General features: G+C 40.9%; 1 protein-coding gene across 8 annotated transcripts; it reads left to right on the forward strand.

Moving 5' to 3' along the window:
- The first annotated feature begins 16,645 nt into the window (after positions 1 to 16,645).
- Positions 16,646 to 54,748, forward strand: rmdn2 (regulator of microtubule dynamics 2). Of its 8 annotated transcripts, none has more exons than XM_079691011.1 (5): positions 16,646 to 16,767; positions 33,426 to 33,880; positions 48,163 to 48,343; positions 49,196 to 49,298; positions 54,390 to 54,747. In XM_079691011.1, exons 1-5 carry the CDS (start codon positions 16,720 to 16,722, stop codon positions 54,458 to 54,460), a joined length of 858 nt encoding a protein of 285 aa, XP_079547137.1. In that variant the 5' UTR covers positions 16,646 to 16,719; the 3' UTR covers positions 54,461 to 54,747. The 8 variants fall into 8 exon arrangements, with proteins under 8 accessions (XP_079547137.1, XP_079547136.1, XP_079547141.1 ...); XM_079691010.1 differs by lacking the exon at positions 16,646 to 16,767 and adding an exon at positions 29,979 to 30,081 and having other exon boundaries at positions 54,390 to 54,748; XM_079691015.1 differs by lacking the exon at positions 16,646 to 16,767 and adding an exon at positions 30,149 to 30,206 and having other exon boundaries at positions 54,390 to 54,743.
- The last annotated feature ends 13,204 nt before the right edge of the window (positions 54,749 to 67,952 follow it).

Here is a 67,952-nt window from a genome sequence, read left to right on the forward strand (position 1 = left end):
CTTAGGGTGAGAAACACCGCTAAGAGCTCGGGATAATTTATGTGTGACCGTTGGAGGTCTCTGCTCCAGAGACCCCTCATAGGTCGACCTTCGTATATGCCCCCCCAGCCCGTCAGACATGCGTCCGTGGTGACCACCTTCCGCGATAAGACAGCACCCATAGGCACGCCTCGCACCAGGAAAGTCGGGTGCAGCCAGTGGCGTAGCGCCGTTACGCAGTGCACAGTGACCATCACTCTCCGCGCGCCATGACGCGCGGGGTTTAGTCTGAGGGCAGCTACCCAGCGCTGAAATTCCCTCATGTGTAAGCGGCCCAGACGTACTACTAGGATGGCTGACGCCATGAGCCCCAGTAACCGCAGACACGATCTGAAGAGAACATATTTGCGTGGCTGGAAACGAGCGAGGCAAGCCCTGAAGGCTCTCACTCTCTCCGCTGACAGGCGGGCTGTGAAGGGCACCGAGCTCAGGCGTAAGCCCAGGAAGAGCACCGACTGGGCTGGGGACAACATGCTCTTTTCTGTGTTTATTACAAAACCCAGGTCGAGCAGGTGTTTCATGAGGATATTCGTCTGCATAATAGCCTCCTGCTCCGACTGTGCCAGAAGGAGCCAGTCGTCTAAATAGGTTGCCAGGCGAATCCCCTGTTGTCTTAACGGGGCTATCGCTGCCTCCGTACATCGCACAAACACCCGTGGGCTGAGAGACAGACCGAAGGGAAGCACTCTGTACTCGTAACAGACACCCTGAAAAGCGAACCTCAGATATTTCCTGTGTGGATAATATACTGGGATGTGAAAATACGCGTCTTTCAGGTCGATTGATGTGAACCAATCGTCCTGACGCACGAGACGCAGTAGGGATGTTTGAGTGAGCATCCGGAATTTGTATTTTCTGAGATACCCGTTCAGAGCCCTTAAATCTAGGATGGGGCGAATTCCATTCCCTCCCCGTTTGGGAACGAGGAAATATTTGGAATAGAAGCCGCTCTGACTCCGTTTGGAGGGTACGATGGATATGGCTTTCTTTTCTAGTAGCGAGAGAATCTCCTGCTCTAGAATGTGAGCCGACGCTCCCCGGGCATGTGATTGCACAATGCCAGAGAAGTGAGGGGGGGTGACAGCGAATTGGAGTCTGTAGCCCTGTGATATCGTCTTGAAAACCCAAGCAGAGCATGTGAGCATTTTCCACCTTTCGCTCCTCAGAGCGAGCGGGGATGTCACCATATCTCTGTTGTCTGCACCCTGTGACCGCATTGGTTGTGTTATGGCGCCCTCTAGTGTCTGAACACGGTGGCGCTCTAGGGTGACAACCTCGGTTGACACTGCGCATGCGCGCGGTGATGGTGCGTTCACAGACCCGGCCACCGTCCGCATTCCGAGAGAGACGTTCATAGCCACTCTCAGAAGCGGGGCAGTCGCCTGACTGTTTATTGACATTATTATTTGTCTTTTTAATATTTTCGACTGTGCCCTTGGCTTTAAGCCTGGAAGCAACAGTGGCAAACATTTTATTTTTAGACCCTTGTGTGTGTTTGTGTGACTTGAACGACTGGCAGGAACTGTTGTCAGTGTTGTGAAGTCTGCTTCCCTCATGGCGCGAACTGGAGGATGACGTGCAGTCATCACCCGAGGCGGCGGGAAGGCGGGAGCGTGGTTGTCCCCCGGAAACACATGGGTGCTGGATACGTGTGGAACACGATCCAGGGCTGAAAGAGAACAGGAAACCTCCAGCCCTTTCCCCGAGGGGGGGAGGGAAGGCTGTCAGGCTGCCCTCTTCTTCTTCCTCGCCTGGTGACTGAAAGTCTGGGTCGGCGGCGCCTGTGTGGCTGCTGGCCAATTCGTCCGGTGGGAGACCGGGGGCGGGCTGTGGCTTCTGCCATCTCGGGACCTTGAACAGGGCCGAGTGCGGGGTAGCCTGGGAGAAGGTCCGTCGCAGGACCGTTGGGGGCGGCGGCTGGGCTTTCCGAGGGAGGCAAAGCTGGAGAGCTTCATCCTCCTTCTTCTTGGCCTCACACCGTTGTTGCATGGAGGCAAGAGCGGAGCCGAATATGCCCTCAGGGACGATTGGCATGTCCAACACGTCCTCCTTTTCCCGGTCTGGGAGGTTTGTCAGGTTCAGCCATCTGGCTCTCTCCTGCACCACCATCATCCCTAGCGATTTGCCTGTGGCCTGGACTGCACAGCGCTGTACGCGGAGGCAAATGTCTGTGATCGCCATGATCTCCTCCCACACGGCCGGTTCAGGCTTCACCGTCATGTCCGCACACAGCTCCGCTTGGTACGCGGTTAGCATGGAGGAGACATTCAGCGCCCTGACGGACAAAGCAGCCGCTTTGTAGGCCCGTTCAGTCATTGCGGACTGGAACCGGTCCGCCTTTGTCGGCAGTGTGGGGTTCCTGCTCGGGGCCGCCGACACCCGCGTTTGGAGGTGGGCTGCCACAAGCGGCTCCATAGGAGGCATGCGGAGTAACCCGAGCTTCTCCATGCCCTCACAGTCCAGAGAGGAGGCTCCCTGGATTGGGGCCTTGCTGCTGAAGGGGCGGTCTCTCCAGGAGACCGACACCTCGTCCAGCAGCTCTGGAAATACGGGGAGAAGTTGCCTGGTCAGCCTCGCGGCTTGGGGCAAGTTCTTTCCCTCGTATCTAGACCTGGAGGGCTCTCTGGCCGCTTCAGGCCAGGGGATGTCCAGCTTGGATGCAGCGCGTTGGCACACGGCCTGCAGGTCCATGCTGAGGCGGGGGAGCGGTGGCTCGTCTTCGCCCGGGGAGGCGGACATGGCCCCAGGCTTGGCAGCCTGGGCAGACGAGACGAAGATGTCATCTTCGCCCTCGTCTGAGTCGGAAAGAAGAAACTCCGGGGCGTATTCTTCTTCCTCCTCCTGATAGTCCAGCTCCAGGACATCCTCCGCGGGTGAGACCATGGTGAGGTCCAGTTGGGAGTCCCAGCTTGACACAGCGCGGGACCCGGCACCGGTGGCGGTCGCCACCATGCCCTGCTTGCCGGCCGGCGAGTTTACAGGCATGAGGAGGTCTCGGACCGGCATGCTAGCTTGGCGCGCTAGCCGCTGGCGGCGGCTTTTGGCGGTAAAGCGGGAACAATGCCCGCACGCGCCGGGGGTGTCGATAGCCTCCTGGGCATGTTGCAGCCCGAGGCAAGACGAGCAGACCTGGTGTGAGTCAGTACTCGATATCTTTAGCCCGCAGCCGCAGAGCCGAGCCTCCGACACTCCGTCTCCTCTGGTGTGAGGGAGGGAAGAGTCCATCCTAGCTAGCCTTGGTGCGGCGTAGAAGGGACAAACGAGCAACAGGCGTGTTACCGTTTGCGGGAAAAAATCCAAAAAACCTTACCGTTATCCGTTGGAAAAAAAACGGCAGGGTAGATTCTGATATTAACTGGAGTGTTAATAAAGGGAATTCCCGTGCGAAGCAAAAGTAGCTGGCGAGCGTCCGTCGACCGAAGGTTAGCTTCGTAAATCAGTCTGTGGACCGTTAAGCTAGCTAGCTACTGATCTTTCTCGAGATGTGCTCCGAAGCGAGAAGAGGTGTTTGAATGACGCCTGCGTCGTGGCGCAAGCTACTTATAGGGTTGGTGGATTCCCTGACGTTGGCGTCAAGATCACCAGCCAATCAGGATTGGCGTAATGAGATTGATGCTTCTGGTGCATATGCGTTGAGGCGCATCCCATAGTGAGACATCGAACGGAGTGTTATGAATGAGAACAACTACACTCTTTTGGCAGTGTACACATTAACAACAACTACATTAGTTAGGTGCTTCAGGAGATTGGCATTGCTGTTATTCGATGTGGGCAATGCTTTCTGTCCTGCACACAGTTAACATTTCGTCCTTTATCCCCACAAATTGAAAATAGTGGTTATATCTCCAAGTTGTAAATGCGCTGTTGCTCTCGCTGATACTTGCAACTGCCATTGTGTGTGTGTGCTGGTGGGCGTTGCTGTGTATGTGTGTGCAGGGGCGCCGCCAGGGATTTTGGGCCCCATGAAAAGATATCACATTGGGCCCCACCACAAGGCACAGGCCACGCCAACCAAGCACAACTGCTGTAACCACACCTCCAGAACCCAACCGACTCATTTATGCTTTCAATAACTCTACTTATACAGGCTTGTATCTATCTTGTAGTCCAATACTAATTGCACAATATTTGCTGACACTGAGCAGTGAAAATATAACACTGTGCAGACTGCAATTGCATTTGATATAACACTAACATTCCTGACAATAGATCTCAATAGTCATCTTTTATGGTGTACATGCCTTTTTAATAACATTTTTGAATGGAACATTCATACTGTAAATCAAAAATAAATATAGCTTAAATATACACGACCTCTTAAATTAATATAAAGTGAACATTAACACCAATATTATCATTTATAAAATGCTATAATAAAAAAATAACATAAGCAGGCAGCAGATTTTTTAATTAAATATACATACCAACTACAAAATAAGAGGGTATTAAAGTGTAAATGGACAACAAAACGGAAATGGAAGTGAAAAGGCCTGATGGTGGTGCTAAATCAGAGCCTATTACCTGTTCTCAGTCTTTTTCTCATCATGCGTCTTCTGTGTGATCCAATATCGTTACCATAGCCTTGCCCTTTAACAGTTATTACGAGCCCTAGCTCAGCCTTACTCACCAAGAGCCCAGCGCCTAGCCTTCTTACAGGCAAAGTCACTGATCAAGTCCTTGAACTCCAGATTTCTAGCCAACTGGCTTTCAATGGACAGCATGGCAAGACTGCAAAGCATCATGGGGGGACAGGGCTGCTGAGCCTAGAGATGGATCTGATGGTCCTGGCACCAGGGGGAGGGACAACTGATTTAGTATGAATAGCTGCTAAAAATGTACCTGCATTTATTAAAAGAGCAGTGAAATTAAAAACCTCTGCATTTTCTGTGAAAATACTTAATACTTAATGTCAGCAAAACATTACAATCAGGGCAGGCCCTGGACTTTTGGGGGCCCTAAGCGAGCTTTGGCTTGGGGGCCCCCCTCACTCTAGCGCGTTCTCACTACACACAACACGGAACCAACTTTTGTCTTATGATGTTAGCATGAGCACACATATTGTATAAATAAGCATGTAACCACCATGGACCTAACATCCTCTAGGGGGGGGTCATCATCTCCGCTAGGGGGGTCCGGGGGCATGCTCCTCCGGGAAGATTTTTTTTAAAATAATGAAGTTAATAGCATCAATCTGGTGCACTTTGAGAGCAAAATTAAGAGATCTATGAATACATCTCTCAACATCCATATGAAACAGAACTGTAAACAGATTTTATTTTTCTTATATTTTACAAATCACTCCCCTTTTAAACTGTATTCTTGTTTTGTCATATAGTATTTCACAACTGTTTTTCATTTATTCTCTCTGGCTGTCCATCTCATAATGTTCACATAGAAACTAGCTTTCAATAGGAATATCATTCAGAAGAATTATAATTTCATGTAAAAATATGTCACAAAAAGAGGTTGCACATTTAAATTCAGCTGTTGTTATGGCAACGTCAGTGGCCAAACGGCCACATTTACTGCTGCAAATACGTTCAAACATGCTGTCGACACGTAAAGCAGTGACATCAATCAATCAATCAATGTTTATTTATATAGCCCAATATCACAAATGTTACATTTGTCTCAGTGGACTTCACAGTTTGTACAGAATATCAGTATGACAATACAACACCCTCTGTCCTTAGACCCTCACATCGTACAAGGAAAAACTTCCGGAGAAAACCCCACAGTTTAAAGGGAAAAATGGGAGAAACCTCAGGGAGAGCAACAGAGGAGGGATCCCTCTCCCAGGACGGACAGACGTGCAATAGATGCCGTGTGTAAATTGAAAAGATAATACATTTGCAACATCGGTAGTCCAAATGTTTGGAAATGCATGTGTGTATAATAGGAAGATGAATCCACAAGGATATCCATCCAGGACTTATGATCCAGGACCACAGCCACGACTCAAAATCCAGGACTCGCGATCCATGACACAGGACCGCAGGATCATCCATGACTCTAGATCCCGGCGTATATAGACACCAAAAAGAAAGAAATTTGGGGAAGCTGGGTTAATCGGAACATGAGAGTACACAGGTATAGACAGAGAGAAAGAAGAAGTAAGATGTCCCCGGACAAACTAAGCCTATATCAGCAAAACTAGGGGCTGAATCTAATCAGCCCTAACTATAAGCTTTATCAAAAAGGAAGGTCTTAAGCGCACTCTTAAAAAACGGATAGGGTGTCTGCCGTCCGAACACAAACTGGAAGCTGATTCCACAAAAGTGGAGCTTGATAAGAAAAGGCTCTGGCTCCCATTGTACTTTTAGAGACTCTAGGAACAACCAACAACCCTGCATTCTTGGAACGCAATGCCCTAGTAGGACAGTAGGGTATAATGAGTTATTTAAGGTAAGATGGCGCCTGTCCATTAAGGGCTTTGTTGGCGAGAAGAAGAATTTTAAATTCTATCCTGTGTTCTATAGGGAGCCAGTGTAAGGCAGCCAGAACAGGAGTAATGTGGTCCCTTTTCCTAACTCTAGTTAGTACACGAGCTGCAGCATTTTGAATCAGCTGAAGCGACTTGACTGACTTCTTGGTACACCCTGATAATAAGGAGTTACAATAATCCAGCCTTGAAGTAACAAATGCATGGACTAGTTTCTCTGCATCGTTTTGATGCAAGATATGCCTGATTTTTGCAATGTTATGTACATGGAAGTAGGCGGTCCTTGAAATTGATTTTATGTGGGCATTAAAGGATAAATCCTGATCAAATATAACACCAAGATTCCTTACAGTTCCACTGGAGGCCAAATTAATGCCATCCATAGTTAGTATATAGATTCTTACAAGAAGTACAATAACTTCAGTTTTGGTTGTGTTTAACATCAAAAAATGTTAAGGTCATCCACGTTTTTAAGTCCTTGAGGCAGTCTTGAATTTTATTTAGATGATTAATTTCATCAGGCTTGATTGATAAATATAGTTGAGTATCATCCGCATAACAATGAAAGTTTACAGAATGATTCCTTATAATATTGCCTAACGGAAGCATATATAATGTGAACAAAATAGGTCTGAGCACTGAGCCCTGTGGCATTCCATGGCTAACTTTGGTTTGCGTGGAAGATTCATCGTTGACACGTACAAACTGAGAGCGTTCAGATAGATAGGACCTAAACCAGCCTAAAGCAGTTCCCTGTATGCCAACTAAGTGCTCTAGTCTTTGCAATAGGATATCATGGTCGATAGTATCAAATGCAGCACTGAGATCGAGCAAAACAAGAATAGAGACAAGTCCCTTGTCTGAGGCTATTAGAATGTCATTTGTGACTTTAACCAGAGCTGTCTCTGTGCTATGATGTGTTCTAAAGCCAGACTGAAAATCTTCAAATAAATCATAGTTTTTTAAGCAATCACACAGCTGTTTTGCGACTGCTTTCTCAAGAATGTTTGAGAGGAACGGAAGATTAGAAATAGGTCTATATGGCTAAAACCTCTGGATCGAGGTTGTGCTTTTTAAGAAGCGGTTTTATCACTGCTACTTAGAATGATTGTGGAACATAGCCGGATAATAAAGACATATTCATAATATTTAATAAAGAAGTGCTAATTAATGGAAAAACTTATTTTAACAGCTTAGTTGGAATCGGGTCTAAGATACACGTTGATGGTTTAGAAGAGAGAATCATTGAATGTAATTGTTCAAGGTTTATGGCTGAAAAGCATTCTAGTTTACTATCTAGTGTAATATTAGAACTTACGTTTCCGGGAGCTATTGATAACACTATACTGGTCAAAGGCAAGAGGTCATTAATTTTGTTTCTAAGAGTAACAATTTTATCGTTAAAAAAAACACATAAAATCATTACTACTGAGTGCTATGGGAATAGAAGGCTCAATCGAGCTGTGGCTCTCTGTCAGCCTGGCTACAGTGCTGAAAAGAAATCTTGCATTATTCTTATTCTCATCTATTAATGAAGAGTAGTAGGCTGCTCTCGCTTTACGCAGTGCTTTCTTATATTCATTGAGAGTAATATGCCAAATTAAACGAGATTCTTCAAGTTTAGTGGAACTCCATATCCTTTCAAGTTGTCTCGACTTTTGCTTTATTTTGCGGGTTTCGGCATTATGCCATGGAGCTAATCTATGTTGTTTTGTATAAGTTTCCTCCCTTACATGCAGACATGCTATCGAGTTAAGTATTGGTGGAATCTCTTCCTTAAATTTGGCTATAGCACTAACAGATAGGTTTCTGCTGCAGGAGCTTTTGACTAATGCTTTCTCAGAAATACTGTCACATAACATCATTTCATTGCTAGGTTGATGCTTAGCTAAGCTAACTATGAAACACTTTAAATGACAGAACTCAGTATCAACTGTGTACTGTAACATAGCTTCTAGCTTCATGTCGAACAGTAAGTCAACATTTTCCAGGGAGCTTTCTTTGAAATCACCAGGTAACGCTAAAAAACATTACATTTAGATTGTATGACTACGTTTTTATTCAATATATCTGGCTAGCTATAGCTACTTGCTCACGGTTTAGCTTACCCCCGCAATTCAAAGTAACTTCAACGTAGCTGTAATTTATGCTTTGCTTACATGTTCGCATATCTTGGAAGTTTACTGACATTTACATACCATTTACCTGGCTCAAGTGGTGGCTCTGGGATTGTTGTGTGAGCCACCACTTGAGAATTGTCGTCTTTTTTTGGAAAAGATGTTCTTATGTCCATCTTCAAAAACTCTGAGTCCGACTGACAGTTTAAACATTGTCACAGCGCACAGGATAGGTACTGTACCTGTCAGCCAATAAGACAGATGTTTATTTCCATTCAACTCTCTGGTAGTTCTAGTGTCTTGTCTCTGTTGCATTCACTGAACACGGGAGATTACAATTCTACCGTCCTCTCTAGTGTCATGACGAGGTTCAGGTAAAGCATGGTGGATGTTATATGATTGACTCAATTATATAATACATGACTTTGAGAGTAGGCAATCTAGGCATATTAACACAATTAATTAAACATACTTATCACGGCGACGGTGTACTGAGATTATTATTATTATTTTTTTTTTTCATCATTTTTCTTTGTCATCATTTTTTTTTGCTAGGGGGCCCCTAGTGGCTGCGGGGCCCTAAGCGGCCGCTTATGTTGCTTAATGGGTCGGGCCGGCTCTGATTACAATTATTATTTACAATGGACTAAGCTTAGCTAACAGACTAATTTCCACCACTCATGGACCACACCCACCTTTTCTTTAGAAAAACTGGGTGACACACAAGCGGCAAACTCTGGGGAACATCCGGGACGCCAATACGGAAGTGCAACACACTGCAGTTCATACATGGGCCGCTAGGGACTGACTGCAGAAAGGAGCAATTTCCATAGACCCCATGTTAAAATGCCCAACTTTACAGCAGAAAAAAACACGTTTCTACCCATGGATGCAATAAATATTATTATCGATATAGTTAGATTCCACCTTCATGATTATGAATCTGTGAGTGAATTGTTTTCTGTCCCGCCTCGGCTCTGCCTCTTTGCCCTTATTTGGAGCAGGCGGGATTAGACTCTGACGTCGCTGTCGAGCCGTTAGTGGCCGACTCCGCCTACTAAGGGCTTCTCGGCAACTCTGCAGAATCCTATGGGTGACACTACGTCAATTTATATATACAGTCTATGGTGACACACAGTCGCCCTTTAGTCCCTTTCTCTTGTCTTTCTCTCCTTTCTTTTCTTTTTTGAAAGCCTGATAGTTATGATGTTAGTCGTTGTGACATCGTACACACGTAAGTACTAGCATCCCTCCTCACATGCTCTCACGGCCCGTCCACACAGCAGCGTTAAAAAAATCTTGAAAATCTTGGAGGTGGGCGTGTCTGAAAGCTTGGGGATTTTTTGCGAGCAACGCGACCAACAAACAATCACATGAATCTCCCGCCCCCGACATACAAAGCAATAGCAATGTTAAAACGAAGTAAACTGGATAAAAACTCCCCAAACAGGCGAAAACCTACCAGTTTCACCCACTGTCTCTGCCACCTCCCTCCATGCCTGGCTCCTCCGGTTTGTATCCCGGTAAGTTATTAGCGACTGGTCGTAGAGAACCGGGTGATTTGCAACCGCAATAACTAATTTCTCCTCCATTTTCAGGAATATAGAAAATGAACTGCGGTCTGGCTCTCCCAGCTTGCACACAGTTTGATTGGCTAGCGCTTGTACTGTTAGATTTGCCTAAACGGGATTTGATTGGCTGACGCTTCCACCTCAGCTGTTCAACTTTTGAGTCCTGAAAATCCTGGAAATCCTGGAAATCTTCGTTTCGCTTCCCCACAATGCAGTTCCGCGAAAAGCGAGGCAAAGTGACGTCACCCCATTCAAAGTCAATGGACAGAAGCGTTGGAAGATTTTTTTAACGCTGCTGTGTGGACGGGCCGTCACTCTTTGCCAGAAAGTGCGGTGCCGCACAGCGTTTGGAGGTAGGACCAAACCATTACATGTAAATAGAGGGGGGTGTACAGAGGCCTTGGATAATTAACTTTTGGAAGAAAAAATGTGAAATGAATCGTAAGTTTAGTGATCACAATATCAATTTAACATCATATTAATGTTAATTGTTGATGATTGATGAAAGGTTACTTACACATTTTTTCTTAATGTTCTAAAAATGTTTGAGGCCCCTGTCAGTCACGGGCTCTTAGAATCGTCCTAACTTTTCACCCCATTACAGCGCCCCTGTGTGTGTGGCCCAATCCCAAACCACTCCCTCGACCCTACCCCTCCGTGACGGAATGAACTCCGTCTGTAGCCAGACTCGCAGCTCAACGAGGCTCCCTCCTGTCAGATGGAGGGAGTAAATACAGCAGCAAGCTTTGGGACGGCCTCCCCTCTCTCCGGCAGAAACAGGAAATGCCGTAACTGTATGTAACAACGGTTTCAAACCAGCATCTCTTAGACAAAAAATGTAAATGAATAACTAAAATAAAACTCCAAACATCTTTAATTGTGTTAGTTATTCTTTTAGTTTTAAACCTGATGTTTATAAGCTTCTTAGTTTTTGCAACAGTCTGTAAATATACACAACTTTATAATAAAATGCACACATTTACCTTTTTCTAGACTAAACAGGTATGATCCTAAGTTAAAAGCATAAGTCATCATGAGGTTGTTAACATCGCAGTTTATCAGTGGATGTTTGCTGGAACTATTTGTACACAGCGTGTTTCCTGACTGACACACACAGCATTGAGACCGGTCAGGTAGAGACCGGTTTCAAGTCGGCACTGATGCAGACTCGCTGTTTGAGGGCTTGATAGCCCACTCCCCCTCCACACCGCTCCACACTCAATATGGCGGACCCTCCGCGTAAACGCGCAAACGGAGGGGTAGGGTGTAAGGAGCGGTTTGGGAATGGGCCTGTGTTACATCCGCATGGAGATTCGGTTCAGTTGGATCACATAATGCAACGCAGTAACGCACCCATTTAAATCACAGTAACTATAACGGCGTTACTGAATGGGAATAGGTAACTAGTAACGTTATTAGTTACCGCAAAAGGTAGTTGCGTTACAGTAACACGTTAGTTTGCTGAGTGTTGGGACTAACGCGTTAGTTTGTAACGCGTTAGTCCCAACACTACTGCTCACACACACAACTGAAACCAAAATCATTTTCAGACATATGTAAAAATCTTTCATACACACGTATGTGAAACGCTCTCACACGCAGACACAACAGCGTTGCAGTCGGGAAGAAAAGCAATGTGGAGCGGCACGTACCTCACCACTTCATATGGGGTTTAACCGTGACACTTTTCGAAATACCGTTTGTGTCCCCCCACTTTACAAATAGGCCTATGTTTATTATATTTTAACGCAAGCCGTCATCATCGCCACAAAGCCTCTGTGAGCGAGCGAGAGAGCGAGAGAGCTAGAGAGAGCACACCTTTATCTATAGCCTAGTTGTAAAAAATAAAGTAAGAAATAATTCCAATGTGTAGGTATAGGACAGTAACAATTAAAAAAAACGGTTTAAAAGGGGAGTGATTAGTAAAGTATGCATAAATAAAAAGAAAGAATGCTAACTAGGTAACATAAGATAAGAATAAACAAGTCTAAATGATTTGTTATTGGTTGTGATCATATTCTAAAGATGTTTGGATTATTGAAAAGTATACAGCTCTCTTTCATCTGAGTGTTGAGAGCTGTATCCATAAATTCATGTTGTGCTCAAAGCGCACCAGATGCATTTAACTTCAACATTTTAAAAAAGATCTTCCCGGGTGTGCATGCCCCCGGACCCCACTAGAGGATGTGAGGTCCACCCCCAAATAAAGTAGGTTAAAATAATTAAATTGAATACATTTTCTTTTAGTAAACACTGAAAACGGGTCCCACAGACCCAAACAGCACACACAGGTTAAAGGTAGCATATCCTAATGTTAAAATGTGCTAAATATATACACTGCAAAACACAAAAAAAGAGGAGTAAAAGTAGCTCACGACTTGTTTTATTTCTTTTGAAAGTATCTCATCCTAAAAAAGGTTGGAGACCCCTGATATAGAACGATACATTTGACAATTTGAAGCTTGGCCTACCATTTTCTTGGAGCGATGAGGAACAGGTGGGGCTTGAAAAGGCCCACCTGTTCAAAGTGGGGAATGACAGAAAAAGTTTGAGAACCACTGGTTTAGCCAGAGATAAACATAGAAATGAGCACACTTGGAAATGTGATACCTTTATATGCACACCCAAGATAAGAACAGTAGGTACCTGAAATCTTCTCACTTCCCGTTTTCTTTTGCCCCCATGGTTTCTTTTGACTAATGTCACCCTATTCCGTTCTAAACTTAACACAAAGAGTAAGGAAATCTGTGTTTGGTAGATTCTTTATTTGTTGTAACATTGCTTCTTTCTAATCCAATCCACCAAACAAACTAGAGTTAGCAGCACAAAAAGCTGTGTATTTGTCAAATGTTTCATGGGCGCACCCCACATACTCAGCTCTGCTGCTCATCCCACAAATGCTTGTTCCTCACAAATGTGGCACCATTTGAAAGTTAAATAAACAGGCTTTCTAATGGTATAAGACTTTTTGCACAAATGTACTTTTGATGTTTATTTAGCATGTTGTTTTTTTCCATTATGAAGGTTTTGAGTTTTAAACTTTAAACTTAAATGCTGAACATTGGAGGTAAACCATAAACTGTGAATAAAGAAGTCAATATAGTCAATGTATTGTCCCTCATTGGTTTTGCTTCCATGGTAATAAGCCTTCTGAATTTGCATTTTGGCCTTTATAATTGCATTCTCCATAGTATTCAGCAAAGGTTACAGAAGAAGTCCAATTTGATAGGAGTCTAAGAAAGACCCATACTTGATGTGTTACCTGATTCAACTGATGACTTTACAGTACGGTCTTATCAGCTAGTTTGAATTATTCTTTAATATAGTGTGATGTTCATTTAGTAAATGTTTGTACCCATTAAAGTAAAAAAGAAGAAATGAAGTGCATGCTTTAGGCCTGGGCTCCCTGATGATTGTCAAGTTGCGACAATGGCAGTCTGGTTTGGGTGTTATCCAGGTTTTGTCCCTGTCCATTTAACAGTCTCATAGTGTTTTTTCAGTTCATGAAAGTTAATTGTATTTTTTTTGGACCAATGACATGTTTTGTTTTGAAATGGAAAACATATCGAACATAATGCCATTACTACTGTCTTTGGCTAGGCTACAAGTGGACCTGATAGCTTTTGTAACACTATTGGCTAGACATCCTATACTTATGAGATGGAAATCACAAACACTGCCTTCCCACACTTTGTGGATTAAAGACATTTCCAATCATTTATAGCTGGAAAATATCTGATATATTGTTCATTGAAAGGCTCTTCCAGCACGTTTAAAAATATATAGGACTTTTGTTTGCCTATGCAAAGACATTGACCTTCCCAGATATCCCTATTATAAGAAGTCATTTTCTTGATTTGTTTATTTATGTACTTGATTTATTTATGAATGTATTTATATATAATTTACTTTATTCTGACGTCATCTGAGGTTATGTGTTTTGGGAAATTGTTATCTATGACCAAGCCGACTGTTGTATTTTTGTTGTGTTGTCATTGTAGTTATAACCTATTCTATGTTGTTATGTTTTGTATTGCAGTACTGTAATGTGACACTGCCACCCACGACTGCTTTTTCATTGTGTAAATTTGTGTGAAAAAATCTAACAAAAAGTCTTGTTTCGGTCGGTTGTACTTCTCTAACCTCTCGTGTCACTTGAAGTTACAAAATAACAAATGGTACCAAAATACCAAACTCAAGATTCAAAACTGGATTCCACAAATCAATGGGTAACAACACGGTGACTAAGTCCACTTTGTAATTGACTGTCAATGTTTGGAAGCAGAGGAGTCCTCCCCTGCAGGCTATAATAGAGAATGCAAGTTAAGGAACTTTTGCATGGCTTCCCTTTTCCGACCCAGGTGCGGCTTGAACATTGGACTCAAACATAAATAGTAGGAAAAAAAATCTGTTCAATTTCCACACTCTCAGAGCTGTTCTCCGCCTGCCTCCAATACAGTATCTCATTTCAAATAGTTGGTATCTGGTAATACCGGTTACCACTCTTTTGATGATGAAACAATACTTTTTTAGGAATACATGTGCCGTGATAAGCATAATTAACAGAACCAGACTATGACTCAACACTGGACAGATTCAACTGGAGAATGGGAGACAAGGCAGCCAAAAAAAGGACATTTCGGATTTCGTACTTCAAACCTTTGGTCAACTGTTGGTGGAGCTGCACTGGGGCTATTGCAATCCCTGGTGGCTAAAGGTGGCTGATGTCGCATTACAAAATGGAAGTTTGCATAAAATCATGTACAGTTATGTCTAAGATGTGCCACATGAGTGGGAGTTTTTAAATGCCAAATCCTAACCCTAGCCCTAACAGTTTAACTTTTATAACTACAAAACACCCCTACGTGTACCTCAAGCAACTTTACTATCTCATATAGAAATAACACAACGATGTCCTCACTTCCCCTGTGAGGTCTCACTGGTCCCAGACAATACAAGCCTGTGTTGGATGCCATTCATCGTGTCAAGGATAATAAACCATCTTTCAACCTCCCACTGTAACTGTCTGTAACACATGACACAGCCCCTCTTCAGGTTGTCTCAGGATAATAACTTCACCTTTGTCTGCTCTGAAGAGACTTAGCAGCTCTTCTTGCAGCCAACACCCCATAAATCACCTTCTGAACTAATTTCCCTTCAGGAAGGAAAAGGTATTTTACACCTGACTGAAGATTAATAGAGAAGAATGGTAACATCTAAGGGTGCTCATGACACGACAGCAAAGGTCATAAACTATCTTTGTGCTATTTCTCACTTTCCTTGTGAATTGAATGTTATTTGCCATTCACCTATTGTTCCCCCTTGGAGGCGGAGCAATTATTCATCTTTGATAAAAAGAAGAAAGAAGAAACAATTTCAGTTGCCCTTTGAAGCTGATGGATTTTCTAAAACAGCTTCTCCTGGGACAAGTCCAGACACTGAATTACTTAGTGGTTTTGTTCTACTCTACACGTCTTGGTTATAAGGTAAGATCAACAGTTTCTGAGAGCGCCAAAACAAAGACTTCAATCAGCCACATACAGTATGGCTCTATTGGTGGCAATGTTGTTCTGTAAGGCATCCAGCTTCCCATTGCAATAACCCTAAACAAATAATTATTGGAATGGAGTGTTCGGCTAGGGTTAGGGTTAGACACTTTCTACAGACATTCACGATTCCGAGCGGGTAAACCGCTTTCCTTTCTCACAATTACCGTCGGCCTCAGCTGTCCATTTTGTAAATCTACATAATTGTAAGTCTGCCAACCAGTGACTGTATTATAAACAGATGTTGTCTCTATGATGTCATCCTTGGGTTTCTTAAGAGCTTTTGTAATGATTTTGGGCCCTGCCGTAGCCATCTTGGCAGTGCTAGCTCCGCCCATCTTCTGGCTAATCCAAAGTGGAATGAGGGTAATATTGAGGCAGGCTCGGGTGACAGACAGCTATTGACTAGCAACACCTGTGAATCAAAGTGGACACCCATATAACTGAGAGCCCCTGGTGGAGGGGGCTGCAGGTTTCTTTTTCAAAAAACTGTGTCTCAGGGCTTCTTAATATTTAAAAACCGATTAATGTGTCATACCAAATTAATGGGAAGAAACTCAGCTAACTGACAATACGAAACCATTTTTACCAAAACAAAATACAAGTCTCATTAGTGTTACGCAGAGTGAAGCAGGTAGGACCCAAACGCAGATAACACTTGACGATACCTTTATTTCAAGGACAAACAAAACACTCTTCGGTGAACTGGGTCACATACAAAAGAAGCACCAACACTGAACACAGGAGGAGACAAGACTAAATACAGGGAGGGGTAATCACAAGACGAGAAACAGCTGGGCAGAGGAGTAGAAACACAAGGGCCACAGGTGAACACAATCAAACAACTAGACACAACAGGGAAAATAACGACGGGAGGAAAAACACAGGGAAAAGGACCAGACAATAACCCAGGAGAAAAACATGACAGCAAAACACCCAAACCTAGACAGAAAACACTAAAACAGTGACATAAACCTGGGAGTTTGACAATAAGAAGCGTCTAAATGACCCCTGAGCGAAAATATGCTAATGCACTTGGCACAGAATTCAAGGTAAATATACCCTTATTACTTATCGTAACTGCGCATACAAGATATCCGATTAAAGAGATTCCACAGATTATATAGGTATTAGTATCATCACTGAGCGATCAGAACTCGTGACAGGGGAAGCAAACACAGACATCACAACACGTAGCATTATGGAGCAAACACGGGAGATCGTCTCACCTCAGCTGTTATTCTGATCAAAAGTCATGTTCAATGGCATTAAAACGATAAAAAACCCTGCTGAGGGTTAATCCATAGGTTAATCCAATGTGTCTGTCACTTTGAAAAAATTATTGATAATCCATAATTCAATTTTTATGTAAAATTCGGAGAGTATCGCAGCTTCCGGTTTTGGCTACGCGTCACTCTGACTCCTTATTTGGTAACGTGTGTGTATGTGGAACCTCCCCTTGATTCCATTGGCTCTAGCGGTTATAAAGAGATGTCAGTCATCAAAATCGACCAAGGGGGGCCAGAGATAGGTCAAATCCGCCCAAATGTGTATAGTGTTATCAACAGCTTCCGGAAACCTAAGCTCTAATATTACACTAGATAGTAAACTAGAATGCTTTTCAGCCATAAACCTTGAACAATTAAATTCAATGATTCTCTCTTCTACACCATCAACGTGTATCTTAGACCCGATTCCAACTAAGCTGTTAAAATAAGTTTTTCCATTAATTAGCACTTCTTTATTAAATATTATGAATATGTCTTTATTATCAGGCTATGTTCCACAATCATTCAAAGTAGCAGTGATAAAACCGCTTCTTAAAAAGCACAACCTCGATCCAGAGGTTTTAGCCATATAGACCTATTTCTAATCTTCCGTTCCTCTCAAAAATTCTTGAGACAGCAGTCGCAAAACAGCTGTGTGATTACTTAAAAAACTATGATTTGTTTGATTTTCAGTCTGGCTTTAGAACACATCATAGCACAGAGACAGCTCTGGTTAAAGTCACAAATGACATTCTAATAGCCTCAGACAAGGGACTTGTCCCTATTCTTGTCTTGCTCGATCTCAGTGCTGCATTTGATACTATCGACCATGATATCCTATTGCAAAGACTAAAGCACTTAGTTGGCATACAGGGAACTGCTTTAGGCTGGTTTAGGTCCTATCTATCTGAACGCTCTCAGTTTGTATGTGTCAACGATGAATCCTCCACGCAAACCAAAGTTAGCCATGGAGTGCAACAGGGCTCAGTGCTCGGACCTATTTTGTTCACATTATATATGCTTCCGTTAGGCAATATTATAAGGAATCATTCTGTAAACTTTCATCGTTATGCGGATGATACTCAACTATATTTATCAATCAAGCCTGATGAAATTAATCATCTACATAAAATTCAAGACTGCCTCAAGGACTTAAAAACGTGGATGACCTTAAATGTTTTAATGTTAAACACGACCAAAACTGAAGTTATTGTACTCGGCACAAAGAATCTACGAAACAAATTATCTAGAGATATACTAACTATGGATGGCATTAATTTGGCCTCCAGTGAGACTGTAAGGAATCTTGGTGTTATATTTGATCAGGATTTATCCTTTAACGCCCACATAAAATCAATTTCAAGGACCGCCTACTTCCATCTACGTAACATAGCATAAAATCAGGCATATCTTGCCTCAAAACGATGCAGAGAAACTAGTCCATGCATTTGTTACTTGAAGGCTGGATTATTGTAATTCCTTATTATCAGGGTGTACCAAGAAGTCAGTCAAGTCGCTTCAGCTGATTCAAAATGCTGCAGCTCGTGTACTAACCAGAGTTAGGAAAAGGGACCACATTACTCCTGTTCTGGCTGCCTTACACTGGCTCCCTATAGAACACAGGATAGAATTTAAAATTCTTCTTCTCGCCTACAAAGCCCTTAATGGGCAGGCGCCATCTTACCTTAAAGAACTCATTATACCCTATTGTCCTACTAGGGCAGGGGTCTGCAACCTTTTTGACCAAAAGAGCCATTTTGCTCCTTTTTCCAAAACATTTTTTTGTCTGGAGCCGCAAAACATATTTCATAGCTTGATAGCTAATAAAGTTCTATTTATTGTTATATCAGACAAAAACTACATTTGTTTTGCATTTATTAGGCTATTTATTACATTATATAAAACTTAACCTCTAATAAGAAACAAAGAACTCCTATAAGGAGAATTAGAAATAATACACAGGCCTACTTTAAAATAAATTAAACACAGCACTTGAGGAGTCATCTGCACATTTGAAGGAAAAAAATATATTATTAAAATGGGCCCACTTTGAAATAAATAAAACATATAGCTGCACCCTAAAAAGAGTTAAAGGTAGGGTAGGTAAGAATGGAGAAACCAGCTCGAGTGCGCTAGAATTTGAAAATACACAACCGGAACAAATATGCCTCTTCCTTCAGACTTTCTTACAGAGCCCCTCCTCCAACACACACGAACGCGCACATTACCAATGAGGGCACGAGATAAATTTGTGCACAGATGGAAGGCTGACAGGCAGGTAGACCATCCAATCATTTTAGCCCGGCCGGCTAAAATGATTGGTCGTGCTTTTTACAGCGCTACGGCTTCCAGAGATTAATTTGTTTATGTATTTATTGTCAAAGCATTTAATATATTCATTGCTATCGGGACGTTAAGAGCATTCCATGGAATATAACAAAAACTGTTTTCTGAAATAAATGACATACCCCATTGAATTATGACTGAAGATTGTCAGCTGTCTTCCTCTCCCGTGTTGTTCCTCGACACGTAAAGGCTGCAGCACCTTTGACAACTTCTCTCTACATATCAAACATACCGGTAAACCAGCATCGTTTGCTGTGAAAGCATACAGATGTAGCACTGAATTTCGGACTCCAGCTTACAGCTTCCTGCCTACGGCCTGCCAAAGACCAGTATAGAGGAATGTTAAGCCCTCCCACTATTTTCTAAGAGGGCGTTGCCAGATTTTCAATTTCAGGTTTTAACCAGGAGATGGCGCTTCATTCACAAATACAGAAAGACAAGTTTCATGGACTTTCAGTTGTGTTTTGAAGAGCAATTGAACACATCAATATTTTAGATCAACTAAAGTATATCTAATCTTGTAATTCAATAATATATAGTCTTTATATATTAAATAATCATAATTATAATGTAAATGTTTACATTACACTTCTTTATTTGTTATGCTCATACTTTAACCTTTACAATCGTTTGCTTTAATATGCAGTATATTTTTGTGTTTGCTTCCTCCTGCTCCCTTTCGGACACATACTGTATGATTTATTATTATTATTAATATGAAGATATTATTAAGATAAAATAAGATGTTACTTTATTGATTGAACATTTTAGTTTAGAATGTGCTGTCCCACGGTAATTCGGAAGGCTCACAGGTCACATTCCGACCATTATTTAAAACAATAGGTGCTTTCACACCTTCTACAGTTTGATTTGTATAGAGGGAGCTCTGTCAGTTTTCGAATTACCCATTTGCTTTCGGGGAGCCCTATTTTTCAGAGCACATCCTGCTACTAAATATGTCACACGCACGCTCTGTTGACTGGCGCAGCAGCGCGGATGCGATCAATTGCTATAAAAACACTCTTCTACTAATACAGACGGTATCGGATACGGTATACACCATATCCACCTTGTACCTTGTTAGCTAATGTTAGCTAGCTGACATTAACCTTATACATTACACTCGTGTTACTCACCGAAACCTTGTAAAGCCGGTCCCGCATGCTGGCTCTTACGGAACCGACTAACTCCCCTTTTTCGTATGTACAGCTCTCAACATGCCCAGACTTGTAGTGATTTTCACCTCTTTTAATACTTTTCGCCTCCTTCTGAAAGTAAGAGGTGAAATGTACCAACGTGACGGCCATCTTGGTGTTGGTGACGTGTGCAAGACCAGAGTTGTAGTTCATTGAGCGCTTCACACAAATAAATGTGTAAATTCACAGTTTTACGACACATTTAAAAAAATGTGACTTGCAAAGTTATCTTTTAAATTGACAAACATCATCATTCGTGGCACAATTCAAACGGGATCGAAAGATAATCTTTCGCTCCCCATTGACTTCAATACATTATTTTTCCGATATAAGGTCCCATGGAGGTCCACCGGAAGGGGAAGGACTTCGCCACTCTATAGATCCCAAGTTGGAAACATTTGCGTTACATCAGCATGTGTAACAGTTGTAAATATGCAGTGGTGTCATATTCTTCACATTTCTTATACTATCTACATACATCTTATATAAGAGTATAATACATATGTATAATATCAGTTAAAATAAGTTTTTCAACATAGTTAACATTGCTGGAGGTATACACAAAGTTTTTCATTCATTGCATAACTACACCGTTTGTGTATGTCAATAAACCTTAGAAAATCTTGAAATCTTGAAAGGGATGTGCAAAATAGTCATTATATACAGTCTTTAATTAACTATTAGTAGAGAATAACGAGTAATGAATATACTTTATAGGGATCCAATTAATATCTAATAATAAAAATAATGAAATTCAATAACATGCTTTAACCGTGTCCCTTTATATCAGGAGTGCACGTTTATGGTGTAAATACAGCCTATCTACCAATTGGATCAAATATAAAAGTCAGCCGAATTAGTGTTGATACCGCTTGGAGATGTATTGTGTGAAAATAAATGTAAGATGTTGTTTAATTGCTGATATATTTATGATCCACGTCACATTTTCAGTGTTGGCGGCAGTTCCTCATGTTTGTCTAGAAGTCTTCTCATCAAGACTCTATAAATAGAGAATTACAGCAGATATGTAACATTTAATGCAGGCGAACCGTGTATTACAATGCCGTTATGTGTTGACCAGAGTTGGGTTTAACGCGTTACTTTTGTCGGTAACGGAGTAGTGTAACGCGTTACTTTTATAATTCAGTAATCACACTACAGTTACTAACATTGCCCCGACACGCGTTACTTCGTTACTTTTATAAAATGATCACACTCACTGACAGACAAGAGGGGTTTCCGCCACCGCAGGTTTGTATACATGTAGGCCTACGTAATCTGCGCGATTTGCCCGTCCACATCTCCACGTGCAGTGCTGCATAAACATGGCTGAGTCTTTTCATCTGTAAACTTCCTCAACGGGGCCGCTCACTCTCTTTTCTTGATTGCCCTCTCACGGGTGAACAGTTCAATGTCCCGCTTCATTGTAGGAATTCTGCCATGTCTCTACCACTTTAGTTTGACCATCTCTGTTGCTAAGTTATGGAAAACTAAATAAATAAGTAATTAGATACCTTACCGTTACTGCGCTCATAAAGAATGATAAGAATAAGAAAAATGCGTCTTGAACTGGTTTCATTAATTAGTGTCTTTAAGTTTCACAGACTGTTAGCTTGTTGTGGTAGGTTGGTAGCCTATTTTATTAAAGAGCATATCAAAAGAAAGACTTGTGTTATGTCTTCCTTAATGCAATAGTAATTGGGGGTGCAAGTGGAGTCTCGCAGAGGCAAAACTGTGGCGCGCTTACACTGTAGTTGCGCCACTGTCTGCGTGATCTGCCTGTAGGGAGGGGAGGGCCGGCCCTGCGAGTAAAGTAACGAGTAAAGTAACGAGTAAAGTAACGAGTAAAGTAACGAGTTACTTTATGTAGACGGTAATGAAGTAGTGTAATATATTACTTTTTTAAAAAGTAATATGTAATATGTAATATATTACTTTTTTTTAGTAACGCCCCCATCTCTGGTGATGACCTCCAAAGAGAAAAGCAAGCACACTCGGAATAAAGTGTTTTCGGTCTGTTTCCGGTATTTGTTTATGACGATGTGATGTGAGATGTGACATGTGAGACTGGAATTGCACAGGGGAAAATAACGTATCTATGCCACCATTTTAGATGCGGATTTTGTTAAACTAATACGTTTGCGCTGTGGACCAACACTATACATTGACGTGGAAGGGGGTAGCAATAAAGATAACACCATTAAACAGTTACACAACATAACAGAAATAATATCGATAGCAGCGTCCCTAGCAACCACCTTGGTAACAATGAAAACGTTGTATAGACACAATTTCCTGAAGTAATCTTCGTAATAACTAGCAAACTAAAGATCATGTACATCCACTGCACACATAATCTGAAATAACAACTCATATTTCTCGCATCAAATGACATCAAAACGCATTTTAATGGCCAGACTAACTTTAAAATAGGCATTTTACACCGAGAATAAAACGAAGTTCGGCCATGTTTTTTTTTTCTGCAGGGAGAAATGTGAAGATCCCGTGACATAGACGCCAGCCATTGGAATGAAGGGGGGAAAAAAACGTAGGGATCTTACAATTTCAGAGGCGTTTTTGTAGAAATACCACGTCATACGTTGTGGACCAACGTAGTTATTACACGTTTTTTTGTGAGACTGGGTTGGTTTACACACTAACCTCGAATGGTGAACACGGTATACATTCTACCTGCTACACATCATGTTGAGTCATTGTGAACTTGTTGCATGATGATATTAGCACGGTGCTAATAGCATGTGTAATAATCTCACCCTTATAGGGTTGCTTGCATGCCTGTAGACTCTTTTTTAACCTGAATACAGCTTTATTTAAAATGTTACCGTATATTGTACATTCTGGTCTGTGTTTCCACTTGTTTCAAAATGAGTTTGTTTGGCATTTGGAAATATCTAATGATCATGTTTTGGTCTACCTGAGGGTAGCAGACATACTGTAACTACCCAGATAGACGTGACTCACACTTCTTTCTAACCTTCACACAGATGCAAGCTGGGTAATGTGTCTGATAGTGTCGACATTAAGCCCAGACTGTGTTTAGCAGTAGATTATCTTGATCTATGGCTTATTCAACCCTGAACCACATGAGCTGATGTGTACAGGTCAAAGCAGGGATGAAACCGTATAGAATATGCTGAGGAAGACGCTAATGAACATGTCCGCTTGTTATCTATCCTGTATCCTTTTACCTGTGTTTCTCAACCACACTTTTCCAACCTCAGGAGGATCTCAATACTTATTCTCTGGGCGCCACCTGCTGGCCATAATCTGATGACAACTAAAGAGGAGTTACAGTATATCCTCCTATCTATCAAACAGGCTTCATGATGAAGAATTGTAATGGTCATCAGAATCCTGTAATGGTATTTAAGGGGTTGGAAATGTACTTGAGTAAAAGTAGCCATTTTCAATTGTTAAAAATACTTCAGTATAAGTACCAAAAACGTAAATTATTGTTAAGTGTTATAGCCCACTACAGAATGATATATATTGAATTATGATAATGATTATATGAATGTATTCATGACAGCTCGTAAAGGTGGAGCAAATTTGGATAACTTATACTGTTGCTGCTAATTATCATGCATGTTTGAGTACACAAGTACCTACAAATTGCACTTTAGTACAGTAATTGAGTAACTTTGCTTTATTGCATTCCGCAGCTGCCTTTAAGAAAATTAATGCTAAGGTATTGTAATCCTTAAAAACAGTATTTTGAAGGTATAGGATGAAGTGTATAACTGAAGGAAAGTGGGAAAAGATTGTGAATCGGAAATCCCCTTCAGTGTGCAGTATGTCTGGGATTGTAGTGTTTTGTTGCTTCCTTTAGCTATTTAAAAGGCTTCAGGTTACTCACTAGGAGGACGCAATGCAAGCATGAAGAGGACTTATGAATATTCATATACAATATTGTGTTTGATGCATTTGTTGCCCCACTCTTTTAACAGCAACGGATAATATGTTGTGAGTCTTATTTTTGCATTATAAAAACCTTTACAAAAACATTTCAACTGTGGGTAAATTTGAGCGAGATAGGTGTAGTTATTGTGTTGACTTAATGGAGTGGGAGAGGGATGGATGATCAAAGGGCAAAGGCCTGGAGTGCATTGGTGCTGTCATTTTCAAACCTTTGAGAAAAACATACATTTTTATTGTGAGGGACAAGCATCTCTCAAAAGAAAGATGTGTATCTGTTCTCGGAGGAATGCCTGATGCACTGATTGAGTATATGGGAGTCAGTGCAGAGGAGGATAGAAAGGAAGGAAGTAATCAAGTCAAAGGTCACAGAGAGGTCTCTGATGCAATCTGTCTGCCTTCAATTTTCCTAGAAATCATCAGTTGTTAGAGAGTTATTTAGGTTGAAATCAAACTTACATAATTCCAATCATGTCATATCAATATCATAAACAAACCCCCACTGTCTACCTTTCTTTTCTTATAGTTTGCTTACATTTTCATAGGCAAACTATTTAAAGGTGTCCTATAATGCTTATTTCCACGTTCATATTTGTATGTAGTGTCTCTACTGTGACATGTCTCCATGCTTTAATGTTCAAAAAGCTCCTTATTTTTCTCATACTGCCTGTGATGCAGCACCTCTTTTCACCCTCTGTCTGAAACCCAGTCTGCTCTGATTGGTTAGCTGGCCGGCTCTGTTGTGATTGGACAACCGCTTATGTCAGCAAATCACGTTCAATTTGATGGAGCGCTAGCCAATACAAGTGTGAGTGTTACATAGTGATGTCACTATGTTGTGGATTAAACAGAGGAGAATGGAGGCGTTTCAGGAAAGGGGGGGGGGTGCGGGAGAGAAATATTACCATTTACATGCACAAAAACCTATATTACACGCTATAGGAAAGGGAACACCTAAAAAGTATAAAAGGGCCTCTTTAATGTTGTATCTTCAGTTGGCTTTTATCGAATGTGGCAAACAACAAGTCAATCATTAGTCAACCTTTCGAAGTATATAAATAATCCCCGTTCTGACACATGCAAATCTGCCTAAAACCTTTTATTTAAGATCTGTAAAGTTACTCACAATGATTGATGTGTCCCTTTAGTTAAGCCAAATGAAACCAGTCACTCAAAGAACTAAAACGTTTACTTTATTTAAATGTATTATGTCGTTTAATAGATTTCACATAACTATTAGGTTAGTTAAAAGCAATAAAATAAGTTCAAATAAAAACTTTTAGGTTCAACTCAATATTATTGCTTTCAACCAACCTAGTACAGTGATGTGACGTTTGTTGACACAATAGACTTAATTCAAGTCAACATTTCAAAGTGCAATTATTGTACTTGGCCCCGAAAACTGCGTTCACAGAAATATAGGTTACTTGTGGTTTATAGTGTCTCCAAACGTATAATTGGAACCAGAGCCCTCAGCGGTCAAGCTTCTCTTGTGTAGAACCAGCGTCCAGTTTGAGTATGGGATAGGGCTGCACGATTTTGGGAAAAAATCTAATTGAGATTTTTCTGACAAATATTGCAATTGCGATTCGATTTGCGATATTTGTTTTGAAGCGACCCAACAGAAGTTTATTGTAAAATGCGGCCATATCTACGGCTAGGAAGGTCAACGTGCTCCCGTCTCTAGCACCCCGCAGCCCGAGCTACGAGTGAAAGAACTAAACTTTTGTGAAACTTCCGTTGGGTTGCTTTAAAGCAGGGGTGGGGAACCTTTTTCCTCTCAAGGGCCATTTCAATTTTTACAACATCCTTCGAAGGCCGTACAAATGATTGAACTCAACGTCTGCTTAAAAAACTCATATAACAGCCCATCTAACCTCAACTAGGGGGGTTTGGGGGCATGCACCACCAGGAAGATTTTTTTTAAATGTTGAGGTTAAAAGCACTCTGGTGCACTTTGAGAGCAACATGAAGAGATCTATGGATACATCTCTCAACACACATATGAAACAGAACAGTAAGCAGATTTTTTTCTTTATGGATATTTTACAAATCACTTCCCTTTTAAACTGTATTTTTGTTTATTAATAACAACTTTTTTTTACTGTCATATTAGTATTGTATACCTGTTTACTCTATTCTCTTATTTTTCTATAACTATAATGATCATATAAAGATGTGTCTTTACCTCACTGGTTGGAGAAAAAGCTTCTTATATTCGTTAGCATAGCTAGCTAACCAGATGCTAATAACAACAACGTTATTGACTGTATGATCAGTATGACAGATGAACAGATCGCCACTGGGCTTTCAACTAAAGACACAGCCACGCAAAAACTGCGGCATGTGTACAGCTCCTTATGGGTATTGCAATTTGTGAAGTCCCGGCCCGGAGCCGCGTTCTGGTGCTCTCCGTTAGAACTACACTCCTGTCAGACGAGACATATACCACGTGATGACACGTTAGGCTCGTGTTGTGTTCAAGGACCCTGACCTTGGCCAGGAAAAACAAGCTTGTTTAATTATTTTGCGGTCTAGATTTCTTGAATTTTTTTCTTTTTTGCGTGTGTTTATAAATTACCTCTAGGGCCGTACCAAATGGTCTCGCGGGCCGTATACGGCCCGGAGGGCGGAGGTTCCCCACCTCTGCTTTAAAGTCAAGCTTCAGTTTAAGATTCACCCTGTAGATGTAAAACATGTAGATTTTAAATGATGCGATTATGAAATGATGTGATTATGAAATCGCAGGCTTTGCGATTTCATAATCACATAATTTCATAATCGCATCATTTAAAATCGCGATTTTTTTCTACTCTTTGGAGTCCGCTTTTTTTCCGTGGCTCTGCTTTTCACCAACTTCTTTATTTGACCATACCTAGAAGCTTTTGTTATCATGTCTTTAGGCTGTGTTTGCCGTCCAGGATCTACAAATGTAATTTAGCCCACTCTGGTTCCAGCTAACTCTGATAAAGCTAAGACTCTAAGTAAACTTAACACTAAAAGTGAGGCAATTTGTGTTTGGTAAATGATTTCTATGTTGTAACAATGCTTTTTGGAAATAAATCTTATAGGCCTACCGTTGGAAAGCCTGTTGTCTTACCTTTCCAAGTGAAGAACAAGCATTTGTGGGATGAGCAGCAGAGTTGAGTATGTGGGGTGCGCCCATGAAAAATGTCTGCCAATGCCAAACAGCAGCCTCTCTCCGGTGTCGTAAAGCTACCAGGAGCCTCAACATGTGGAGGAACGTTATGTTCAGAGCACTGCAACCTCAACATGTGGAGGAACATTATGTTCAGAGCACTGGAACCTCAACATGTGGAGGAAAATTATGTTCAGAGATGAGTCCAGATTCTGCCTACGGCACATGGATCGTAGGGTCACAGTGGAGAAGACGCAGAGAACGCATTGCTGATTGCTGCACCGATAGAGTAGGAGTGGAGAGGATGGCCTGCAGTCCTGACCTCAACCCCATTGAACCCCATTTTGGGTCAACTTGGCCCTGCTGTCCGTAGCAGAGTGACCGACACAACCACGTTGGCTGACTTAGGACAAATGGGATGCCATCCCACAGCAGTGTGAGCAGGCTGGTGACAGCATGAGGAGAAGGAGAGGCTGTTGTGGCTGTGTTTGGTTCTTCCACACACTAATAATAATAATAGATTTTATTTATATAGCGCTTTTCACAACTCAAAGACGCTTAAGACGTACTACTGAGGCTGCTTGTTAAATGAATCAATTGTTAATAAATCAATTGTTGCCAATATGTCTTTATTTATCAGACTTCAATCATCAAATCCACCAAACAACACCAAACTAGAGTCAGCAAAAAAAGCTGTTTGGCATTGGCAGAGGAGATTTGTCTCATTTTTCATGGCTACATACTCCGCTCTGCTGCTCATCCCACAAATGCTTGCTCCTCACAAATGTGGTACCATTGGAAAGGTAAGAAAACAGGCTTTGCCAAAAAGCATTGTTATAACATAGAGATCATCTACCAAACCCAAAGTTGTGTTAAGTTTATATGATTGATTGTGTGGGGATTGTGACAATTCTTGTTTCAGAATATTCAGGATGTTGTGTTTCTTTTGGAGTGCTAGACCAGGGTGCAGTAACTGTCGGACAGGGAAAACAGGATTTTAATTAGGTAGGTGAGGTGGATGTGTATGTGTGAGTGTTTTTATAAGAGAGACAAAGCACATTGTCTAAATGCAAAAAGGCTGTATTCTCATGGTAAAATTCTTGTTTGGTCTCTTCCGATGACGTTTTTGAAGTGAAAAACCAACAGCAAACAGTGAAAGATAACTTGAATCAATAATGAGTTAATATGGTATCACACTACCTTTCATGATAGTTGAGCTACTGCAGAGTTGGCTCGAGACAGTAAATGCAAATGTGTTTTCCTCAATGCAAAAAGGCTATTGAACAAAATCCAGATAATATAAGGAATGTCAAAGAGAGGTTTAGAATCTACAGGCCTATACAACGGACCTCCCCTCAAGTTTAAACAGATAAACAAAACATTTGAATATCTAAGCTATTAATATTCAATAACCTTTCAGTGTGTTGGTTGACTAAGACCTTGAGTTTCAGCAAAACCAGTTTCTAGAAAAGGATAATGTCTGTGCAAGTATTGTAAATCATGTTTAATGCTGATATTTCTTGTTGTTGATTTTTACAATTTTTATTTTTATTGATTCACAATTCACAATACTGAATCGTCAATGCAGTGCAGGTAAATGAACTGTAATGTTCCTCTACTATGCACAAAAATGAAACCCATTATGATCATTCAGTATCTGTTCCTGTCAAGGGAAAATTATTTGGTTTCCTTGGCCACTCAGGAAAATACAGTAGCAAACTCAGTCTCCCTGTAGGCCTGAGGATAAGAACACTGAGTTCCTGAATCTGAGATAGACATCAGCAAAGCAAGTGTAGACATACGAGTTAGACCACCCCATTTCTCACGATGAACACTATTGCTGAGTGCTATCGTGCTATCTTACACAACACGTTTGCTGCATCTTCACAGCTGAATGAATCCTTAAAGTATCTGTAAACACGGCACGCAGATGTTACAGAAATTAGTTTTGAAATAGATGCCTCATGCACACAAGAAGATTGTGCTCCACAATGTCAACACTTTTCCATGTTTTTAATTTGTATACCTGGTTTCAGGTGTAATCAATGCAAGTTGTCATATCAGAAGATAGCTCATAGTAAAAATGTTTTTGAATATTAATATCCTGGTTGAAAAGGGCTAATGCCACAATGATAGAAACAAGTAACTACTCATTCTAATTATTAACGTATATACAAATGTTTGGTTAATGTTCCGCAATGTCTCTACATTGCGGAACATTTGTAATGTACCTAACCCTGACCCATCATAGCCATGCCTTATTTTACCCTGAATCTTGGCCCATGTGTTGTTTGACTGAGGGGTCAATTCAATTCCGTGGTTAGAAAATTTGGCCAGATGTTGGGTATGGGTGGATAAAAAGACAGTGTTGACAATATCTCCTTATCTTCTGGCTTTGACCCGATGGGTAGCAAGGCTACGGCTGGATGTGCCTGCCTTATCGACTCATCTACGTCTGCAGGGCCAACCCTGAACTGCTGGGCAAGTTTTTTTATTTATTTTTTATTTACACTACCATGACACCGGGTTTCAGGACGGCTTTTTGTTCCCTGTGCAGGCAAAATGCAGGCTGTGGGCTAAGGAACAATACTGTACTCAGAGCGCAGGTAGGAAACTGCGCGTAGCAATCCTTAGATCATATTATGCAAGGGAACTCCTAGATACCAGTGTCCAAGCAGGTAGGCCTGTCACCGCTCTAAATGCTGGAATAAACAACCATTTACTGTAGAGTGCCTCTGACAAGTGAAATAAACATTCCATTTATATTATTTAACAATAAGTATGAAATGTCCTGAAAGATAAAATCAAAGAAGGATAAATCACAAATATTGATGGAAGGATAGTTCTTTCAAAGCTGGGAAATGCAGTATTCCAGGTGTATTATAAATGATCATACTTATTTGCTTTACAAATTATTTCAGTTTTTCTATATTTTCTCCCTCTATACAAGAAACTCCCGTCTTACTAGGACCCCATCATGCATGATTTGAAAAAAGTACAACAAATAGAAAAATAACAGAGTTGCCACATCTTCGGTTTGGTTTTATTGGCTATGGTAGAAAATATGTCAATCATTACTTTACCACTCTGACTCAATAATCCCCAGTGATATCGGGTCTGTGATACTGACTGCAGGTCCATGGTTTATAAGATAACCTGTGTGCTAAGTAACTGTTTAAAATCCTGGTACACTTTCTGTGTAAGCATACTGCAAGGAAACACTGGTGAGAGGAGTGAATCGTAGTGGTAGGTCTTTGTTTAGCTAATTACTGAATCATGATTCATGAGCGATTATGATACAACGATATTCATTGGTATCGGTGCAACTCATGAATTGAGACTAAAAACATCACTTTTAAACTTGTAAAGTATCTTGCAACAAGTGATGAGTCTCTTCGATTGAAGTTATTATTACCTGTTTTAGTCATTTGTATTATTTAACGCAATACCTGAACTGTTGTAACCCCTGCATTGAACTTTGCTCACTGATTGTTCGCTCGCATGTGGAAATGATAAGGTTAATGAAAGAAATGGCATAATATTCTGAGGCAAATTATCAAAAATAAACTAAATGATCAAACCTTAATGTGTGCACTAATCATTTGATTTATTCATGCTTATTATATTATGCATTTAGAAGGAAAATCAGACTAAAGATACATTATTTTGTAGGTGCAAGCATACATAACAAATTGTGCAGAAGATACAAAACATTTTAATAAGACAGGATATTATTTTGTATTTGTTTACATAAAGGATATGCTGCCAGTATGTTTCAGTATAAAGTATATGAGTGCAAATGCCCTGTGTCGTATTGGAAATGCAGAACGGCGATGAACACAACCTCAAAGGTCAGCACAGTCAGGAAGAAGTGCAAGATCAAAAATGGTCTATCATATTCCAATAGGGATCATATTGTCATACAGTTACTATAGCCCGGGAGGCCTCATAACATAACATAACATAACAGAGAGTCTATTCAGAAAAGCCTTTGCAGTCATTAAGTTCATGGGGAAGAATTCATAATAATGATGAAAGCCGCCCTGTTTCATCAACAAGGACGTGAATGTCATTTGTTCTCTTGACATGTTCAGGGTCTTTGAGTAAGGGGCGGAACATTACATGACAAACAAAACAGACTTGCAAACTCCCCACAGAGAGCTCATGACAAGCAGCAGTGGTGACATAAGTTTAAACGTTGGAAGTAAAAAACGTTGTGATATATATTTTTATACCGTTTTTATGCTGAGGTTTTATCTGCCCTACTTCAAAATAACACGCAAGTAATTTGTGTTTGAAGGCTGACGCACATGACCCGGAACGTTTCTTTTTGTCTTCTGAGTCCACACGGATTGTTTCTAAGGTTACACCAGTGAGTTACCAAGTGCCTCCCTTCTTACCTGTGCAGTAAGGACTCTACTATTGATAATTATGTAGTTTTTTATGAATAACATGTTAATGAAACGTTTTGTTTTGATAAGATAATGCTGAAAGTGAGCATTTGAACGCGTTCTGTAATTTTAACCTTGGCGGGTAACTTTGTTTTGAGTGTTAGCAAATCGACTTTAAGCTACGTTAGCAGCACGAATTCTGTTATTGACAGCTAATAAACACAATAAAGCTTAATTATGAAAGTATACATTTAATACACGTATGCTTAAGACCCAGTCAGACACAATACATTTCTCAGTGTGTCAAGGGTTTGTCGAGCTGTTGTGACTCCGACTTTTGGCTAACAAGCTAGCTGTGTGAAGAGTATGTTGATCCAATCACCTTTAGCTTACTGGCTAACATTCCTAACGCACCGATTAGCCTGTTTCAGACAGTATTCACCCTCTTGTCAATCGTGCATCACGTTCAGTGGTGGAAGGGTTATTTACTGTATGTACTGTACTGAAGTACCTTTTTGGATTACTTGTACTTTAATTAACTATTTCCATTAATTGTGACATAATCTCATAGGTAAATATTGTGCTTTTTTACTATATTTGACAGTTTAAGATACATTTCAGATACAGATGTTGACATTGTAAACATTTTACATAATACATCTCTAAAGATGAAACCAATGGTTTTAGGTACTAAGAGGTTGACTTATTGATTGCATTGCAAACAAAAAAGTTAACAAATAAAATCATAATAGTTAACTTTAATAATTAGTTTAACAAATGTTCATTTGAAATGCTAATTAATGCTGCAATATTCGCAATCATATAATGTTAGTAATGTCACTTTTCACATGTGAGGATTTGCAGTTTTTTTTCCTTTTTTATCTTGGGCGCTTATCTATCACTATTTTATAAAGGCAATATTTGTATAAACTCAATGATTATTCACACCCATACTGGTTATTTCTTCTATAGTGTACTCCTAGAATGTTCCTATTATCAATGCAAAGTGTCTATAATGGTTTATAGAGAATTCATATGTATACTACTGTCTATAGTGTTTATATTATACTTTCTGTTTTTCAACTTTTGTAGAACATTCAACATTATTGCTACAGCTCATACCCGTTAATACTGTTCAAACTGTATACATTAGCTCTATTGTCAGTCTTATTTAAATACCTATATTATACCTTTACATTACACTACAATGTACTGCTTCTCTTGCACCTCTGGTAAGATCCTTACTGCATTTCATTGTCCCAGTACTCTGTACAATGACAATACATTTGAAACTAATCTAATCAATTGCTAAATGAATCTAAAGACAAATCGATTTGGCACTGTAAGCCCCAAATCTTTCAGAATTCCATAATGCAATTTCGTCAAAATGTTTATGAAATCTGTAGCTTAAATGTAGTTGTTTCTGTTTGTCAGCCCTTCAGGATGGCGCAGGCAGACAGCAAGGTGCTGGTCCTGGGAGCTTTAGCCGGAGTGGCAGGCGTCAGTTTGGCCGTGGTGTTGTACCAGGGCTTCAGATCGAGGCGAAGAGCGTCATGTCCGGGGCACTACCTGAACCACACCAACGGACAGGGGACTAGCATGATGCTGGTGGACGGTCCAGGTCTGCCCAGGGGTCAAGCCGAGGTGCTGGAGCGCCTCGAGGCCCTGATCCAGTGCGTGTCCGAGCTGAAGGACGAGATGAAGTCGCTGAAGAACGCTCTGCCGAAGCTGCCCAACCAAGTCAGGGAGGAGCTGATGGGACGCGAGGAGGCCCATCGAGCAAGCACCCTCCAGAGGACCACGCCCACACGGAGGAAAAGAGCTGCAGCATCCATCGCCGGGGCTGCAGCCGGGGGGCGGAGCTCAGAGGAAGCAGAGAGTGAGGGAGGGTGAGTACTTTAAAGGTGTTGATTCTGTCAATTGGTCAAAACTCACTTTCGCTTAAACAGATTCTGTGTTAGTGTTTGTTTCAATGAGTCTTTCCTCTGATCAAGTCACAAACGTGCACAGAAAAAGCAGCAATTCCTCACTATAGAGTTATGAAGGAATGAGTCCTAAAACCTGGAAATGAGAAAGTATTTTACTACTTTCGGTTCCCTCGACTTGTAGTAAAGTGTTTTTTTGTACCTCTTTTTGTATAGATGCCTAAAATAAGATCTGTGGCTAACACAAGCTGAAGAGATTGTAATGTTTTGTTCTACAAATGAGTCAGTAAATACCCCACTGGTGAATGTCTGAAGCTTCCATGTTTCTTAAAGGTCCCATGTCATGGCCATTTCTACTGATCATAATTCCATTGTTGAGGTCTACTAGAATAGATTTACATTCTGCAATTTTCCAAACTCACATTGGTTTCTCATACAGCATCTCTGTATAGTATGTGTATTCACTCTCTGTCCTAAACGGCTTGTTGGAGCTCCTGCCCCCCGTCCCTCCCTGTTAGCCCAGTGGCCGTCTGCGAGACAGCGAGACACAGCGAAACCCAGCCCGAAACACACACACACCCGCAGCCTGGCTGGTATTTTATGTGTGTGCCCAGGCTGAGTTCCGCACTGTCTCGCTGTCTCGCCGACCCCACACCAGTAAGCCAGCTCACAGTGTCCGCCCCTCGCAGCAGCGAGCCTCGCAACGTCCCGCCGAGTATGTGTGTGTGTGAGGAAGTCTGCGGATTGGTCCAAACAAAACGGCTCCGCGGACGTCACTATACCCGAAATACGTCACTATAACCAAGAAGTAAACAATGGACAAAGAGAAATGGACAAAGAGAAATGGACAAAGAGAAATGGACAAAGAGAAATGTCCAACGAGGCGTTCTGGGGCAGCCTAGACAGGTCTTTTCTGTGTTTCTCAGTTTTACTCCCTACAGAGTGTACTTTGAGGGTTTGTGACTCTGCAGACCGTTTACAAGCAGAAAAATCTTCATAACAGACAAGGGGACAGGTAATAACTGGAAAAGCGTGACATGGGACCTTTTAAAAGAAGCGGTTGCTAACAAGCGGTGGCGACTCGGCACAGCCCCACCTAGTGTCAGCAGAAAGTAATGCAAATAATAATTCCCAAAATACGCAAAAAGAATATATGTTCAAATATATTTTAAGATCATGTTTGGTCATCTGATTCATCTGTACATTACTGTTTTAGTCTGCTTTCTTCTGATTAGTGTCCACAGTGTGCCTATTGAGCCGTGTTGAGCGATGGGGGGCAAGCCCCTCTCTCTGCTGTAGAAATGAACGTGTACTGTAAAAACTACACTGCACATGCTCAGAGTATTTTTCTATTCAATGTGTGCAGCAATAAAATAATCACCATAGGGGCACTGTGCTGCCATACCCACCAAACGTCATCTCATAATTCAGAGAGCTGATTGGCTGTAAGTACGTGTGAAGCCCCCTCCCCCCTCTCTCTATCGGAACCATGGATAGCCTACAGCTATTTGTTTACGTGTTTAAAAAAGTACCAGAAGCTTATATATATATATATATACGTCTAAGTTGTTCGTGCCCCACCACTTCTTTACATATAAAAACGCCACTGCTAACAAGTTGTCACACTGAACATTAGCTGCCTTCAGCTGAGCCATGGTGGTGCGCAGATATGCGACTGTGATGTTTTTTGTTTATAGCCTTAAGATTTGTACTAGCAATTTAATAAATGCCTCCAAATTCATATAAGAGGTGGAGATTATCCTGCTGGAAAAAACATCTTGTTTCCTGCTCTACAACTAAATCAATAGTAATCTCATTGCTTTTGTTCGAGGGAGCCCTTACGTTGCTAACTTTTGGTTCGGCGGCCTACAAAAATACACCATCGCTGATTCACTCTGGCACACTTTAATCACATGATGATCCTACATTTGTCAGAAAACCCTGTTCCCAAAATTCTGCTGATTCATCACCCTTGTTGTCCTTCCTACTTGTACACAATCACACACTGTAACATACTTGAATATATATTTTAGCCCTGATTCTGCATGACCTCAGTAAGGAGATCTATTTTCAATAAATGCTTTTATCACAATAGTGCTACCTGATATGGCGATAGATATTGACTTAACAAAGGATACAAACAAATATTTGGAATGATTTCATCTCATTGTGCAAGGCGAACAAATCTTTACGTTACAGCATCACTTTAAAACGAGTGGCAACCTGGTACAAGATCAAATGTTAGTTTGGGGGTGGATGGGGGGGGCCAAGCTTTTAAAATAAATAAATAACCATATCTAAAATGTTCTCTCAAAGAACCTCAAATTGTGTGACAAAATAATAACAAACTTTATGATAAATAGGTTTCAAAAGCTATACAAAATAATATTTCAAGTCACAAGGTAAGAATTTAACAAAGTCAGGTATGTAGGCCGGAATAATAATAATAATCCCGTACCAACAAATAAAATGAAACAGAAAATATACAGATCAAAATGTTTTAAAGATTAAGCAATATGCGTGTGTTGAAGGTAGTTTCGCGTAATTTGGGGGTTGAGAAGTTTGTTGTTTGATTACGCGGAACATTGTAACTTTAAATGTATATTCTCATTACATAACGTGTCATTATAATACTGACATTTGTGTATGGACGTTGATATTAATTATATTATATATATATATATATATATATATATATATATATATATATATATATATATATATATATATATATATATATATATATATATATATATATATATATATATATATATATATATATATATATATATATATATATATATATATATATCTATATGTATTAAGCTTGTAATACTTTCAAGTGCGATCATTACTGAGTTTGTCCAGCAGACTCCACTGTTTACCTTGCTGCTGCTCATGAGGAACAGAACAACAGATGAGCAGACCTTGTTATGCAGGGTTTTAGAAATACAGTAAATAAAATATATGGTATTTATATTTTTTTGATTTTTCTGATTATTAAAACTATATACATTTCTGTCAATATTACAGCTATAACTACAACATATTATCAGGCTCTTATTTATTTCTTAATGTAAATCATTTAAGTATAAACTCAAGATAGGCTGAATATCTCGGAATCCACTTCAGGTTAGTTTCTACTTTAACAATCTCATCCGTTTGCCATGTGAATAGAGCATCTTGTGGCTCCTATTTTCTTTTGACTATTTTTGGGCAACTTTAGCCTTTATTAGAGAAACAGAATTGAAAGGGGAAGAATCACATAAAGCGTCCACAGGCTGAATCTGCTTCTCGTGTTTCTCTACCAGAGGCCTGTACTACGAATCCAGTTCAACAGACCCTGGATATTTTTGAGTTATCTGGCTTAACTTACCCAAAACAAACACGCTCTCGCTAAGCGGTCCTACGACGCTGGTTATCAACTTGGTAATTCAAGCCAGGGTTTCTCTGTCCAGCTGAGTGCACGTTCACATGAAAGGGGCGGGGTTAGCAACATTTGACCAATCACAAACATGGAGAAGCGTACTGAAAGCGCAGCGTCATACTTCCTGAATGAAAAGTCAACTATAATTAAAGTCTAACACACGATCTGACTTTAATTAAATTTGACTCGAGTGTTTTGTCAACTTAATGTGTTGCTTAAAATAATACTTCTGCATACAGTATGTGACACTGTGAGTGTTGGACGGCCAGATACGGCTCAGCTGACTTAGATAAGGAAATATATGATAAATTATGATGTGATATGAATGATAAAGGGACACATCGACGTCTGCACTCACAGTGCGGTGGACTGTACTTAATGTTACTTTGATCCGGTTACTTATGTTGTGGCAGATATTTAATTAAGCTTTCTTAACGCTAATGTTATAATAGTCAGATTGCTCTGAAGATGGGAGGTAATATTCTATTAATGTTCACGTTCACACAGTCAGTTGATTTTTGCCGGCCGTCTTTCCTGCAACGGCAGTTTAAACTGTATTTCCTTTCTCTTGTAATATGACTTGATAGCTTTAAGCTCCGCACACTGAGCTCTGATTGGTCAGCAGGCGGTGCTTTCACTGAGTTGATCTCTTATCCTGGAACCAGCAGGTTAGCCGTTCAGCATAAGTTACCATGGAGATCTAGCCCGATAAGAAGAGAACCAGCGTCGTAGGACCGGAAACCTAGAGTTTACCCTGAAGTTAGTTCGCTAAGCGAAAATCCGGCTTCGTAGTACAGGCCTCTGGTGAGATAAGCGGCGGCTCTAGTTTACCATTTTATCTCGTTTTATAGGGCTAAATGATAGTCCTGATGGTGCCTGAGGTGCTGCAGAGAACAGCAGACTAACAAAGCACCACATGTGCAGTCATCCATCTCCACCTCCATCCTCAGAAAAATGCCTTGAACTCATGCCAACCTCAGATAACATAAACAAAATATGTTTCTTTTGAATGCACTATCATTTCAAATCTCATAAAAACAAATAGCAACAGTTAAATGATGACGATTATGTTTTTTGAAATACTCGATCAAATCAGAGAATGCCTACTTTGGATTCTTTAAAGACATTTTGTACGTAAGTGCTTAACCTGGATTGACCTTTGCTTACGTTTTGTAGGAGGTGAAGCATGTTAAGTGCCAAGGAGAAATGATAACACTGAGAGCTCTTACATACTAACCACACAGATTTCAGATCAGAGCACAGCTCCTCCCTATCTCTGTTACTGTCTCTGCAATGATTCATCAATTGCCTTGGAGCGCATTTCTTACAACTACAACACAAAGTAAGCCAACTAAACATCCATTGCACCCTGGATAATAAATCAGTGTTGCGTTTTACCGTCTGCGTGCTCTAAGAATCACACTCCGTGCAAAGGTTGGAAGGAATGTTTGTTTTCTTTTGGTTTATGGTTTTACCAAGCAGAAGGCAATTATGCAACCACGTGTCCTTGAACATGTCAGTTGAGAAAGATAAAATACATTTATGTCCAACAAAGTTAGACTAATTACAATATTTCTGTTCATAATTTCAACAAATGATTCCCGGTTAGGGATTTACAGCCTGAATAGATGGGTCAGCAAATGCCACAAGTGCGCAACCAGATGCCATCGCTGTGATGACAGAGCTCTGCGTTTCATAGGTGTACTGCTGATCTAGCACTAGGGAAAAATAGTCAGTCTCTAAACGTGTGGAGTTTTTGGCGCGCTCAAGTCTGCCGTTGTGGATTCACATAAACCTATTTTTCAGGATGTGACCAGTGCGCTACGACTGTACTGATGTAACTCTGTGGCAGCCTGCTGTTGTTTTAAGCCGATTTAATAAAGTAGCCCTTGGTCTATGAAGAGAACTGGATACATTGTTGGAGAAGGGGCCTAGTTTATTACTATGAATGTTGCCCAGTTGCGCATGAAACCAAAAATGTCCTGATTGTTGTTACAAAATGACCCTTATCATAAGGAGATCTGTGCCCATAAAGCCCCCAGGAACAGTGCCGACTGTTGAAATAAACGTTCCTAGTGGACAATTGGTGGTACTACACTCACATTCCAGTACGAACAGTTTCGTTAATTAGACCCTCCAGAAAAACGCGATTCTGCGATCGCAGAATTTACCGCATAATCAGCCAAATGGCGCAGATTTCTAAAAGGCCGCATATTTATCAAAAGGCCGCATAATCCCCGCATTTTTCCACACAAAGTTGAGAAAGAAAAAAGTTAACTCGTCTTGACGTGACGTCATCAACTCGCGCATCACAGAATGTAAACAACACTGTATAGAGTCAACGTGTGGAGCTCACACGATAGAGAAAACACCAAGATGAAAAAATCTAATCCATCTCATTTACCGACGAACATTTCTACTAAAGACCGGGCAAAAAGTGGGGGGAAACTATTCTGCACCCCGTGCAACTGTGTGTTGGAGCATAAGAGAAAATCGACGGTGACGACCCACTTTGATTCATTCAAACATTCGAAAATGCTTTCTGCTGCTGCGGACAAGAAAGCCAAACAACTCACGTTCACGAGGCATCAACCTCCAAAACCCTTTCGAGGGCTACAAGAAACAAGGTGAGTAGCCTAAAAGATTGAAGCTGCAGATAACGAACAAGTAAATGAAAACAGAATGAGGCGGAGAAGTGTGTGTGTGTGTGTGTGTGTGTGTGTGTGTGTGTGTGTGTGTGTGTGTGTGTGTGTGTGTGTGTGTGTGTGTGTGTGTGTGTGTGTGTGTGTGTGTGTGTGTGTGTGTGTGTGTGTGTGTGTGTGTGTGTGTGTGTGTGTGTGTGTGTGTGTGTGTGTGTGTGTGTGTGTGTGTGTGTGATTAAAATAGCCCAATTGCTTTTACAATAAATAAACATTGAATGTGTTTAATTGAATAGTAAAGGGGTTTAACGTTTGTGGCAGGTTGTGTGTGAGAGAGAATAAATAAGACAGCCCAATATTTAAAAAAAAATCGATACTTTTTCCCGCATATTTAGCATATTTCGCAACTTTCCGCATATTTCGCAACTTCCCGCAGTTTCACCGCATACAATCACATAAAACCCCGCATGTTTAATCGCATAATCAAGGATTTTAGCCCGCATAATCAAGGAATTTAGCCCGCATAATCAAGGATTTTAGCCCGCATAATCAAGGATTTTTGTCCGCGTTTTTCTGGAGGGTCTAGTTAATGCACTAAAAACCGAATCCACGTTTTCTTCTCCCATTCCACTTATTTTGAGTGAGCCGAAAACTTTTAGGACCAAATTATTTAAGTAAGAGCTAATCAAATATTCAAACTGGGAAGTTGATTTAGCTATACAAAAAATCTGCTGCAAGGCTTTTTGTTGGTCGGCAAAAGTAGACTCATTTTGTAATAGTCCGTGACTGCATGTGCTTCGACACGTGACCCGGAAACCCCCTCAGACTTCATTCAGAGCGAAGCCTGGTCATTAAGTGAATTTTGTCAGGCAGGAAATCCAAAGTGTGGGATCTTTCTGAGTGAGTAAAGGACGAGCCCCACAAAGTGACATGCAAACTCTGCAGGCAACAAGTCGCCTCCACCTCCACGTCATCGGGGCGTAGCTTCCCGAATGCCGAGTTTAGTTATTCCCGGCAACGTTTGTTCCTTTCTCATAATCTGATGATATGATAAAGCATAATTCTGACCTCTAATTTTTGCCGATGGGTATTTGTTGGTGTTTCCTGTGCAGTATTAATGAGTTTTATATTCAGATATGATTTATAGAAACTACAACTAAATGCCCGTGAGTGTCCTTGCTCCTTGTTCTGACACACATTAAGAATCCTTATCGTAACTTCTGCTTTTTATACCGCTGACTACTCATGCGCTTTCTATGTGTAACAGTGAATTCATATTTCAAAGGTTAATTATTATAGTTGTATTTCATGTGGAGCACAGTGTACCATGCTGTTATAGTACCGTGAACAGGCAGGTAACAACACCACCAACATTTGCAGATTATTTCATGATGGATAAACATAAGCACTTCATTGGCTAAAGGAGCAGAAGTGTAGGACTGCCCTCTAGCAGAAGTGTTTCACAGCCTTTGAGTGACAGTCGTCGGGCGCTTCAAACCCTCTTAATTACAGCCAGAGTTATTACGCTTTAAAAGAAATCACATCACGCACACACCTTCCATAATTAAAGAGCCTTTGCTGCCGCTCTGTTATTTGCATGAGCATAGGGTGTGGGGGTTTCTGGGTTAGGTGGAGTGAAGAAATTCCAGCCCCTAAGGGAATGTGTAGCATCCCCCCCTAGAGGAGCCAGTTCCACCTCTAATCCTCAAGGGGGCTCTTCATGTCTGTTTGGCTGGCTTGGATATGTTTTTGACCACAGTAACTCCAAGAGCTGCAAGGCTAAAGGTTGTGTAATATTTGAAATGTAAAGACTTAGGAATACATTCAAGCTTAGCATGCATTTATAGCTTGGTGTCAAATGTGAGTTAAACATCGGCTAAACATTGTGCTGTTCAAAAGTTAAAACGCTGTAATGATAATAACAATCAGAAACTGATGGGAGTACATTAAAGAAACTATTAAAATATTTTATTTATTTTATTTTATGTTATAGTTAACGTAAAACTTCATAATTGCTGATTTTGCAAGGGTTATACCAGAATAATAAGGGATATACCAGAATAATATAAAGTATAATAAACTCACTGTGATAATGAATAATCAATCAATGTAAAACAACACTCAGTGAACACTTAACTTACAATAACTAGGAAATGCATTGTAACAGTGATTATATTTCATAACAAAAGAACAACAGATTATGAATATTTATGAGTTTATAACTATAATTCTACAGTGGTAAAGCATATTATAATGCACTATAAGTATGTTTATATTTATTATAAACATATACAATTTTTACAAATGTTGTTGTCTATTTGTATAGTAATCATTTAAGAAACATTACAAGATTTAATTTTGTCTGGATGTTTGCAGAGATTTTTTTTAAGTGCGGGCAGTTTTGCCAATTTGTCTGATAAGAGCGTGTAGCTCCAACTTCATCATTCTGTGGAAATGCTCAGAACAAGTAGTGCTCGATCGTGTCAAAATGACAGAGTAGAGTGGTCGTCGATGAAAACAGGGAACGTGTAGACTCAGCCACTGGAAGGTAGAAGGCTTCAGCTGTTTATTCCGTTCACTCCTCATGTGTCACAACAGCTTCCTCAAAGCTACCTCTGTGCAGGTAAGGAGAACCATCCATCACCCTGTCTGTGCTCCAAGCTGTCAGAGGCCTCATCTCACACTGTCTTGTAGGAACTTGTATTTCCTTGAACAGATCCCGCTGAGTTTATTCACACCACGTCTCTGTAGCTTAAGGATGTTACCACTTGTTTTTTCCTTCTCCAAAAAATAAATAGCATTATGACATTGGTTAGTTGTTGATTTAAGCAAAAGTTTCTTTTAGTGATTGGCAAGCCTGATCAACACACGCAGAAATGTTAAGAAAGAGAAAAGGCAGCTCATTGTCTGCTTTGTGATTAAAAGCTTTAGCCTGACTTCCCTGTGACGTCGTGGTACGTGTTGCTCTGCAGCTGCCGTATCCGACACGTTCACGTCTATATCCTCAGATTCATGCTCTTATGAAAGCCTTTTAGCCAAACAAATGCATTTATTGAATTGCATTCGGTGTGTACACACAGAGCAGGCACGTTCAGCTGTCTGACGAGTCCCACAGCTAACATGGCTAACACGTCTCTGACCTGCGTCTGCCCACCCACATATCCCGAGTATGTGAAATACTTTACTCATAGTGATAATCCATCACAGAACTATCAACCAACTATGCAGTCCTTTCAGACCTATTGAGTACAAACTAAATCCTCTCAAACTTTCCTATCATTAATATGATTAATTATTCGAATTAAGTTTATCACTTAAAACTACAAATAAAATGAAAATGTACTATAACCCTAAGCCTAACCTGAGTGGATGGTTGTCACCAAGATGACTCGTAAGAATCCAAAGTCTTGCAGAAATGATCTTCTTGCATGTTCTTAGGACAGGGTGACTTCAAGTTTCCCTCAGCAACATGATAACAAATCTAAATATGACCAGTGATCACAATCACTGTTTGTTGTAATGATTATTCAAATTTAAAAAAAGTATTCTATCCATCAGTAATCGGTTCAGTCTATTCTTGTTTTCTGGCCAAGAATTCTTGTATTGGTTGATTGTCACTGCTCTCAGAGCATCATTTTCAGCTACAGCAAACAGGTGCATGTGAAATATTAAATATGTATTACTCCTTTCCTTTAATTAATTCTCTGAATGAGTTAATGTCCTCCTGCCTCCTGTACCCATGTCAATCGAAATGACAAGCCAAACGTCATTTGTAAACAGTTGGGTAAATACCCTGTTTTTCTTGCTCCTGCTATTTTAGGAACAAAGTGTTGCAACATCCTAATAACACTTCTATTTATGGCAACTGGGTAGAATTGAAACTATTGTGTCATGTAAATGAATGACAGTTGGCAGCTGATCAGTGGGAAAGTACATCTAAAGAGTCAGTCCCTGCCCATCCTTTTAGGGGGGCAGGGGCGTAGGGAGCAGAGAATAGGTAGCTAGACTCTCTCCAGTCAGGCAGTCATTGTTGTATAGCAGGCTTTCAGTGGTCCTGTCACCACAGCTACACAAGCTGAATAAGCTGGTCTGCATGTTCCAAGGCCCGGTGACTTTGGGATGGTAACAGCGGTTGTATTTGAACGGTGTATCCGCGGAGACAACCATTGCTAAGCTCTACTGAGAGATCCCTTCATTGCCCCTTGGGGTCTGTGGACTGAATGGCTGATCTGAGCAGCACACAGCTAGAGTGTTACAAGGTTACACACAGCATTGGTGGATGTGTTATACTGTTTCTTGTTGCCGAATACAAAGTGGAAGACGGGCTGTGTTTTCAACAAGCAACAGATTTACTGATTCTAGCACTGACTGGTATAATGAGGTGCATGGTTCCCAAGTGCCCTTCTAGTGCTTCTAGTAAATGCTTCATCTATTATAATTATTATCAATGAAACTTAGCATCATTACATTACTAAAATATTTTTTTTCATTACTCAAGTCACTGAAAACTCAACTCACAAACCTGCTTACATTTGTGAAACCGCAAATGGTTCCCAATTGTCAGATAGTGTTTTGTATGTGCTTCAAGTGCTGTTTGTATTTGTGGTGCCTGTCCATGTGCATCAGAGAAAAATATATTTTTTAATGCTTTTTAAGGTTTTATTTTAGATTTGTCATCATTTTGTGCTGCTAAAATCTGAACTTTCCTGCAGAAAATAATATAACTTCCTGTTCTGCGTGAGTCACAGCAGAGCAGGCTGGTGTATTATGTACTTAGTCAGTGTTGAAATGCTAACGACAACATTTAGACTTGTTCTTTCACAGCTCTGCACTGCTGTAACATTGCACGGAGAATAATGGTTCCTGCACAAACATAATATGTACATTACATAAACACACACGGTAATACAAACAGATCCTTAGCTTCTTTTTCTTTCAACTCAGGTGATTCATGAGCCGTGGAATGGCGTGACAGGAATGCGCTGATCCCTCGGCACTCTGCTGCCTGTCTCTCCAGCTCCACTGAGTAAATAACTGCGGGGAGGGAGGGAAAACGGACTGCTGAATGAATAAAAGGACAAAAGGATGAATGAATTGCGGAATTAATGAATGACACAAGTCCAATAATGTCACTATCTAGCTGTAGCCAGGCGCGTTCGTTGCAAGGCATGGTGCGGGCAGACAACAAAAGGGTGACCACAACAGTTAGAGTAAAGGCAAAAACACACACGTTCAGATTGTTGTTAAGTTGGGGTGTGTTGGCCAATAAATGGATGGAGCCTTGCCTGTAGGTTTTGGGGTTTACTCTGGGGTTAGCGCAGGGATGGGGATTTGGAACATTATTTCAAAACGACGGTATAAACACAGATAGATTAAAATCAAGATTCTGTAAAGTCTGGTTTCTCTTAAAGGTCACCTATCATGCCATGTTTTATAATAGCAGGGGTCTCAGATATATAATAAATATTTAAAAAATGCCTATGAAGTGTTTTGCTCAAAATACCAAATGGATCACTCACTCTAGCCATTCCTCATATCCCTGTATCAGCGTTTCCGCCAGGGGGGCGTCTTGCCATCATTTTGAGCCGAGGGCATCAAAAAATTAAAATAATTCGAGAGAAGATCGAGAGTTTTAAATCGCTTGAAATTACGAAAAGGACAAGGACATCCGTCAGTTGGAGGGGCAAAGGAGTCTGGTGGGATTCTTTTTGCCACCGGCAAAGCGTGGTCCTGTGACGGAAAGTGTACTGCCGCCGAGCCTTGACGGGGGGGGTGCTAGTGGAGCACGCGCGTGAACTGCGGCGGCGAAAACTGAGGCTCCGTTGTGAACTGTGGTCAAATGAAGAGCCGTTTAGGAGCCGAAAGAAAGAGACTCTTCTAATGGCGCTTTTCCACTGCAGGGCCTCGCTCGGCTTAGTACGGTATGGCTAGGCTAAATTAGGCCAGGCTCCATTTATGCTGCGTTTCCATTACAGTTTAGGAGCTGCGGTAGTAACTATAGTAATGCAGTGTAGGCGGAGCCGTGACGTCATCTTCAATTCGAAACACAAAAACAACATCAGCCGTTAGCTGTTAGCCCTCAGAGCTCACAGCTCCTCATATCTGTTCAGAAACTAGACAAAAGTTAAACAAGAACAAACCACAGACTGTCTGTCATGGCGAATACAGTCGCTGGTTTATTTATGTCTGTAAGCCGTTGTTGTGAGTGTGGACGGTCGGAGCATATACAACGTTAGCTTAGCCAATCTCCATTCAGAAAACACACATTTTAAAAGGTTTTTCGCCTGCCGTCTGTCTGCAGATTTGTCAAAGCATTAATTCATGGTTTTACTAACCGGTATCAGTATGTTCTCCATTCTCCATTCCCTACTGAGCTACTGGCTGTGTATGAAGTGCAATCATTGGTCAAACAGTTCTCACTTTATGTCTTAATGCCTAAACTAGCACTGAAAAATGTCATCCTAATCGCAATATGGCCTTCCACAATATTTGTCAATATTTTTGAAAGATTATTTTCGATAAAAAAAAATTCTTCACTTTTCAACATTAACTAGATTTTCTGAAAGATGAACATACTTTTGTCAAATAAATGTACTTGAAAAGTCACCCCATACTAAAAGAATTACTCAAACTTTTAAAATGATCTAAAGAAAATGTTTTAAATTGAACATTGTGCAGTGAATCTATTACTATACAGTATTGTTGTTATTTAAATGTATTTTTAACTGATTAACAATAATAGCAATGCAAATGTTATCATTGCATCAAATCAAATTGGTATTCAAATATCTGTTGAGTTAACTTTATGATTTGAGGGACGGTGCAAAGTCATTGTTAATAAAACAATACTGAATAAATACATCTTATTTAAACTAGTCACTCATAAGGGTAGCATTTTCTTCACTGGTTGCAAAAAGATTTTCGATTGTATAAAAGTCTATGAGCAAATGTGCCCACTTATAACTAGATTATTTTACCTGAGTAAACATTTCCCTTCTCAGTTTATGGTCCCAATCCTACATTTTGAGTCCACTCCATTGCTGCATGATGTTAAAATACTTAATGATGGTCCTATTTAAGGTATATTGAAGATAAATCCCGGTTCACTTTAGGATGAGAATACGTTGTGACTTGAAGGCAACATGTTAACCTACTCGTTGACCTGTGTCAACGAGTAGTGCAGAATTCCTTCATCACTGCGCACCATTTCGGATGAATTTCCTATGTTGAATTTGGTGTGATATGCTTGAAAGTCCCTGTGTTGACTGAAGAACATTTTTACAGCTTAAATGCCCTGCTGATACTCCTGTAATCATGGCACTCAGGGTTGAAAGTGTGTGTTGTGGGGTGGAGTCGGGGAGCAGCCTCTGGCACGAGGCACCTGTTGGGTCCGCTGTGTTTCTGTCTGTGGCCCGCTCCGACACATCCCTCCAGTACCATGGCTCACAGCCCATCATATTCTCTTTAACCACCAATGACGCACATGCAGCTGCTGCCAACACTTAATAGAGGCTTTTCATATTTTCACCCTTGTTTATGTCTTTCATTTTTACCTGTTCCATTAATATAGCAGTTTACTGCTGCTTTTTAAGTGTTAGCTCAGGGTGTTTGTACATGCTTACAGTGTTTGAAAGGGCACCATTAAACATCTAATGCCTATGTTGCGTGCCTCACTCCGACAAACAAGCCTCCCTGTGTTCCCTGAAAAGCCTTTGGTTATCAACCTTAAGACGTCAATAGTTTCTTAACAGTTAGTATTATAAACAATTAAGGGACCCACTTATGTAAACAGACAATGTTGCTATTTGTCAGGCACAAACAGCCTGTGAAGATTGATTAAAATCAGCACCTGTCAGAAATCGGCTTGTAAAAACGCTTGTTGAGACAGGGTTTTGATTGATCTGGAAAAAACTCCTTAGCTGAGGGGTTTTTATTCCACCTCACAAGTTGAAGATGGAACTCAGGCCATTATCTTCTGACTAAAGGGTGCTGGCATCATTGACGCTATTTTATTCATGCTACCTGAAGATGCTCTCATGTTGCTGATAGCAGGATGGAGACAGCCTGGCTCAGTGTTACGTGTTATTGAGTTAATTTAACTGCAAATGCTTACTGCAAACTGAAGGTACACCTTTCCATTTCCTGAAACGTGGTCATCTGTGTTTGTTTTATGCTTTCAGGTATATGACCGCACTGACAGACTCTGATGATGAAGAAGAGCCCAGTGATGCAGAACAGAGCGATGAAGAACAACCCGTAGACACGCTCTGTGTTCTTCTGGAGAGGATCGAGCTTTTGCACCAGGGTACAGACTCTGAAAAAAGAGAAAGTCTACAACTCCTTCTGGAGAACAGAGATGAGGTTTGTTGAAGTTGATGCTGAGTCCTGCATACATTTCATATATAGATGTATTCGTAGCTAAATAGAGTGGTGCAGTGAGGACGTTTTTTTTTGTAGATCAAACCTGAAGTTTGCATTGCAAGGGTTCCTTTTGCTTTTTCAATTGGATATTGGTTTTTAAAATAGGATCTGTGACAAACAAACGTTTTATAATAATTTTGTTTAGCTGAATAGTCTCCACATATTAATGTCACTTTATGATTTTGAAGTTTAAATGTAGTCGCCAGAATTAAAGCTACCTGCTATAAACAAACTACATCATGTAAGCCTGACTGATCACCTCCATTGCTAAGAGAAAGTCAGTTAACATGGTGACGTTTTCTAGTCTCATTTAGACACTTGTAGCAACCACTGTATTTCATATACATACAAGCTTTGGAAACTCACAAGTCGGGTATTTATTGGAGTTTCCTATGTCGTACAACAACATTGGACCATTTCCTAGCTCTTATTAATCCCAGAACTCATTCATTCAAGATCATTTTGACTTTGAGGCAAGGGATCTGGAAGACTTTAAGTATTGATGATGAATATCCGCGTTTTAGGACCCATTCGTACTCCACTATATATGTACTGATAGTCACATTTCTTAATGATTCTTGATTTTTTTTTTTTTTTTAAGAAAACAAAACCGTAAACTTGTGTTTACCAAATAACAGTTTTTTATTTTGAGTCCTAACATAAATCACATTGAACAACTATTGACTTCAAGACCAGGAGCCAGGAAGTTGTTAAATGCTAACTCATATCTGGGCTTTAGGACTCGTTCCTGCACCACAACAGTGTGTATAACACTTTGATGTTCTTCTGCAGTTTGGACAGAACTCATTATTTCTCTGGCGGCTGATCCGAGCGTACTGTGATGTCCATGATGTCAGCTCCACTCTGGAGGAGAAGAAGACCCATGCAGAAACTGGTAATCTACTGAACCATATGATGCACCTCATTCACCAAGCATACCACTCTAGATTGGAGTTACTATAACATCATAACCAAAGCTGGTGTATACTGTATTTCATCTGGTTAATGCAAATATAATGCAAATCTATATTCCTCCAGTCAGACATTTGCAGTAATTACAGAAACATCTTTGGTTGTAAATCCATCCCAGTGGGCTCCATGCAGCAACATTCTCTTATTTGTACTTATATCAAGTCAAATACAGCTGCACCAAACATTCTTCATCCAAATCTCTTCTTACCCAGGTGTGCTGAATGATGACTCTCACATGATCATACATTGAAGTTGTGTGTGGCTAGTTGTTTATTATTGCCATAGGTAATGCCCCCCTAAACAATTACAATTAATAGGGACAGGTGTTGTGGTGCATGCAAATATTCTGGCACATGCATTGGAATTTGAAAAAAAACAAACCAATAAAAGGCTTTGAGAAGAAAGAATTCAGCAGTAGTGATCTCACTTTACTGTAAAAAAAGAAAACGTTGATAACATGGGATTTTCCAGAGCGTAAGTACTAGCATTAAAAGATGTCATATGAAAACTATTAAAAAGCTGAACTCACGCAATAACTTCCTGCAAGGTGTTGATTGAGATCACTGAACCAATCGTTTTTTCCTACCCCATGAAAGTAGTAATCGAATCTTTACAGTAACTCTATAGACCAGGGGTTCCCAAACTTTTTCAGCATGAGACCCAAAACAGAAATGTTGTGGTCCTAAGGGAACCAAGCTCAAAAAATGTCATGATTTTCCATAATATCTACAGTTATAAACAAAGAATGCAACACACCATGAATTCAAAATGTAAATGAAAATATTTATTTAATTATAAAAGTGCATCGCAGCAATTAGGTTTCTCACCATAACAACCTTCCCTTTGAGCTTGCCCAGAAAAAATAAGGATCAAAGCAGAAAGACGAAACATGGGACGTGCAGTCAAGTATATACAGTATAAATCAAATTTCAATTATACAATTATCAAAAGTGCAATATTAAGTTTGTCGCTAGCTCAAAAACTATGTACACACCATTTTAAACTACGGTATTTTAAATGAACAAAGAACAAACATGTCGTAAACAGAAAGGGACAAAACACCAACTGAAGTGCAGTCAAGTGTATACAGTACATCACAGGTGAAACCACATTTAAATTATCAGAAGTGCAACATTAAGTTTGTCACTAGATCAAAAACTATGTACACACATTTTTTAAACACTTTTAAATGAACAGAGCTGTTTTAAAACACTCTGAGAGACAAATAAACTTCAACACTTGGCAACTGATTAACTTTTTTTTTGTGGAGGCTGACTTGATAGGATGCCCTCAGTACCCCTCTGTTCCCTTTGAATGCCAGAAAATAACAGAGAAGATATTATCATTAACATTGCTGGGTTATTGGGTGATTTTTAATACCAGCCGGCGTACGCTATTTAACCAATGTGGACCTGGCAACCGCATCAATTAGACCCTCCAGAAAAATTTACCGCATAATCAGCAAAATGGCGCAGCTTTTTAAAAGGCCACATATTTATCAAAAGGCCGCATAATCCCCGCATTTTTCCACACAAAGTTGAGAAGAACAAAAAATGAACTCGTCTTGACGTGAAGTAGTGATGATGATGACGTGACGTCATCAGCTCGCGCATCACAGAAGGTAAACAACACCGTAGAGTGAACGTGTGGAACTCACACGAAAGAGAAAACACCAAGATGAAAAAATCTGATCCATCTCATTTACCGACGAACATTTCTGCTAAAGACCGGGCAGAGCAGTACCCCGATGTCTTTCACGAAAGTGGGGGGAAACTATTCTGCACCCCGTGCAACTGTGTGTTGGAGCATAAGTCTTAGAGAAAGTCGACGGTGACCCACTTTGATTCATTCAAACATTCGAAAATGCTTTCTGCTGCTGCGGACAAGAAAGCCAAACAACTCACGTTCACCGAGGCATAAACCTCCAAAACCTTTTCGAGGGCTACAAGAAACTAAGTGAGTAGCCTACACGATTGAAGCTGGTCAGATAACGAACGAGTAAATGAAAACAGAATGGTGTGTGTGTGTGTGTGTGTGTGTGTGTGTGTGTGTGTGTGTGTGTGTGTGTGTGTGTGTGTGTGTGTGTGTGTGTGTGTGTGTGTGTGTGTGTGTGTGTGTGTGTGTGTGTGTGTGTGTGTGTGTGTGTGTGTGTGTGTGTGTGTGTGTGTGTGTGTGTGTGTGTGTGTGTGTGTGTGTGTGTGTGTGTGTGTGTGTGTGTGTGTGTGTGTGTGTGTGTGCGTGCTATTAAAATAGCCCAATTGCTTTTAGAATAAATAAACATTGAAACGGGTTTAACGTTAGTGGCAGGTTGTGTGTGAGAGAGAATAAATAAGACAGCCCAATATTTAAAAAACAAAATCTATTCTTTTTCGCAACTTCCCGCAATTTCACCGCATAAAATCACATAAAAACCCTGCATGTTTAAATCGCATAATCAAGGATTTTTGCCCGCGTTTTCCTGGAGGGTCTAATTTATAGCGCATTACATTACATGTTACTTGTTAGACGCTTTTATCCAAAGCAACTTACATACTCAATACTATGGGGAATCCCCACAGAGGGATTTTGTTGCACAAAAGATCCAAGCGCGCACAGAAGAAATCTGAGGGCAGACATTTCACGAGTGCACAGAAACAGCCTGAGTGCGAGGAGAAGGTTTTAAACTGGAACACAGGAGATCTGTAAGCAGAAATATATCTGAGTACAAGCGTACAGTTTGAGCAGAAGCAGAGCAAATCTAAGCGCAAGCAGGCACTATTTGAGTGTGAGGACAGGGTTTGAGGGAAAGAAATACATATTCTCAACGTGAAATCAATAAAGTATGCTCTCAAATTTAAAGACCACGCTCTTGAATAAAGATAGGAATACATATGGGGGTTATTCCCTATGTGCATCCCACTGCAGCAGTCACGTCCGTGCGGCTGATACTTTCTCTCGCTTTCCTTCTCATACTGCCTGTGACTTTCCCTCTAATCTTCCAGTGGTTATTGTTTCTCTGTTTTTCTCCCGGCCATTTTAAAAACATTTCAGGCTAGTAAAAGTTGAAACACCGCTCTGTGCCGCTGCAGAATGTAGTGGACTCGCAGGAGCGAGTAAGGAAGCGTGAGAGCGCGCAGCTGGCGGTCCGCTCCGGGGTTCAGTCTGCATTTCATCCAACTTTGCATTAACGAAACAATTTCACAACAGACCCTGACAAACTCACAAAAACACAAAACAAATGATTAAAATGAGTGACTTACTTTTCCGCCGTCAAAACACTGCTTCTTGAAAGACTCTTCTTTGCAGATGAAAAAATGCTTCGATTTGTCCCGATGCAGAGGATCGTGTTTTGTTTGGAGATGCCGGTCCAATTTATTCATTTTCAAGCTTTCGTTACTGAGCACCTCTCCACATAAAACACACTGAGGCCGCTCCTCTCCATTTCTAACAGCTTTTGTGAAGCCAACGTTTAAAAACTCCTCTTTGTATCTTCTTTTTGCCATCATGTACGATCGGGATGAATCAACAGACAATAAAAAGACAGCGCGAAAACTTTCGCGGGGGACGCGTCAGAGCTGATACAAATACAATCTTTTATTTTTAGTTTATTTGTATTTAGAAAATTAAATCATTCAATATACAATGCTATATTGCATAATTTCATTTTCAAAATAAAATACAAAAATTATAAAAAACATTATTTGCAACGCAGCCATCAGCTCTGACGCTGTGTGTGTGTAGCAATGCATTTAACTGGCGACCCAATCAAAATGGGTCGCGACCCTGAGTTTGGGAAAGGGTGCTATAGACATATTAGAATCTAAATATGACGATATGATATTGAAGCATGTCACATGCGGTACTAGCCTTAAGAAGCGTAAGTGTTACAGTGAGGTTACGGAAGTTAACAAAGGAATCCAATGGAGGCGTTTCAGGCAGGCGTAGGGGGGGGGGGGGAGGGGGGAGTGTGTGGGAGAGAAACACCCTTTAAATGCACAAGAACCTATAAAACACACTACAGGAAAGGGAAAATCCAAAAACCATAATAGGGCCCCTTTAAACATTTGGAAAATGTATTATTTGTTGCTATTCACATTGTAGCACAATGCACACAGTTGATTGAATATTCATCTGTCATGGCTGAAAATGTATACTATACAGACAGATTTTTTTTTAGCCTAGGCTTAAGTTGCCTTTACATTATATGCAATAATTGTTTTGCACACCTCGAGGTTTTGCACAGAGCCTTGCTGTGAAAACGGCTAGCCAAGTTTTGTTTCTATGGTTATACTCCTTGCTAGCTTGCGCCACTTCATACAACTGTCATCTGATTGATTAAGCTTTGAAAGGTCAGTGGTAAACAAGGTCAAAGATGAAATAATTTTGAACTTTTAGGGCAGGGCTCAGCAACAATTTGCGTGACACAGAGGAACACAACGGTAACGTTAGCAAAGAGCCGTTTCACCGCGTTTCATGTGGATGCAGCTTGACTTAGGTTATGCACTCAACACGATCTCCCAAATGCTCTTTAAAAACAGAGTAGGACTTTCCAGGTTTCTCTTGTATTACACTAAGACTTTGTTCCGTGTACCATTGTGCTTTTTACTTTGATCTCAAACATAGGCTGTTTTGTTATTCTGCTAAAGTTCAGACTGGACTGACTTGTTTCTCTGTAAATCTTTATCACCAATGTGCCTCTAATCAGAGCTGGCCAGGTGCTTCCTGTCACACCTTTGTCAAAGTTAGAGAAGGGGATATTTAAAGCATCAGCTAATCATATTTGACATTCACTGAGATATTAATAGAGCTGCTAGAATGTTCGACTTTCCACTGAGTGGTGAATGATTTAAAACAGAGCTCTATTCTTGGACGTATCACTTTTGTTTTCATTGCTTTAATCCAGTGCCGGCCTTTATTAACGTACATCCTGTTTTCTTTTCTCAATAATAAAAAACCCTCTTGTGTCATTTGAGAATGTTGGTTTTGTTTTGGAGCATCTTCATCTAAAGTATCCCTATCTCTTCTTTGCTCTTAGGGAAGAGAGTTGGTGAGGAGGCAGTGTCCCTGAACCCTACATGTGCTGAAATTCATCAGTGGTACGTTTGACTTGTTTCCTTCCTTTACACATTCAAAAGCTACTTTTTGTTCCGTTCAATAAAGTCTTTAGAGCTTCAGTTTCAAAGGCTAACCAATCAACAACACTTGATACAGTTTTATGGCATGTGACTTGCTTTCATTGAGCGTGGTTGGATCCAAAGTGTTTCAGTTAATTCTACGAGACAGAATGAAAGCATAAACACAGGTACTTTCCCCAGATGAGAGGTGATGAGGGGGCTGTGCCTTTGAGTGACGTCTCGGGCCCCGGAGCTACCATTCCTCTGTGTTTACTCAGGCACTTCTTTGGTTAGTTTAGCAAGAACTTCTTAGAAAAAAACACCGGGTAAAACACAGACTGAATTTAATGTGAGTGTTATCAGTTCACCAAACGAGCAACCTCAGGGATTTTAGCCTTTGCAGAGGTTTTACATGCACAAAAACCTATAGAACACACTAAAGGGAAGGGAAAACTACCAAGAGCATAATAGGGCATCAAACGAGATAATAGAGCTGGTTATGCATTAGGGCGGGACTAGCTTGTGATTGGCAGGTTGATGCCATGTTTTGCTCGTGTTTGGTTAATCACATTATTCCACAGTAACTCTGGAATAGTGAGATACATTTTCCCGTACTGCAGTTGCTGTTCTATGTTGGTGGTGAGAGGATGAGCTGCACATATTTACTGCTGCACATATTTAGTGCCCGGGATAACGCTGGTGATACTTGTGGTGTGATGAGGTGGATTTGTGTGTAACAACATTTGTCTGAATTTCCTGTTTTGCGTTCTTGGCTGTGGTCTATTGTTTGACAAAGAAATACATTTAAAAAAACAAAGCAACTTAGTGGACATTTCAGTATGACTAATAATTCTCCCTCCGAATGGTCCTTAGTATAACATTAAGTTCAGGGGAATTCTGTTGCCGTAGGTGATTCTCAGACAAAAGGAAATTGGGAGAACCTCACCCCCCTCCGCCCTGCCTACCTCCCCTGTTAAAAATCCCCTTGCTTTTAATTAGTTGTGCAGAGTGGGCCTGATGGCATGGATCCCGTTTGTATTTGTAAAGGCCCCAGTGGTGCATTCCTCATCTGGAACATCGCTCATGTCAAAACTTGACTCCTGATCATACATGGAATCCATGGCTGGAGTGGAGAGATGCAGATTGCACCAGATGCAGCTCTGAGATAAGCTTGCAAAAGTTGAGATTTGAAACCAACTGCAAAGTCTTCTTTATGCAGCTACAGCAAAAACACAAACACAAAGCTGTGCGCTTAACCTGCTTGTTTGTATAATGTGTTAACATTTGTTAACTGAATTAGTGTCCTGTGTAATTGAGATCATGAAGTTACTTTCTGTGTGTGTGTGTGTGTGTGTGTGTGTGTGTGTGTGTGTGTGTGTGTGTGTGTGTGTGTGTGTGTGTGTGTGTGTGTGTGTGTGTGTGTGTGTGTGTGTGTGTGTGTGTGTGTGTGTGTGTGTGTGTGTGTGTGTGTGTGTGTGTGTGTGTGTGTGTGTGTGTGTGTGTGTGTGTGTGTGTGTGTGTGTGTGTGTGAAGCAGATCCTAAATGCCTGCTTTAGCCAGCAGCCCAGCTTGCTGCGTTCGTTAGGGAATAATTAGCATTAGCTACTGCACATACCGCAGCACCCGAGACGTCAAGTGGAATAGAAGGCCGTGTTTGTTTAGTTAATTAAGAGCAACAGCTTTTAAAAAAAGCTTAATGCCTAATCCTATATCCACTAATGGAATGTGTAAGGTTCTTAAACCAAACAGTTACGCTGTCTAAATTGAATGGACAGGGCAAAGTAGGTAAAGCCTTTGAGAAGGGAGGAGGCAGGGAGTGGGGACGGTGCCAGGCAATGTTGCAAGGAAGTTTATGTGTGAGGTAACTGTTTACTTAGTGTACCGATGCCGTGAGAAAACTTGTCACCTGTGTTCCTGAATGCTGCCTGACTTGTCACGATTTGGCAGAGTTGTTTAGACGAGCTGCCACTCACTTCCTGCAATTCCACTCTAACTGCTTTACATAACCCAAGTGAATGGGTAGCTTTTTGAACCTTTGCATTGCGTTTTACAAGGATTAAAGTCTATTAAATTGTTGGAAGGGGTCCAAAAGGAATGCAGATTTCTTTTTTTCATTCGAAGGATCTACAACTGATTTGCAATTGATAGGTTATTGCATTTACCGGTAGTTTTTTATGTCTGTATCTCAAAATAACAAATGTTGTTTTAAGAGACATAGGCCTAATCCATTTATGTTTAATTTATGGAAATGTATTTACTTGTTTAACTCATTCAAATACTACTTTAATTTTAAGTAGTAAAACATTTTTTTTATATCAAGACAATGCCATCATTTATTTAAGATCACAAGAAATCATATAAATGTACTTTGTTTTTAGAGGAAAATGGAGGAAACTAAATGTTTTAGTCATTGCAGTTTGTTGTTTTTTGACATCCTAACTCTGTTGTTACCATATTTCATTTATGGAAAGTGCTTTAGTCATTTGTATTTATATACAGTAAGAAAAGAAATGATATCCTGTAAACCGCAGTGACAGATGTGAGTGAATCGCTGTGCCACTGTGAGAGGTGGTAATGGACCACTTAAGGACCTGTGTCCCCCAATGAATTTAAACCAAAACCTAAGAAAGCTTGTCCTCCCTTCAATAGCTTCTCCTACATTTCAATGACACAAGCAGTGTATACTTTGCACTTGTCTGTAACCCATAATTAAATGTGTGTTGGAGAAATTAGCTTTAGACTCGATTGTCTTGTTTGGGTAGGCGGAGCAGGTTCAGCGTGGCCTTCTGGTCCTTTGAAGTACCTTCCTTTATGGTAAGTGCTCCTGCAATAACCAGCCTGTGTATTGGGACTTACTTCTGTAAATATAGCCTTTACAGTCTATGAAAGAATCGGGGGGGGGACAAGAAGATGGTTGATCAACCATTATAACTTGTATTATAATTATTTCAGTAGTGGTAGTAGTAGCATGCCATTCTTTGCTAGTTAGCACCATAGACTTTGATGCTTTGTATCAAATAAGGTACTCCTTAAACTAGTTTTGAGTGCATCCCAATTCATTACTGATGCTTAATATGGCGAAATGCAGTGCACTGTGTATGCCCTGATAGTGGACTCATAACCGTTTAAAAAGTTAAGTGTGGTACGTTGGATGTGGGTTTCTTTCACTATTTATTCACTAAGTAACGTACCACTAGACCGGACAACCTAGAGTAGACCATAAGCTTGTTATTGACCTGTCAATCGTAAGCTTGCCCCCCCCCCCCCCCCCCCCCCAAAGCAGAAGTGATGAAGGATTGTCCCTACAACATTCATCTCTTCACAATAGATGACACATACTTTTTCACTCTGTCATACACCATCTCTGAACTTTTCCCTGGAGAAGTGGATGAGGACTCCTTTGAAGTTGTGTTGAGGCAGTCAAAGAGCACCAATGAAACAAATCAGTATCTCCACAGCTTTGCACACTTTATGCGTTTTCTTGCAACTTAAAAAAAAAATGACTCCATCAATAGACTCATGCAAATAATATTACGCAAGCTCACGGCGTACCTCCTAACTCCCCAGAAGAATGAAAATATGCAAAATGTGCAAAACATGTTGTTCCTACAAAAAAAGCACGAATTTCCCCGCAGGCTTCCAAAGAGGGAGACATTGTTAATTTCAATGCTCAACAAAGATCTTAAGTGATCATCCACACATATACAGGACTGTCTCAGAAAATTAGAATATTGTGATAAAGTTCTTTATTTTCTGTAATGCAATTAAAAAAACAAAAATGTCATACATTCTGGATTCATTACAAATCAACTGAAATATTGCAAGCCTTTTATTATTTTAATATTGCTGATTATGGCATACAGCTTAAGAAAACTCAAATATCCTATCTCTAAATATTAGAATATCATGAAAAAGTATACTAGTAGGGTGTTCAACGAATCACTTGAATCGTCTAATTAACTCGAAACACCTGCAAGGGTTTCCTGAGCCTTGGAAAACACTCAGCTTGGTTCAGTAAACTAAATCACAAGTATGGGGAAGACTGCTGATCTGACTGCTGTCCAGAGGACCGTCATTGACACCCTCCATCAGGAGGGTAAGACACAAAAAGAAATTTCTCAAAGAGCAAGCTGTTCACAGAGTGCAGTTTCAAAGCACATCCACAAAAAGTCTGTTGGAAGGGGGAAATGTGGCAGGAAACGCTGCACAACCAAGAGAGATGACCGCAGCCTTAACAGCATTGTGAAGAAGAGTCGCTTCCAGAATTTGGGGGAGCTTCAAAGACAGTGGACTGAAGCTGGAGTCCAGGTATCAAAAGTCACTGTTCACAGACGTGTCCGGGAAATGGGCTACAATAGCCGTATTCCCATGGTCAAGCCACTTCTGAACTCAAGACAACGGAAGAGGCGTCTGACTTGGGCTAAGGAAAAGAAGCACTGGACAGTTGCACAGTGGTCCAAAGTCCTCTTTTCAGACGAAAGCAAGTTTTGTATTTCATTTGGAAGTCAAGGCGCCAGAGTCTGGAGAAAGGCTGGAGAGGAGCAAAATCCAAGTTGCTTGAAATCCAGTGTGAAGTTCCCACAGTCAGCGATGGTTTGGGGAGCCATGTCAGCTGCTGGTGTTGGTCCACTGTGTTTCATCAAGCCCAGAGTAAATGCAGCTGTGTACCAAGAGATTTTAGAGCACTACATGCTTCCGTCTGCTGAAAAGCTCTATGGAGATGAGGAATTCATTTTCCAGCATGATCTGGCACCTGCCCACAGTGCCAAAACCACCAGTAACTGGTGTACTGACCATGGCATTACTGTCCTCGATTGGCCTGCAAATTCCCCTGACCTGAACCCCATAGAGAATATGTGGGGTATTGTGAAGAAGAAGCTGAAAGACACCAGACCCAACAATGCTAATGAGCTAAAGGCCGCTATTGAAGCATCCTGGGCATCCATAACACCTCAGCAATGCCACAGGCTGATTGCCTCCATGCCACGCCGCATTGATGCAGTAATCCGTGCAAAAGGATTCCCAACCAAGTACTGAGTGCATTAATGGACATTTTCAAATGTTTGATTGTGTTTTGCTGTTATAAATCTTTTTTTTTTACTTGGTCTGAGGAACTATTCTAATTTTTTGAGATAGGATTTTTGAGTTTTCTTAAGCTGTATGCCATAATCAGCAATATTAAAATAATAAAAGGCTTGCAATATTTCAGTTGATTTGTAATGAATCCAGAATGTATGACATTTTTGTTTTTTTAATTGCATTACAGAAAATAAAGAACTTTATCACAATATTCTAATTTTCTGAGACAGTCCTGTATACATGAAACTAAAAAGTGTTTCACTATATGATGTCGGAATGACGCTTTAATCCATCATTGTGTCTTCTTTTGCATTTCATTCTGCATTCCTCAAAGAATTTCTAATAATCCCATAACAACTTGATGGAAACGAACAATCATTTTTATTTATGTTTTGCAAATTCCTCATACCTTTTGGATGGAAACCTGGCAGGTGTCACTTCCTACTTTGTTCTAATTTTCTGTGCATTTTAGAGCACACACCTCTAAATCTGTCCTCATGCTACATTCTTCAAAAGCACTCCAGTTATGTGTAGCCATCGCGTCTGCCGTAGAGCTTTCTAGTAAACCACAAAGAGAGCTGATATGTAGACTAAAGTGGGATATAATGTAAGATGTGTTTTGCCTATTGGCCTATGAATGTGTACGAGTGAAGTTAAGCTTGCATTGGGTAAAATTGGAAATGGCTTTCGTGAGAGTGAGTGTCAGAAGCCTGTTTGTTTAATCTCAGCAGTATTGCTGGCTTTGTTTATAGGTTCGTTTTCAATGATCCCACCGTGTGAATTCAGCCCCTGTAAATCCCCGGCTATAGGGCCCCTCTGATGGTACAAAGACCCTGTGGATTAAGCAGGGAGCCTGTTGAAGTGCCAGTCAGAGGGGGGCCAGGATGGGCTCACTTTGACCTCTATGAGAAGACAATTTAAATTTCAAACACGCGCCTCTGTTTGCCGCGGTCATCTTTAGCGGCAGCATTGTGCTTTGTTCCCAGTTGCCGTGGAAACCCTGTGTGTGCGTAAACTCCACTGTACTCTGGAACACACAGCTGCACACACCTCCCAAGCAAAGAAAACACCGACAACTCATTCTGTCATTGGCTAAGTACATTGGCGCACTGCAGACACAGGGTGTCCGCGGGGTCTTAAAAAGTATTAAAAGTTGATAAATAAATTTAGCGAAAATTAAGGCTATTAAAAAGTACTAAACGGCAATTTCCAAGGTATTAAGAAGGTTCACAGCAACGACAACATGAAACACCCTTTAATTTACTGAAACGACATGTCGGGAAACCCCACAAGGCGGCCCCATGCATAGCGCGCCGTAAAATGCTGCTTATTATTTTAAGTTTTGTTGCCTTGCTCCGCTCTGTGTGGGGGGGGGGGGGACGACGACGACTAAACGACTACGGTAACGGGTCCCAAGGTGGGTAGACCGGCATACGCAACGCTCTGGGGGTCCAACGGCTCCGTGTGTCCCCTATATGATCATTTTCTGATAACGATGAAATAGCACGCCTCCCTCTCCCCACGTCTCCTGCTGCTGCTGGGCTGTCAGAAGAGGGGAAGGAAAAGAGAGGCAGTCACCGTTTATTAAATATTATTATATTATTATACAGAGAACAGAGTCGTTATCAATTTGTTTTAAAGCTCAATAAATAACAAAGAAGACCTCTGACCGGCACTTTTCTAATTTTGTACGGAAGATTTAAACTTTAACGGACATGTTGACCGGCGGAACATTTTTTTTTAGGAAACTGCCGCACGGTCCCCCTCGTTCCTTGGAAGAGGCGGAGAGGTGGGTGTTTTTCATCTGCTGGGGGCTTAGAGATACAGCAAGAGAACACGCCGTCCACCGCGGAGAATAAACAGAAGGGCAACCATGGCAACCATGCTCCGGGGTCTTCTTCGCTGCTTTTGGTGTATTTCGGGCGGCAGCAGCGCCACTTACAGGCCTGACATATGTACTACATCGTTTCCAGCATTTCCAGCGGTCTAGTGTGAACGGACACGTTAATGAATCGAATGCGTGTGAACGGAATTACCCCGCTGTAGCTCACCAAAGTTTAACATATTTCATAGTTCAAAGTTTTGTCAATTGTTTTGTTTATTGGTCAAATACTGGTTTCTAATGGTTTCTGAGGAGTTTTACTGGAATGAAAGAGCACAGAGTCTACAGAAGCAAAAAAGCAGCATACTGCATTAAACCTGACCTTCACAGAGAGGTTGAAGTTCATGTGGAAAGGAGGCTTCAGTAGTCTGTCTGCACTCTGTTTAGTTTTGCTATCTTACAATCAATATAGTAAAGTGTGTTGCCATTGCAACTGTAAGTTGCGATGAGGTCTTAAAATGTATGGAAAGGGTCTTAAAAAAGGTCTTAAAAGGTATTACATTTGACTTCAGGATTCCTGCATATACCCTGAGACATTGTCTCACGCACATTGTCCTCGAATTCCTCAAGTTCCTGCTCCTATTTCTGTACAAGTTTTAGCCTGGGGTCTTGCCTGACCCTCTCTGTCTTTGAATGAGGTCTCTATGTTTGGATTTGAAGGGCTGAAATCAATCTGCTGTTTCCGCCAAGCAGCTGACACTTAGGCCCTTTTTTTTTGCCCAGTAGAATGGGGGATTTCACTGAGCCGCGCTAAAACCCGGACTAACCTTGCGCAATTAGCACTCCTGTCCTCTTCTCATCTTCACGCTGTTTCCCTGTCGCCCATTTCCCCCCCCCCCCCCCCCTCCTCCTCCTCCTCCTCTTCATATTTCCCTTTTCTAGCCCTAAGACAGTCGGGGAAAGATAATATTTCAACTCTGAAGAACAGGATAAACAATAGCAGGTCGGCCCCTGAGGCAAGACACGCCTCTCTACACCTTCACATCCTCTCTGCCTATGTTCTCACTCCCCTTACTTCTCTACGCCCCCAGAAGTCTGCTTCTGTTACACACAATGACAAAAGACGTATTGCATAACACCAAAAACAACACACCTCACCTTCTGCACGGTTCAGACATTTTGCCCTTTCATTTTAAGATTTTGGAAACGATATAGATAGAAGACCTTTGTGCACAAAAAGTACCCTATGTCTACTGTTTTATTTTTCCTTATCGTTTTTTGTTTTTATTTTATTAGTTTATTTTGCTTATTTAGTTACTTATTTATTGTTCATTGGATTCTTAGCTATTTTTGGGTCACTAAAAAAGATTGAACTGTGAACTGTACAAAATGCTATGTAAATATTATGTGACTCCAAATAAAGAATAATAAAGATATATATATTAAAGACCTTAGTCAAATGCAACCCTCCCCCCCCCCCCCCCAGTCTAACTCCACAGGGGGTCTCCAGGTGCAGCTCTGCCACTAGCACTCTTGGGGCCACACACTTTGCACTAAACACTGCCAGAATTGCTTCATGCTGAATAATGTTAGAGCTAGCCAATCAGAGGTAAGTCAAAATATGCCTTGCGGTAGCCTGGATGTTGAGCAATCTCTCCCAAATCCCCCACCTGGCCAATACTCCATCTCAATTCTGATTACTCTTCCATTCAGGTATGCTGCTCTGGTTGCTCCTCATCAAACCACCAGCAAGATTACAAGATTTATTGCATTTAATCACATCAGCATACTGCATGCTTATCGAGATAGATTTCTGACTTACTGGTTAGCATCACTCCCCAAGGAAGATAGCACTTATCTGAGCTCATTAATGTGGTATTGACTTGTTGGAATCACTGTGCATTGTGGGTAATGTCAAACAGGCAATGATAATCTAGGACATTTTCTTGTTTATTAATTAGGATTAGTATGCTATTTTGACCATTTATGTTTAATTAGAGCAGCATATTGCAGGCTGTACACATTTTATTGTTTTAGCGATTTAATTTGTGTCCAAAACTGATTCCTTGTATTGTTCAATCAGCAGGCCAACATCCAATCCAAATATTAAAATAATGGTGATATGGTAAAGAAGAAAGCAGCACTAGTTGCTATCAATACATTTTTGGGCATCTTAGTTTAGGATGTTAGCATGCTAACTTGTGTTGTCAGCACTAAAAAAACATTGCAAATATCTGGCCATAAAGTGAAAAGTTTGACCTCGTAATGATGCTTTATTCTGAGGGGTACATAGGTTTATATTTGTAATATCTATACCAGGGGTTTTCAAAGTGTGGGAAGGTGAGCCTCCTCTCAGAGAACATAAGAACAGCCGCGCCCCCCTCCCAATTATTATTGTTATTATTATTATTATTAATATTGTTGTTATTACTATAATGCAGGGATATTATCATCCAGTGGAGTGCCCTTACCTACTGGCCTAGTTAAATCAAAGTGGTTACTTTTTTTTTGGCTGGGCAGTGTAGTTTTACACACCGTCTTATTTGACTTTCTCAGGACTTAAAACAGTTTTTTGGGGGCAGACCCCCACAAAGAAAATATATATTTACACTCGTAAGCTCATCATCTTAACAGTTTTGTATCCTCATCGAGCATCAAGTTGGCATGCCTATTACAGCTGAATGCTGCGATTACCATCTTGTTCAGCAAAACGCCTCACAAACTGATTAAGATCCAAAGCTTTAGTGCGTTTTGATTCAATGCTGAGTACAGCCAAACTTGACAGTCTCTTCTCTGTCATTGTAGACCGCAAATACCTCATTCCTTCCGTCTACTTGGGGTCCGAATGCGCCGTCCCGTTCAAATGAAACCGCCGCCAATCACATTTCCTCGCTCGCGCCAGGGCCGGGGGAGGGGTTACAAGGCTTGCGTCTTGTGCTGCATTCACTTGCACTCGGACATTAGGGATTTTCTCTCATAAATGTCCGATGAGCCACAACTTTTATTTAAAGAACAAAGCTGCCAACTGGAGTGGCAAGTTGCCACTTTTACAGCCTTTTTGGCGAGGTGGGGGAATTCGGTCTCCACAGACAGCCAAAAGTGTGCAAGTGACATTTTCTGCCAGACGCTGTTTCCTCTCTCACTTTAGGTAACTTGAAAAAAAAATCGATCCATGTTGCCGCTCGCATAAGGTTAGCTGAAGTTAACTAGCTAGATTTCACTGTTTCTCGTTATTTTTTTCTCCCGCTGCGCCTCCCCTGAAGCTCTGGGAGGCGTGCCTCACACTTTGAAAACCGCTGATCTATACCAAACAATACAATACAATATCTGCTAACATTGCGTGTAAGTGTTTAGCCAAGCCGATGGTCCACTAGATAGTTAGCTGTTCCTGTACTTGTACTTGTATTTATGGTGAAATGCTTATCCAATACACAGGCTCCAAATAAGAAAAGTTCCCAGTCTCATTCAAAAATGTTTTGAGCCAATGTTTAATTTTCTCACTTTGTTATTGCTTCGCCCTGACGACAGCCGAGGCCAGAGGCATAATGTGTTTTGGGTTGTCTGGCCGTTGTCAATTTCATTCTTGTGAACGCGATACTTCAATAACGTCTTGCAGGGAATTTATTAGAATGTTGCACTAGCACCCACCAGTAGGTGAGCTTGTTAGGTGATGACATTTGGACAGACATGGATATAAACAGCAACTTAATTAGTTGGGGGAAGCAAACGACCACAAGGCAGTTTTTCAAGTTCAATTGTATATAGTCAGGCTGTGGAACTGCTGCAAACTATGCAAGACTCTTATTACATCTTTGACAAGAGCTCAAAATGTTATTTCAAATGTAGTAATCAGGTGTAAACCAGCAGTTCCTGGCTCATTTTCTGCACAGCAGATATTAAGTCAACGAGGATGGATTTGCTCAAAGCCTTAACATCCAGCAGTCTGTTTTCATTGGAAGCTAGGAAGCATAACTGCAGACAGATAGCATCTCTGATGTTGTGGAGCTCCCAACTCATAGAGTGCCAACCAGTGGCAGCATGGCCGCACCCTGCGCTTCCTTGAGAAAACAAACACATCCTTTTTGTTCCAATTCCAGAAAATTCATCAACATATGTTTTCTTTGGAGAGTATATTTTGGGATCTTAGAAGTTATGTGGTTGGTATTTGTTGTTGTTAATTTAACACCGCCCACAGTAAGTAGGAGCAATGACAGCAAGGTGTGTTGATGATCTTTAACATTTTGATTACGTAGCTATTGGAACATTGTCAACTGAAGTCAAATGGCTAAGTCTTTGTTTTTTCTTTTCAGTAAAAACCTGCTAATGATGCAGTCTTTTCTCTGTGGTTTAATCTATCAACATGCTGTGCCTGATCACAATTCAGAGACCAAACCAGAAAGAGTGTGGACAGCATAGGAGAACGTAGCTCACTGATAAACCCATTCACACATACCAGACACTTCAACACACACGCATAGTCGCAGATTCCATCTACCATCACCGCCATCATGTCAGACGACACTGCTAGATGACCTTTGGGCACGCTGATCCTTTATATAAAAGGTATTTGTGTCGCTCTGTGGTGTTTGGCAGAGTACCAGCAGGATTAAATCAGCCTTGCAGAGAAAATACTTTGATCAGCCCTCTCCGCTCTTCTCCAAAACGTCATGCTGACTTACACATCCCCAGATGAAATATCTCTTTGTTTCACTTCCACCTGCCCACTGGTCCAAGGCGGTGTAATAATTAGTGGGCAAAGGACTAAGGTGATGCAGCTTATCTCTGCTGACGGAGAAGGGTTGAGTGTTGGTGCTTTTTCATTCCTTTTGGTGTCTCATTGTTCGTGACCCAGAAAAAAGGTGGTGTGACTGGAAGTACATTTCTCTCCAGCACTCCCAACTCCGCAAAACTTCACTGCTTGACTTTTATACTGTAGTAAGTCAGGACTGGGAGTCCAAAACCTTGAGTCTGTGTACAATTTGCACTGACCTACAGGTACAGTATTAACGTAGAGTTCCAAGGTAACTTCAATCAATCAATCAATCAATCAATCACTGTTTATTTATAAAGCCCAATATCACAAATGTTACATTAGTCTCAGTGGACTTCACAGTTTGTACAGAATATCAGTATGACAATACAACACCCTCTGTCCTTGGACCCTCACAACGTACAAGGAAAAACTTCCAAAAAAGGAAAAACCCAAGAGTTTAAAGGGGAACATGGAAGAAACCTCAGGGAGAGCAACAGAGGAGGGATCCCTCTCCCAGGACGGACAGACGTGCAATAGATGCCGTGTGTAAATCGAAAAGATAATACATTTACATCATAGGTAGACCAAATGTTTGGAAATGCATGTGTCTATCATAAGAAGATGAATCCACGAGGATGTCAACAATCCTGTGGGAGCCATCAGGGAAGTAGCATGGTGAAAGTCAGGCAGGACCACAGTGAAAGGTTCAGCAACGACTCGAAGTCCAGGAATCAGATAAAGACTCAGGACTCAGGATCAGCCACGACTCAGGATCCCAGCGTAGATAGACACCAAAAATACATTTGGGGGAAGCTGGGTTAATCGGAACATGAGAGTACACATGTACAGACAGACAGAAGGAAGAAGTAAGGTCCCCCCGACAAACTAAGCCTATAGCAGCAAAACTAGGGGCTGAATCTAATCAGCCCTAACTATAAGCTTTATCAAAAAGGAAGGTCTTAAGCACACTCTTAAAAACGGATAGGGTGTCTGCCGCCCAAACACAAACTGGTAGCTGATTCCACAAAAGTGGAGCTTGATAAGAAAATGCTCTGGCTCCCATTGTACTTTTAGAGACTCTAGGAACAACCAACAACCCTGCATTCTTGGAACGCAATGCCCTAGTAGGACGGTAGGGTATAATGAGTTATTTAAGGTAAGATGGCGCCTGCCCATTAAGGGCTTTGTAGGCGAGAATAAGAATTTTAAATGATATCCTGTGTTCTATAGGGAGCCAGTGTAAGGCAGCCAGAACAGGAGTAATGTGGTCCCTTTTCCTAACTCTGGTTAGTACACGTGCTGCAGCATTTTGAATCAGCTGAAGCGACTTAACTGACTTCTTGGTACACCCTGATAATAAAGAGTTACAATAATCCAGCCTTGAAGTAACAAATTCATGGACTAGTTTCTCTGCATCATTTTGATGCAAGATATGCCTGATTTTTGCAATGTTACATAGATGAAAGAAGGCGGTCCTTGGAATTGATTTTATGTGGGCGTTAAAGGATAAATCCTGATCAAATATAACACCAAGATTCCTTACAGTCTCACTGGAGGCCAAATTAATGCCATGCATAATTAGTATATATTTAGATAGTTGGTTTCGTAGAGTCTTTGGGCCGAGTACAATAACTTTGAAAAAAAAATTGAAGGTCATCCACGTTTTTAAGTCCTTGAGGCAGTCTTGAATTGTATTTAGATGATTGGTTTCATCAGGCTTGATGGATAAATATAATTGAGTATCATCCGCATAACAATGGAAATGTACAGAATGATTCCTTATAATATTGCCTAACGGAAGCATATAAAATGTGAACAAAATAGGTCCAA

This window comes from Notothenia rossii, assembly GCF_949606895.1.
Source record: "Notothenia rossii genome assembly, chromosome: 6".
NCBI lineage: Eukaryota > Metazoa > Chordata > Actinopteri > Perciformes > Nototheniidae > Notothenia > Notothenia rossii.

What these genes read in the sequence shown, in the direction of transcription:
- rmdn2 (XM_079691010.1), top strand. Translation starts at nt 30,004, where the DNA reads ATGGGTAGCAAGGCTACGGCTGGATGTGCCTGCCTTATCGACTCATCT. An exon ending in GAAGCAGAGAGTGAGGGAGG is followed by an intron (nt 33,881 to 48,162) that starts GTGAGTACTTTA and finishes TTATGCTTTCAG; the next exon opens with GTATATGACCGCACTGACAG. An exon ending in GAAGACCCATGCAGAAACTG is followed by an intron (nt 49,299 to 54,389) that starts GTAATCTACTGA and finishes CTTTGCTCTTAG; the next exon opens with GGAAGAGAGTTGGTGAGGAG.